Raw genomic sequence first — 62,265 nt, forward strand, 5'->3', positions numbered from 1 at the left:
CCTAGCATATGTTGCACAATGCTTATACAGTCTAAATGTTACCTGTCCCCTAGTGTGTGGTATCAACAGCCAGACAGGTGGACTCTCTCTCTCTCTCCCTCTCTCTCACCCCCCTCTCTCTACTCTTTCTGCAGTATCACATTATGTATTCCCTCTCTTCCCCCCATCATTGGATTAAAGAGGATTGGTTCACCCCCTCCCAGTAATACCCAGCATCCCCTGCGGCCAGCGTGTTAGCCCTACATGATCGAGAGTGTAATTCATTTCTGAACTACTGAATGAAAGCCCTGCTTCCCCTTACTTTTAATTCATCCAGAATAATAAAGACTCTCTCATTTACAAGTCAAGTTTTGAATGTTTTTAAATTTGAATTTGGCCTCAGAATTATTTTTCCTGATCTGTATTTTTCTCTTCTAACTGTCCTATGTATTGCTGCTCTATAGTCTTAGTAGCTGTAGTTTAGTTCCAGCTGTTTGTGTGCTGCTGCATGAGAGAGAGAGAGAGAGAGAGAGAGAGAGAGAGAGAGAGAGAGAGAGAGAGAGAGAGAGAGAGAGAGAGACAGAGACAGACAGAGAGACAGAGAGACAGAGAGTAAACAATAGACGGATGGTGTGGACAGATTTGCTCTGCATATGAATGCAGTGTAGTGCAGTGCTTTACTGTCTAACGTAAAGCTGCAGACTTCAGCCTTTTTCCAACATCAGAGAGGACTACGGCGGGAGTTCTTCATTCCGCTAGAGCTCTCAGCAGTTCCTGCAGTTGCAGGACGAACAGTATACGGGTTTGTTAGGAGTGTGTGTGCCTAGGTGTGTTATGTTTGCGTGCATACGTGTGTATGTTCAGCAGTTGGCATTGACATGTGAGTGTGAGTGAACGTTGAACACAGGCTTCCATTCCCACAAGGCACCAAACCTGAATGAACCAGATCCCACGGCCATAGAAACCAAATACCTCTACTGGCGGGGGTGGGGATCTGATAGCAACCAAATCCATTCTCTTCATGGTTGTTGTTTTTCTACAACCTTGTCTTTGTCAGATCTACACAGTCATCAAAATCTCCTCCAGTAGCCTTGGAGTGGCTATAACTTGCAGTGTTAAGTTAGTACTGACTGCCAGCAAGGTCTCATTTCTCTGCAGGGAATAGAAGAGGTACTGGTGTTGGATCAGAGACATTTGAGTGCCCTTTGGGGACAGACAGCAGACTAATCCTGAATTCTCAAACACCTCCTTACCCAGGCCCAAACCACGAATATAGATCTGAGTGAGGGACTATAGGAGTAGGGTGTAGGGACAAGGGCTTGATTTGGAATTCAGCACACCAGTTCTAACACATAATCACAATGTGGCCAATTAACCTTTTACACAAAGCTGATATGCTAATAGGGTGCAGTTATGATAATGAGGGAGGTGTGTGTGTGTGTGTGTGTCTAACCTTATTGCTTTATTATATACGGAGAGATTAGATACATTTTGCAGTATTATGAATGTTCAGCTCTTCTCAGTCTTAAGATCTTATCAGCTTTTCCTTATTGAAATCATTGAACTTTTATTTCGGAAAGAAGCCTAAGCACTGCCAATATCCTCTGTGAGTGACAGAAAGAGAGGGAGGGATGTATTGAGGATGGAGAGAGAGAGAAAGAGCGGGATAGAGAAGAGGGGGAGAGAGAGACTCAGGTTGTCTTTGTGATTTATGGATTTCATAAGCCCTAAAACCTCTCTGGTCTGACACTCCATTCTTCTCTCATCTCATTGAGTCTTCACAGCTATCACAGCTTTAGTCCTAGTCAGCAGACACACACACACACACACATGCACGCGAGCACGTACGCACGCACGCAAAAGGGGAAAGGTATTTATGGGGGTCATAAACCTCCCTCTCAGGCAAATGTCGTGACAATACATGCACACACACACACACACACACACACACACACACACACACACACACACACACACACACACACACACACACACACACACACACACATGAACAAAAGCAGGTATGCTCACACACATACACAGACTAACAAACGCAGGTATGTTCACACACACACACACAAACACACACACACACAACGATGTCAGCTTTAGTCCTGTCATGACTGTCCTGATCAGGTCAGGTTACAGGAGACCACAACCCTACAGATTATCTCTCAACCCCAACAGAGGAGGAGAGATCTAGGGGTCTGAAGATGTGGGTGTTTTATGACCCCTCACGCCCCTGGTAAATCTCAGGCCACAGACAAATTCCTTTGTCCTGTTATAATGGAGAACCAGCCTCAGAACATTAAACTATGAAATAAAGGGACTTTGGAACAATGGTTTTTGTCAGCCACAATGGTGGTCATGACGATAGATGGAATATGAAAATGTTTGTCATTTTTGTTTTGTTATTAAAGGTTAATAGATGACGTTATTACGAAAACATTGTAACGTGAAGAGCTTTCCTAGTATATGTTTGATGTTTATACATTGTACATTGTGTGGAAAATGTCCAAATCACAGGGAATGTTTTGGTAAAGATTAAATATTAAGTTAGTTGTCTAAAATTGGATTTGAGAAAAACCTAGATCTTGCTCTTAACTAGGTACGCCAGAGAATTGCCCTAAAGGCGGTTACGCCCACTTCTGACACGAGGGTATAAAACCTGTGAGTAAAGAATTTACAGAGAAGACAACATGACCCAAGCTGCAGCTAAGGTCTACAAAGTCAACGCACCCAGAATGCAACACAAGTTTGAAGACAAAGAAATATTTTTCTACCCAAGCTACGGATGAGTAGCTTTGTCTAAGCAGGTGTATTCAAGCCGGACCCCCTTAGCATCCAATCCCAGCGAATCGTGGTATCTAAAAGGTTTCATTCCTATGCTGTGAGCTCTGAGCTACAGAGCTGTCTGTCCTCAGAAGACCCCTTCCAGAGCAAAGGGTGAGGGAACAGACTCCTAAGCCAAAAGGACACTGACATCGTGAGGACGACCAGAAAGGTGCGCCGGAGAAGTGTGTCATCGAGCAGCCTGAACGGTCCCCTGAATGTTCTCCTCGGAGATCTTCCTCACGTAATTACATCATTATATTCTGACCCATACGAGCGGCAGTTAGGGGCAAGGCTAGGGTTAGAATAGCATAGCTGACAAATTCACCCAAATGTATATTTCTCTTGTGTACTTTCTTTTTTCTCTCTCTCTTTGAAATCCCCATTGTGGGTAACACGCGCCATAGTGTGTTGGCCCGTTATACTAAGTTCTAATCAATAGCCTATAATGTGTTTTGTCTATGTGTATCTTTTATCATCATTGCAGCTTTCTCATAAATAAATATTCAACTAAAGATTGGTGTGGTACGAACTCATTGGTGAGACCCGGGTCCGTGCAGATTCACGGACTATACGATGTTCAGAACGAGATTGTAGAGGTAACTGGTTAATTAGTGGCGGTTGTAAAATCGATATTCTGATATTCTTTGAGTTAATTTGGGAAATAGAAACTCATTAAAAACTAGTTTTCCCATGGTGCTCCAGGTTAATGAGTTAATAATTGCTTGATTCAGATAATCACGCAATTAGAAACTTTTAATCATTCGATGAACAACAGTCGTCACATTAACTAATACAACGTCACGACAGTCCCAATCTGCCACCATGCTCAGAACCATGTGCTATAAACCAGTTAGAATAGGACTCAATGGAGCACACACACATACACACACACACACACACACACACACACACACACACCTGGTCCCATGGGTCTCCTCTAGAACACACACACCTGGTCCCATGGGTCTCCTCTCCTCTAGAATACCAAGTGTTCCGTAGATGGTTGTCCTTATATGACCTGATCCTGAGGTGCATATAAAGCACAGGGTCTATGTCAAGCACATACCAGTGTCATGGGGAAACAGGCCTCACTAAGACACACTGAGCATTTACAGCCCCTCAGTAAACACACTCGGACTCTATCTTGGTCATGGAAACATTGTCACAGTTCTGTATAGGCCTACCTCATAGGGGTAAACATCAGTCAGTCACCCGCTTGCATTTCCTCTTGCAGTGGAGTTTCGGTAAACCACACTCACACAATTACTAATTTTGTCCAAGCTTTAGCTCGACTGGCTTTGTGGTACAGAGGTAACAGGTTCAAACCCAGTCAGTAACATTAGTGTTGTGACACTCTCATAAAGCAGTGTATGTTCTGAACTTCTTCTTTCTGCAGTTGTGTTGTTGAGTAGAGGATAATGTCCTCAGTGAGATGCTGTAACACAGGTCTTAAAGCTCCAGAAACACTTGCTACATTTTCACTTTGTCACATCGACTGGCTCTGTACGTGGTGTATGTCTTGGAATTCAATACACCCCTCTGTGTGACACTGCTTTGTTCATATTGACTTTGAAATTTAAATCCTGACACTAGTACCATTCTCTTTCTTTTTTTTGCTGCTCCTCTCCCCTCTCCTCATCCTTCTCATTCTGTCTCCCCCCTCCTTCTCTCTCTTAGCTCCCTTCTCTCCTCCCGGTATTGAGACCGTGGTGAAGTTTGATGCTTATGGCGACGGAATGGGACGCTACAACATCTTCAGTTACCAGCACAACGCTGATCGCTATGGATACGTGCCCATCGGTGAGTGGGCGGAGACTCTGAGCCTGAGCAGTGATCTGATTCGCTGGCCAAGGGAGGTAGTGCCCCCATCCCAGTGCAGCGACCCGTGTGCCCGCAATGAGATGAAGAAGATGCAGGCTGGTGAGGAACACACACACCCACACACACACACACACACATATAGGGCTTAAGCAGATCTAGTGACATCACTAGCAGAAGTTTCAGTGTAATCTGTTTTGGAAGAATGAAATGATTGGAGCAGCTGGCTCTCATGTAAACATCCTAGTTTCCTTTTCTTACATAAAAGCTGCCTAAGGTAATATATTTGTTTTATACCTGTATCTTGTAGGAGAGTACTGTTGTTGGATCTGTACGGCGTGTGAGGCTCATGAATACCTAGCTGATGAGTTCACCTGTTCGCCCTGCGCCCCTGGCCAGTGGCCCAGTGAAGACCTCACTTCCTGTTACGACCTGCCTGAGGACTACATCATGTGGGAGGACGCCTGGGCTATCGGACCAATCAGCATCGCTGTTGTTGGGTGAGAAGTTAGAGGAGAGGGAGAGGGATCAGTCTCATCAGTTGGGATAGGCCTAAAGTGTAGGCTTTTGTTCAGGCCCAGCACTAACACTAGACACTTTTCCCAAAGGGGATTCAACAAAGTAAACAGAAACTGATCTATTCACCATCTGCAGGTTCCTGTGTACATCTCTGGTGTTCTGGGTGTTTGTGAGACACAACAGCACGCCCCTGGTGAAGGCGTCAGGCAGAGAGTTGTGTTACATTCTCCTGCTGGGTGTCTTCATGTCCTACTCGCTCACCTTCCTCTTCCTGGCCAAGCCCTCGCCTGCTATCTGCGCCATGCGACGCCTCGGCCTCAGCACCTCATTTGCTGTCTGCTACTCTGCCCTGCTCACCAAGACCAATCGGATCGCCCGGATCTTCAGTGGGGTGAAGGACGGGGGCGGGACCACGAAGCCGCGCTTCATAAGCCCCACGTCCCAGGTCAGAGGTCATCCTGGCTGTCAGAAGATGGAAGAGGGGGGGAGAGATGGAGGAGGGAAGAGGGGGGGGAGAGATGGAGGGAGAGATAGAGGAACAGAGGTAGGGAGAGATGGAAAGAGAGATAGAGGAAAAGAGGTAGGGAGAGATGGAAGGAGAGATAGAGGAACAGAGGTAGGGAGAGATGGAAGGAGAGATAGAGGAACAGAGGTAGGGAGAGATGGAAGGAGATATAGAGGAACAGAGGTAGGGAGAGATGGAAGGAGAGATAGAGGAACAGAGGTAGGGAGAGATGGAAGGAGAGATAGAGGAACAGAGGTAGGGAGAGATGGAAGGAGAGATAGAGGAACAGAGGTAGGGAGAGATGGAAGGAGAGATAGAGGAACAGAGGTAGGGAGAGATGGAAGGAGAGATAGAGGAACAGAAGTAGGGAGAGATGGAAGGAGAGATAGAGGAACAGAGGTAGGGAGAGATGGAAGGAGAGATAGAGGAACAGAGGTAGGGAGAGATGGAAGGAGAGATAGAGGAACAGAAGTAGGGAGAGATGGAAGGAGAGATAGAGGAACAGAGGTAGGGAGAGATGGAAGGAGAGATAGAGGAACAGAGGTAGGGAGAGATGGAGGAACAGAGGTAGGGAGAGATGGAAGAAGAGATAGAGGAACAGAGGTAGGGAGAGATGGAGGAACAGAGGTAGGGAGATATGGAAGGAGGAGGGAGATGGGAGATGGAGGCAGATTACAGATGGACAACTTAGATGATGGTGTTGCTCTTCTCCCCCCCCAGGTGTTTATCTGTCTCAGTCTGATATCGGTCCAGTTAGTGATGGTGTCTGTGTGGTTGCTGCTGGAGGTTCCTGGTACCCGGAGGTTTACGTTACCGGAGCGACGGCAGACAGTGATCCTGAAGTGTAACGTCCGTGACTCCAGCATGCTGCTGTCGCTAGGATACGACGTGCTCCTGGTCATCCTGTGTACTGTGTAGGTGGTGCAGAGGTGCTGCGTGTGATTGTGTGTGTGGACATCAGAAGGTTTATCAGTCTTATTGCGTAAGCTTTCATGGTTTGTTTATTCTTTCATTCTATTTGTCTCCTTTATCTGATCCTAGGTACGCCTTCAAGACCAGGAAGTGTCCAGAGAACTTCAACGAGGCTAAGTTCATAGGTTTCACCATGTACACAACCTGTATCATCTGGCTAGCCTTCCTGCCCATATTCTACGTCACATCCAGTGACTACAGGGTGAGAGCAAGGTTCACGCACACACACACACACACACACACACACACACACACACACACACACACACACACACACACACACACACACACACACACACACACACACACACACACACACACACACACACACACACACACACACACGTGCATAAACCCACTTACTGTATTACACAACCTTTATATTCATCATTAACAAACATAAGGGCAAACATTTTAATAAGACACACTGCTGTCTTCCACTGTCGCTGGCTGCAGGATATCTGTCCTGACATGTCATGCTAGCTGTTTTATGTGCACCCTTATAATGTTAATCCAAGAGGCTGCCAGGTACTGACACACTGTCGACAAACAGAGCAAGAGGAGGTTATGTGTTTACCTGATCCTTACAAATCACACACACAGCCTTAGGCTGTGGAAAGAATTGCTTTGGCCTTGGTAATCTGACTTGTGAGGTAGAGAGAGACACACTAACACCACGGCCTTGCCTGTGAGATGGTGTGTGAGTGTGTGTGTGTGCACTTGTACAGGAAGTGGGTACACACACATTTGTTCTTGCTTTTCTGTCTGTTCATACATACGTCCATAAAAAGAATGCACTCTTCCTTCCTCTGGTCCTCTGTTCCAGTGGAGTTACCATGTTCTCTGTCTTCCTCTGGTCCTCTGTTCCAGTGGAGTTACCATGTTCTCTGTCTTCCTCTGGTCCTCTGTTCCAGTGGAGTTACCATGTTCTCTGTCTTCCTCTGGTCCTCTGTTCCAGTGGAGTTACCATGTTCTCTGTCTTCCTCTGGTCCTCTGTTCCAGTGGAGTTACCATGTTCTCTTTCTTCCTCTGGTCCTCTGTTCCAGTGGAGTTACCATGTTCTCTGTCTTCCTCTGGTCCTCTGTTCCAGTGGAGTTACCATGTTCTCTGTCTTCCTCTGGTCCTCTGTTCCAGTGGAGTTACCATGTTCTCTGTCTTCCTCTGTTCCAGTGGAGTTACCATGTTCTCTGTCTTCCTCTGTTCCAGTGTAGTTACCATGTTCTCTGTCTTCCTCTGGTCCTCTGTTCCAGTGTAGTTACCATGTTCTCTGTCTTCCTCTGGTCCTCTGTTCCAGTGGAGTTACCATGTTCTCTGTCTCCCTCTACAGGTCCAGACCACCACCATGTGTATCTCTGTTAGTCTCAGTGGCTTTGTGGTGCTGGGCTGTATGTTCGCTCCCAAGGTCCACATCATCATGTTCCAACCACAGAAGAATGTCACCAGTCTCCGCCTCAATATCAACCGCTTCAGTGTCAGTGGCCCTGCCACCACATACGCTTCACACGGTATGGTTAAGTTACAGTCAGAGACACTGACCACTGAGCATGGTTCGTTATGTAGCCAAGTTGGGATTTAACTAAATGTCCCATTTTTATTAATCTCTCTCTCTCTCTCTCTCTCTCTCTCTCTCCCTCTCCCCCTCCCTCCCTCCCTCCCTCCCTCCCTCCCTCCCTCCCTCCCTCCCTCCCTCTCCAGCATCAGTGAGTGCCCAGTACGTACCGACAGTGTGTAATGGGAGAGAGATCGTCGACTCCACCACTTCCTCTCTGTGACCACACCCACTCACCTCTCTAACCCTGCCCCCCAGAGACTGTTAGCCAATAGGCACACGTTGTGCCCCCCTGCCCCCTCCTCCCACGACGTGGACTAGCACAGTTCTGTTTCACGGCTGTAGAAAGGGTTTAATACTACTTTGTTTTCTAGTGCTGTACATATAATGGAATCAAAATTGTTGTAGAGAAACAAAAGAACCAAAACAACTTTGCAGGAGGATTTTTTGAGCCTTTGTTTTGAAAAGCTTTGTTAAGAAGTGTGTACATATACACATGATGTGTACATATATAACTGTGCACTGGGTTGTGATAGGAGTGTGTATGTGTTAAGGTTGTGATAGGAGTGTGTGTGTGTGCTAAGATTGTGTTAGGAGTGTATGTATGTGTGTGTTAGGGTTGTGATAGGAGTGTGTGTATGTGTGTTATGGTTGTGATAGGAGTGTGTTTATGTGTGTGTGTGTGTGTGTGTGTGTGTGTGTGTGTGTGTGTGTGTGTGTGTGTGTGTGTGTGTGTGTGTGTGTGTTAGGGTTGTGATAGGAGTGTGTGTGTGTGTGTTAGGGTTGTGATAGGAGTGTGTGTATGTGTGTTATGGTTGTGATTGGAGTGTGTTTATGTGTGTGTGTGTGTTGTGATAGGAGTGTGTGTGTGCATTTTATGGTGTGTGTGTGTGTGTGTGTATGTGTGTTAGGGTTTTGATAGGAGTGTGTGTGTGAGTTAGGTTTGTGATAGGAGTATGTGTGTGTTAGAGTTGTGATAGTAGTGTGTGTGTGTGTGTTAGGGTTGTGATAGGAGTGTGTGTGTGTGTTTGTTAGTGTGTGTGTGTGTGTGTGTTAAGATTGTGATAGGAGTGTGTGTGTGTTAGGATTGTGATAGGTGTGTGTGTATGTATTAGGGATGTCTGAGACAGATGTTCTGTAGGGGTAGGGGCTGAGACAGCCTCACCTGCAATAGCCCACAGACTTTGTACTATTTTTTGTAGGTCTCATTGTAATAACCCAGTCAGTATGCATTTTTATTCATTTGTATGTTGTATGTTGTATCTGTATATTTGTATATTACTGATGGTTGGAACAGCACAATGTTGCGGGTATTATGTAACTCCAGTAGGATTCCCACTACTGTGGACTGACAGTGGATGAAGCTCCCTGAGTTGGGCTGACGAGCCCATAGGAATAGAATGGCTGGAACAGACGTAGTATCCACATTTCATATAGTTTGTTGAATCACACATTTTCTCTCATTGTAGCATATAGGGGGGAGGTAGCCAAGTGGTTAGAGGGTTGGGCCAGTAACTGAAAGGTCGCTGGTTCAACATCTTCAGTTACCAGCACAACGCTGATCGCAACAGATACGTGCCCATTGGTGAGTGGCCGGAGACTCTGAGCCTGAGCAGTGACCTGATTCGCTGGCCAAGGGAGGTGGTGCCCCCATCCCAGTGCAGCGACCCGTGTACCCGCAACGAGATGAAGAAGATAAAGTCTGGTTAGGAACACACACACACAGGGCTTTAAGCAGATCTAGTGACAGCACTAGTAGAAGCTCTGTTCGAGTCCCCGAGCCGATAAGGCGAAAAATCTGTCGATGTGCCCTTGAACAAGGCTCTTAACCCTAATGGCTCCTGTAAGTCGCTCTGGATAAGAGTGTCTACTAAAATGTAAATGTTAAAAATATAGCAGTATAGAATATTTATTGAACTTTCCAAATGATGCACCCAACATGGCAGCCAGTCCAGTCATTGTTTTGAACTTGAATGTCCTTTCTACGCATCCTAATTCTATGGAACAGCCACTGTATAGGAGTGTCCAATTACCTTGGTGGCCATAGTAACAGACGTGTGTACAACAACGCAACAACATTTCTCCTTAACCAGCATTTTTGGCATAAACGTTAGCAACGATGTGACAACACAAGGTAGTTAATTACAAGTGACTGTTCAAAGTCTTAACTGCCATTATTGTCAATATTAAAGAAACATTACAGATGCTATGTCACTTAAAGAAACATTACAGATGTTATGTCACTTAAAGAAACATTACAGATGCTATGTCACTTAAAGAAACATTACAGATGCTATGTCACTTAAAGAAACATTGCATATGCTATGTCACTTGAAGAAACATTACAGATGCTATGTCACTTAAAGAAACATTACAGATGCTATGTCACTTAAAGAAACATTGCATATGCTATGTCACTTGAAGAAACATTACAGATGCTATGTCACTTAAAGAAACATTACAGATGCTATGTCACTTAAAGAAACATTGCATATGCTATGTCACTTAAAGAAACATTACAGATGCTATGTCACTTAAAGAAACATTGCATATGCTATGTCACTTAAAGAAACATTACAGATGCTATGTCACTTAAAGAAACATTGCAGACGCTATGTCACTTAAAGAAACATTGCAGATGGTATGTCACGTAAAGAAACACTGCAGATGCTATGTCACTTAAAAAAACATTGTAGATGCTATGCCACTTAAAGAAACATTACAGATGCAATGCCACTTAAAGAAACACTGCAGATGCAATGCCACTTAAAGAAACACTGCAGATGCAATTCCACTTAAAGAAACACTGCAGATGCAATGCCACTTAAAGAAACACTGCAGATGCAATGCCACTTAAAGAAACACTGCAGATGCAATTCCACTTAATGAAACACTGCAGATGCTATGCCACTTAAAGAAACACTGCAGATGCAATGCCACTTAAAGAAACACTACAGATCCTATGCCACTTAATGAAACACTGCAGATGCTATGCCACTTAAAGAAACACTGCAGATGCAATGCCACTTAAAGAAACACTACAGATCCTATGCCACTTAATGAAACACTGCAGATGCTATGCCACTTAAAGAAACACTGCAGATGCAATGCCACTTAATGAAACACTGCAGATGCAATGCCACTTAAAGAAACACTGCAGATCCTATGCCACTTAAAGAAACACTACAGATCCTATGCCACTTAAAGAAACACTGCAGATGCAATGCCACTTAAAGAAACACTACAGATCCTATGCCACAACCCTAAACTCACTCACTGATGTTTTGTTGAGCATTCAGAACCTGTAATTGAAATCGTTCCACAAGCACTTTTTGTAGAAATGTGTTTACGCCGAACAAGTGTAGTTGAACACGTCTTCCCTGCATCCTTTAAACCAATGAGTAGTGAGCCCTCCCTTGTCGAAGTGTTCTATAGTCATGTGATGATGTTCTATTAATGGTTATGTGCCTTAAAGGGAAATTCCACACCAAAACAATATTTTGGTATTTGTTTCATTAGTCCATATAGCCCCCAAATGTATATACAGTACCAGTCAAAAGTTTGGAGACACCTACAGTAATCATTCCAGGGTTTTTCTTTATTTGTACTATTTCCTACATTGTAGAATAATAGTGAAGATATCAAAACTATGAAATAACACATATGGAATCATGTAGTAACCCAAAAAGTGTTAATCAAATCAAAATACCCTTTGCCTTGATGACAACTTTGCACACTTTTGGCATTCTCTCAACCAGCTTCACCTGGAATACTTTTCCAACGGTCTTGGAGGAGTTCCCACATATGCTGAGCACTTGTTGGCTGCTTTTCTTTCACTCCGCTGTCCAACTCATCCCAAACCATCTCATCTCGTGGAGGCCAGCACTCCATCACTCTCCTTCTTGGTCAAATAGTCCTTGCACAGCCTGGAGGTGTGTTTGGGTCATTGTCCTGTTGAAAAACAAATGATAGTCCCACTAAGTGCAAAGCAGATGGGATGGCGTATCGCTGCTGTGGTAGCCATGTTGGTTAAGTGTGCCTTGAATTCTAAATAAATCACTGACAGTGTCACCAGCAAAGCACCTCCACACCATCACACCACCTCCTCCATGCTTCACAGTGGGAACCACACATGCAGAGATCATCCGTTCACCCACACCGCGTCTCACAAAGACAGGGCGGTTGGAACCAAAAATCTCAAATTTGGAATCCAGACCAAAGGACAGATTTCCACCTGTCCAATGTCCATTGCTCGTGTTTCTTGGCCCAAGCAAGTCTCTTCATCTTATTGGTGTTAATTTTCTTATTGGTGTCCCTTTGCAGCAATTTGACCATGGAGGCCTGATTCATGAAGTCTCCTCTGAACAGTTTATGTTGAGATGTGTCTGTTACTCTGTGATGCATTTATTTGGGCTGCAATTTCTGGATTGGATTGGACAATTTCTGGATAGGATTGGACAATTTCTGGATTGGATTGGACAATTTCTGGATTGGATTGGACAATTTCTGGATTGGATTGGACAATTTCTGGATTGTCCTTTCTCATTGCTTATTTGAGCTGTTCTTGCCATAATATGGACTTTTTTACCAAATTGGACTTTCTTCTGTATACCACAACACAACACTGATTTGCTGAAACACATTAAGGAAAGAAATTCCACAAATTATCTTTTAACAAGGCACACCTGTTAATTGAAATGAATTCCAGGTGACTACCTCATGAAACTTGTTGAGAGAATGCCAAGAGTGTGCAAAGCTGTCATCAAGGCAAAGGGTGACTACTTTGAAGAATCTCAAACCTCAAATATATTTTGATTTGTTTAACACTATTTTGCTTACTACATGATTCTAAATGTGTTATTTCATAGTTTTGATGTCCTCACTATTATTCTACAATTTAGAAAATAGCAAAAATAAAGACAAACCCTTGAATGAGTAGGTGTGTCCAAACAGACTGGTACTGTATATCTTGAAAACATGATATCTGACACGTGAAACAATTTGGGATTACATCAACAATGGACTAATGAAACAAATTTGAAAAAATAGTTTTTGCAGAGTGTTCCTTTAATGTGTGTCTGCTAGTTTCTCCAGTCCAGTTTACAGTCCACCAATCCCAACCTTAATCGTTAGGGATAAAAACTTTAGATCAGTGTTCATGGTTAAAGTCATCCTGCCCCCAGTGTTATTCTATCCTCTCAAGTTCTCATTGTTGATGGGAGGGAAAGCAGATATTCTGGATGCTCTCTTCTTAAATAGAATCCTCTCCTTGTCTCTTTTCCTTCATCCCACTTTTATGTTGTGTGAAACACAGGAAGTGTCCAGGAGAATGAGGCCACACCCATCTCTGCTAACAGGTTTGACTGGGGTGTGAAAACCGCTGTTACACTCCTAACGCAGGTCACCAGTCAAACATTTCCCCAAAGGCTTAGGAATGGTGAAAAATTAAAATAAGAGACAGTTTCTGTGATTGAGCATTTTTCTGTGTGTGTTTTGCAGCAGGCAGAGGAGCAGGGTTATGTAAAAGTGTACCACGGCCCAGAAGGAACAGCATCATGTTCAGCCCAGACACACACTAACACAGCCCAGAGATTGGAAGGCTGTTGTTCTGAGGCTTATGCATTCACTCCCCAGCCCTGCTCCAACCAGACACTACAACCTCCCATCCACTCCTCTCCCTGCATGGCACATTGCTATGGACAACCACTGCCACATCCACAATTCCTGTTGTTCTGTAGTGGGATGGGGGAGTCGAGTATGAAGAAGGATTAAGGAGTGGGATGTTGATTCAAACTCAAGTTGTCTTTAATTGGACTTGGCAGAAAACTTAACCAACCTACTTTCCCCCTCTCCATCTCTCTCATTGTCTCCCTGTCACCCATGGCAGTCCCCCTTCATTCTCTCACCTTGTGAAACTCTGCTGGTGTATTCGTCAGAGCCAAGATTGCTTAAGACAGGCTCTGTACGGTTCCTGAGTCCACTGCAACACAATGCCAAGAAGGGTTCTGTGACCGCGCTCCATCAAGTCTAGCACACACATACAGAGCCTGACTCAATTACACACCAAGAACATGGGGCTGTCACGGCAGCAGCCTTGAAGAGGGTGGAGATGGAGGGGGGTGGGGTGGAGAGAGAAGAGTTGGTGTTGCAGTCTGATTGTGTGAGCTGTGTTCAACTCAAAGCAGTGGCAGCCTTGAAGAGGGTGGAGAGAGAAGAGTTGGTGTTGCAGTCTGATTGTGTGAGCTGTGTTCAACTCAAAGCAGTGGCAGCCTTGAAGAGGGTGGAGATGGAGGGGGTGGGGTGGAGAGAGAAGAGTTGGTGTTGCAGTCTGATTGTGTGAGCTGTGTTCAACTCAAAGCAGTGGCAGCCTTGAAGAGGGTGGAGATGGAGGGGGGTTGGGTGGAGAGAGAAGAGTTGGTGTTGCAGTCTGATTGTGTGAGCTGTGTTCAACTCAAAGCAGTGGCATACTGTAGAAATACAGATGAAGTATACATCTAGTCCCTTGTAAAATGTATACTGTACTAGTTAGCTTGACCAACAGATGACAGGGATTGTAATGTGTACATATGGGAATAGGCTAGGAGTGACTGGTCCTTCACAAATAATGTAGAACAATACAACAAAACAGTGAAGTTATTAGTCTTTTACCATTATAAGTGTCAATGCTAATGGTACTAACTCTGTCCAAAGGTGTCATTAATAATGTTATAAAAGTATGTGTTCGCTTTCACAGCGTATTCTCACCTGGAATGGGTCAGTGATCTCCAGATTCCCAAGAGAACAACCCAGAACATTCTGGAGTCAAGGTAGAAGTTGTTCCTATAACCACAGATCAAGGGTCACACGATCCTCAATCCTAACCTTAACCATTATAGAATGACAAAGTATCTGACCCTGGATCAGTGGTTAGATCTGGCGTCAACGTGAACCCTGACCTCTTTGGACTGGCCGATCAGAAAGCAATAGAGCTCATCATACGTGCAATAACGAGGACATCATAATAAACAATAACAAATGATATGCCTGTCGTCTGCTCACTTCTTGTGTGTAGGTTTTTCATTGGAAGCAAGGGACAGATTGAAAGCGTGCACAAATACAATATAGTTTATTTCACTTTAAATAACAGAAAGGCAGTCAGCATCATATCGTATCATCATATGGATAATGTAACATCGCCACTCCCGATTGGACTAAGAGAGAGTGAAGGACATTCCACCATCACCATGGTAACCCAAAGCCTACAGACAGAACAAATGGGTAAAGGGTGGTGCAGGTCAGACTAAGATGAGACTGTAATAGGGTGTGTGTGTGTGCCGGGTATTTAGGGCTATGTGCGGACTTCTGTAGATCTCAAAGGATTGGACAGGTGCCAACATGCAAAGATCCCACCCAGCCTTTCAGAGAGCACAATGGAACACCGTATCTTCCCTCTTATTGAGAAGGAGCCTAAGGGTTGATGTGAGGTTGGTCTCAGAGGACAGAACACCTGAGGGAAAACAACATGGCCACCAAAGCAACCTGACAACAGAGTGAATGAAAACAGCACAAAAAACATCCCACATATCGGTCCTCTTCTTTACCTAAGCAGACCAGACATACCACCCATATTCCCAACCATACACACCCTTTTAAATCACACCGCCCATATTCCAGCAATCCACCCATACACACACACGCACCATTCCAAGGATAAGGCCAGATGGGGGTAATGTCCTCTCACATGTGTTTGTGTCGGTGAGCATGCATTCTGGGTGTGTGTACTCTGCATGTGTCTATATATGTTCTGAGTGTGTGTGTTAAGGGTTCAAGCCCTCAACATGGAGATATGTTGAAGAAGTCTCTCTGGGGGAGTGGGGGGTTGGTCTCTCTCCTTGTTCTCCTTCCTCTTTCTTCACCCCCACACCAACCCGTTTGACTGTGAGGAGTTCAACTGGACATTTTCATAGCTTCTCCCGTTTCCCTGTGGATGAAATATACAGAGACACGGTAGTCCATGAACTAGAATTACCAGGGGAAAAACAGATTCTGCACTCGCAAATGTAGTTTGATTTCAGCATAACTGCATAATGGTTCTGACTCTTACCCTAGATGCGATGGCTTTGAGTTTGCGTATCAGGGATGTTTTTTTGGAGTAGACCACCTCATCCTCCATCTCTCCCTCGTTCTCCTCTCCCTCCATCACGGCACAGCTATCCGCCCCCGGCAGTTCACACTCCTTATTGGACGACATTACCAGCTTCGAGTACTTAAACTCCAGCCTACCAGAGTCAGGGGTAGGTGGGACTTAGAAAAATCACCAATCTTCAGGACTATTCTAGTTCTTCTTCCAGACATATGTATGAATGAATACATGAATGAATGGATGAGTTCCTACCCCTTGCTCTTCTTCCAGACATATGTATGAATGAATACATGAATGAATGGATGAGTTCCTACCCCTTGCTCTTCTTCCAGACATATGTATGAATGAATACATGAATGAATGGATGAGTTCCTACCCCTTGCTCTTCTTCCAGACATATGTATGAATGAATACCTGAATGAATGGATGAGTTCCTACCCCTTGCTCTTCTTCCAGACATATGTATGAATGAATACATGAATGAATGGATGAGTTCCTACCCCTTGCTCTTCTTCCAGACATATGTATGAATGAATACACGAATGGATGAGTTCCTACCTCTAGTTCTTCTTCCAGACATATGTATGAATGAATACACAAAAATGGAGGAGTTCCTACCTCTTGTTCTTCTTCCAGAAATAGCAGGTGATGGAGAAGAGCAGTGCGGCGGTGAAGGCGCCTATCGTCGCCCCCATCTTTACCAAGAAGTCCATGCTCTCACACGGCCAGGTCTTCTTCTCCGGGAGGGACACCCCTCCTACACACCGCTTTGGCTCAGTCCACACATACAGAGTGTCCTGGGAAGAGGAAGACAGTGAACATGTGTCAGAGTGTAATGGTATGAAATACATTTTATCTAAAGGATTCAGAGTGAGAGCAGATAGCAGCTCCTTTGCAGGTAATCAATTAGTAAAACACACACCTGTAGTCCTCCCTTGCAGGCTCCCTCTATCTGGTGGTAGTTTGTGGATGTGCACTGAGGACACGCCCCTGAGCTCTCCCACAGGAAGTGGAAGGTACAGCCATCACACGTCCCCGCCGGACACTGACTACAACAGAGAAACATACTGTTACTACAATGTAATAATCTAACTTTTACGTTATAAGGACAGTTTCAATGAGATGTAATCTGATCAAATCCGATCAAATCTGAGTGAAAAATCCATGTGTTTGTTCTCAGCTTCTCGTGTTCCTCCAGCACGGAGCATGAATATCCATCACACAGAGTTAGATAACTAGCTGCCTGGGAGTAAAAGCAAACTTCTTACTAATTTAACAGTCACAAGAGGATGCAGAGTTTCTGTGAATTGAGCTTGCAGTTCATTTCGAGCTTGGACTTCTTTTAAGTCTCTCCTTTTACTAGTAATCTCTTTTGAGGCTGCAGTTTCGGGGGCAAGACAGAAAGAGAAAAAGAGAGATAGAAAGAGAGGGGCAAGAAGAGAGGAAAGGAGACAGACAGTACCTGGGTACTGTGAGTTCTCCTTGTGTGCTTCTATCCGGGTTACAGCGAAGCGTCACCACCACGTTACGACCTTTATCACATGACGAGGTCACCTCCAGAGAACTATCCAATAGAAGCATAACATTTGGTTAAAAACAACAGGGTACTCCTGATTAGGAGCAACTAAAAACTACCCCAAATCTTTACTTGGGCCCCAAAAACACTATTCACAGAAGTAGTTATGTTTTAGAATTTGCGTTTTAGGATGTAGAAAAGATCAATTACCGGTAGAAGAAGTTGACGTCAGGGACTTTGTTGGTGGTCTGTGGGAACAGGTCTGGTCTTGCCTTGACTCCATCCAGAGTCAAGGCCACTGTCGCTCCTACACACATTCATCAATAAATTAACGCCTACTATACACCAGCGACAAAGATCGGCATCAGGTTACAAGGAAAATGTGTGTGTGTGATGTGTACTCACCCAGGAAGGTGTCTGCTAGGCTGATGGACTGAGAGGATAGTGCTGTGTGGAAGCCCCGCCCACTGGAGGGGATAATGGTTGATTGACAGATTAATGTCTCCACCGCATTGGCTGGTTCCCCTGTCTCTTTCTGAGAATCGGCGCTGGAAAGGTCAGTCACGTTGTCTGTACACACAGCCCTTCTACCCTGAGAAAGTAAAGCTAAATTCAGGATCACAAAGTAATTGTAGGTTGCAAATATTGTTAAATCAGTGTGTGTGTGTGTGTGTGTGTGTGTGTGTGTGTGTGTGTGTGTGTTTGTACCTCTCCTCCACAGAGGCTGATGTTGAAAAGGTGGTAGTATTTGGTTCCTTTGGTGGTAAAACTGGGTCCGTTCATCAGTGTTCCAACAGAGCCCAGGGAACTGTAGTCAAAACTCAGAGACACGTTGTTCTCAGAGTAGGAGAACACACAGTCACTGTAGCACCTGCTGTGCTCCTGAAAAAACAAACATTCAGTTGTGCACTGGGGGAATCAACAATGGACACAACATTTTATTCACCAACCTTGACACACGTTTGGTGTGACACTGATATCAACAAAACACACACCTTGTTGCTCTTGCTGGATGGTCCACAGGGTTTGCAGGCCTCTGGGCCCAGGGTGCTGTGTGAGGTGAGGTGTGTGTTGGGAGGGCATTCGGTGCACTGGCTGGTGTGTATGTAATGTCCTGGAGGGCAGGGCACACACAGCGAGCCGGAGGGCTGGGAGAGGAGGGCACAGGTCTGACACTCCGACGACACACCGTCTACAGCATTACTCACTGAGATGGAGTAGATACTTGCCACGTTGTTCACATTCTGACGCACCTGGAGAGAAAGAGAATGCACTACTAGTATATGATTGTGTCTGTATACATTAGTGCGTATCCAAGTTTGTATACAGTGTGTGTGTGTGTGTGTGTGAGCCTGTGTGTGGGGGGGGGGGTGTGTACTTACGTCAGAGGCCTGGTTGGTCCTCTGGAAGGCCCAGGTGTATGACACAGAGGCGTTCTTGGTCATAATGTGTGTGTAGGACTGTCTGACCTTACTGCCCTCCCATGACGCCACCACCCTTGTACTCTTCCTGTTTACATCCTACACACAGTGATGTAATTAACTTTACACAGTTCAAAAGTAGTGCACATTTTAAAAGGAATAGAAATATCCAAACACTTTTCTAGATGCTTGTATACTTTCTGCATTGAGTGTGGGTTTTTCTTTATCCTGTGTTGTTCTCACCATCATAAAGTACAGCTCACAGTCAGCTGAACACACCATCTCAAACTCAAAGCTGATACGGCCAAACTCTGTCCCCGCACCACCTGTTGCTGATGTAGGAGGCCTGAAAACACACACACACACACACACACATTAAGAGAGCGATAGAAGGAGAGGGGAAGGGAGAGAGCAAGAGAGTAGTGTTGCACGGTATACCAGTGCCACGGTAATATCACGATACCAAAACACTTACTTAAAATAGCAACATTTTAGAATACCGTAGGACCGTTACATATGATACTACCAAAATGTGCAGTCCCTGATGAGTCAACTGTTGTTACATTTGATACATTGCAGCAGTGCACAGAGCAAGCAAAGTTGATACATTGTATCATTTCATCGCCTGCTATAACCAAGAGCACAGGTCCGTCTCAGTAACTTTGGAAGTCCGCTGTTCTGCAGCCGCCGAGTCATAGAGGAACAATGGACAGGCAGCTTTACAGAGAGGAAAACAGGCCTCACCATTCAACAAATATGATCCATAAAACCAGAGCTACCTTATTTCCTTCTAGCACATTCCATATCATTTCACAAACTTTGTCACAGTTCATTTTAAACTAGGTCAGGTGGCTAATTATTGGTTTGTGTTAATTAAATTCTCGTGCCAGTTAACTGAAGAGTGAAGGTGGTTTCATGCAGTGTTTCCCCCTTACTTCCACAATGACCTGCAGATCATTATGCATTTATATTCCTTCATTCCATTCTTCCAGCCAAATCACATGGAGACATTCTATGCAGTATTCTATTATACACTGAGTGGTGTGAAGTAAAATTCAACGTGACAGGTTTTGCGTTGCACAGAACATTTAGAAAATGGGAAGAAGTGTCCGGGGGAAGGGGCGAACAGGGCGCTATGTCACTCCGAATTATTTTTCCAGCGGTTTTGCGATACTACTTGGTATCGTGATACTTGGCCTGGTATTGTTAGTAAATTGTTGGTATCGTTGGTAAAATGTTGGCATTGTGACAATAAGACAGAGACAGATTGAGATGAAGGTACTCACTTAAAGCCAGGTACATGGAGGTTGAGGATGAGGTAGTCGTTATCAGAGCCCCCTACTCCACTACGGATATGATCCCCCGCCACCTCCCAACCTGACGGAGAGACACGTCAGAACACACACAACACGCAGACATACCAGGGTCTTCTCTGAATATTTCACTCAAATGTGGCCTGTGGCCCGTCTTTGCATTATGCTAAAGTGCCTAAGACAGGGGTACACAACCCTCCTCCTGGAGAACTACCCTCTCTTAATTCTTATCCTGGCCTAAGGGCAACATGTCAACAACAGTAAAGAGCAACAGCACCCTCTAGGCCTCAGAGAGAGCAGCTGCACCCACCATTCATGCCGTCACACTTGGAGTTGCCCACATTGAAGCAGGACGTCTTCATGCTGGCTGGAAGGACGTTCCACCACTTATACTGATAACCTACAGCAGGCTCAGTACCCGCAGGACACGACTCACACGCTGGGAGAGAGGTAGAAAATAGGAAGAGAAGAGGGAGAGAAATAGAGATCATAATTTAGGAAAGCAAACGCAAAAAGAAAACCCAGATCCTACGAGTGATCAGTCCCTCTTTGCCATGCAAATGAACTGAATCCCAAAAATCATTTCCACTGCATTTCAGCCCTGCCACAAAAGGACCAGCTGACATCATGTCAGTGATTCTCTCGTTAAAACATGTGTGAGTGTTGATGAGGAAAAGGCATGAGATCACTCTGTCATGCTGACTGAATTCAAATAATAGACTGGAAGCTTCAAAAGGAGGGTGGTGCTTGGAATAATTGTTCTTCCTCTGTCAACCATAGTTACCTGCAAGGAAACACATACCATCATTGCTTTGCACAAAAAGGGCTTCACGGGCAAGGATACTGCTGCCAGTAAGATTGCACCCAAATAAATCATTTATCGGATCATCAAGAACTTCAAGGAGAGCGGTTCAATTGTTGTGAAGAAGGCTTCAGGGCACCCAAGAAAGTCCAGCAAGCGCCAGGACCGTCTCCTAAAGTTGACTCAGCTGCGGGATCAGGACCACCAGTACAGAGCTTAGTCAGGAATGACAGCAGGCAGGTGTGAGTGCATCTGCACGCACAGTGAGGCGAAGACTTTTGGAGGATGGCCTGGTGTCAAGAAGGGCAGCAAAGAAGCCACTTCTCTCCAGGAAAAACATCAGGGACAGACTGATATTCTGCAAAAGGTACAGGGATTGGACTGCTGAGGACTGGGGTAAAGTCATTTTCTCTGATGAATCCCCTTTCCGATTGTTTGGGGCATCTGGAAAAAAGCGTGTCCGGAGAAGACAAGGTGAGCGCTTTCATCAGTCCTGTGTCATGCCAACAGTAAAGCATCCTGAGACCATTCATGTGTGGGGTTGCTTCTCAGCCAAGGGAGTGGGCTCAATCACAATTTTGCCTAACAACACAGCCATGAATAAAGAATCTGAAACAATACCTCTGAAAGAAACTTCTCCCAACCATCCAGGAACAGTTTGGTGACAAACAATGCCTTTTCCAGCATGATGGAGCACCTTGCGATAAGGCAAAAGTGATAACTAAGTGGCTCTGGGAACAAAACATCAATATTTTGGGTCCATGGCAAGGAACCTCCCCAGACCTTAATCCCATTGAGAACTTGTGGTCAATCAAAAACCCACAAATTCTGACAAACTCCAAGCATTGATTATGTAAGAATGGGCTGCCATCAGTCAGGATGTGGCCCAGAAGTTAATTGACAGGGCGGATTGCAGAAGTCTTGAAAAGAAGGATCAACACTACAAATATTGACTCTTTGCATCAACTTCATGTAATTGTCAATAAAAGCATTTGACACTTGTGAAATGCTTGTAATTATACTTCAGTATTCCATAGTAACATCTGACAAAAATATCTAAAGACAATGAAGCAGCAAACTTTGTGAAAATGTATATTTGTGTCATTCTCAAAACGTTTGGCCACGACTGTACAGGAGGGGACTGAGCACGCACCCCTGAGGGCCCCTGTGTTGAGGAGCAGTGTGGCAGATGTGTTGTTACCTACCATTACCACCTGGGGGCTGCCCTACTGATGGAGGACAAGAGAGAAGGAAGACGAGAGATAGAAGAGGACATGGGATAAAGGGATATTTTGTCACCTTTGACCCCATCAGAGAATGTCCCGGGGGGGCAGGGAGAGCAGGTAGCAGTGTCGTTGTTATAGAAACCGGGGTTGCACGGTGGGCAGGGCTCACGGTCACCGGAGGGGGGCAGTGTTTCAGCCCCGGCCACGTCCACCAGACAGATCTGAGGCTCCACCCACCTATAGGTCACCTGTGTCTGAAACCACACACACAGAGACAACATGGAGGATGAGGAAACTAACTATACAGAGAGCCAACATGTAGGACACAGACACTGAATTGTAGGGATACTGGCGCTAGAATGGCTAACCCCTGCATGGGCACTTGTGTCGATCAAAAAGGATTAGACAGGTATAAGCAATCTGGCAATAATGGATGTGATATTGGGAGGGTGAGTTAGTCTTCTCACCTTGCCCTCAAGATCACAGGGGGTGTGGATCTGAAAGTAATCCTTCTTAGAGCATGGTGGTCTCGCTTTGCACTCAGCTGACCCCTCCGCTGGAAGAGAGAGGGAAAGAAAGGGGGGCAGTGAAAGAGGGAGAGATGTTTAAAAGATAATGAACTGCAGTATAACCAATAAGCTGCTCAAATTCATGTTCTAACTCTAATAAGAAAAGTTGTGTATAGGTGTCTGCATCTAGACATGTCTGCATGCTTATGTTCCTGTGAGCCTACGTGCATAGAGTGTTGTGGTGTTGCAGGGGGTACAGGAGCTGGCTCCGTGGCCAGAGTGGGTGTCTCTGGGACAGGGCTGACATGAGGAGGAGCCTGGGGTTTGGCTGAACGTCCCTGGTTTACACGGGAAACACTCTGACGCATACGCCACTCCTAAAGAGAGAAAATAACACAATAAGTACAGAAGGGAAGTAGCATGAACAGCTACAATAAATAAACAAACACACACACACACACGGTAGTCCTACCCTCTATGTGGACGTTCTTCAGCAGAACAGGTTTGACTATTTTAGCTCCAATCAGGATCCCTGCTGTCCTCCAGTACAAGATGTTAGTGCCAGACTTCAGATTCACCTTGAACACACCCATTACAGACCTGGGTTTAGAATGCCCATCTACACAGAGATACGACCTGAAAGCATCCCAATACGTGACATTTGATGGTGCTGTAACCTCAGAGGCTGTCTAACCCTTTAGACCTGAGACACTCCTGATTCAACGAATCAAGGGCTTGGTGATTAGTTACAGTGCCTTGCGAAAGTATTCGGCCCCCTTGAACTCTGCGACCTTTGCCACATTTCAGGCTTCAAACATAAAGATATACAACTGTATTTTTTTGTGAAGAATCAACAACAAGTGGGACACAATCATGAAGTGGAATGACATTTATTGGATATTTCAAAACTTTTTTAACAAATCAAAAACTGAAAAATTGGGCGTGCAAAATTATTCAGCCCCCTTAAGTTAATACTTTGTAGCGCCACCTTTTGTTGCGATTACAGCTGTAAGTCGCTTGGGGTATGTCTCTATCAGTTTTTCACATCGAGAGACTGACATTTTTCCCATTCCTCCTTGCAAAACAGCTCGAGCCTAGTAAGGTTGAATGGAGAGCATTTGTGAACAGCAGTTTTCAGTTCTTTCCACAGATTCTCGATTGATTCAGGTCTGGACTTTGACTTGGCCATTCTAACACCTGGATATGTTTATTTTTGAACCATTCCATTGTAGATTTTGCTTTATGTTTTGGATCATTGTCTTGTTGGAAGACAAATCTCCGTCCCAGTCTCAGGCCTTTTGCAGACTCCATCAGGTTTTCTTCCAGAATGGTCCTGTATTTGGCTCCATCCATCTTCCCATCAATTTTAACCATCTTCCCTGTCCCTGCTGAAGAAAAGCAGGCCCAAACCATGATGCTGCCACCACCATGTTTGACAGTGGGGATGTTGTGTTCAGGGTGATGAGCTGTGTTGCTTTTACGCCAAACATAACGTTTTGCATTGTTGCCAAAAAGTTCAATTTTGGTTTCATCTGACCAGAGCACCTTCTTCCACATGTTTGGTGTGTCTCCCAGGTGGCTTGTGGCAAACTTTAAACGACACTTTTTATGGATATCTTTAAGAAATGGCTTTCGTCTTGCCACTCTTCCATAAAGGCCAGATTTGTGCAATATACGACTGATTGTTGTCCTATGGACAGAGTCTCCCACCTCAGCTGTAGATCTCTGCAGTTCATCCAGAGTGATCATGGGCCTCTTGGCTGCATCTCTGATCAGTCTTCTCCTTGTATGAGCTGAAAGTTTAGAGGGACGGCCAGGTCTTGGTAGATTTGCAGTGGTCTGATACTCCTTCCATTTCAATATTAACGCTTGCACAGTGCTCCTTGGGATGTTTAAAGCTTGGGAAATCTTTTTGTATCCAAATCCGGCTTTAAACTTCTTCACAACAGTATCTCGGACCTGCCTGGTGTGTTCCTTGTTCTTCATGATGCTCTCTGCGCTTTTAAACGGACCTCTGAGACTATCACGGTGCAGGTGCATTTATACGGAGACTTGATTACACACAGGCGGATTGTATTTATCATCATTAGACATTTAGGTCAACATTGGATCATTCAGAGATCCTCACTGAACTTCTGGAGAGAGTTTGCTGCACTGAAAGTAAAGGGGCTGAATAATTTTGCACGCCCAATTTTTCAGTTTTTGATTTGTTAAAAAAGTTTGAAATTTCCAATAATTGTCGTTCCACTTCATGATTGTGTCCCACTTGTTGCTGATTCTTCACAAAAAAAATACAGTTTTATATCTTTATGTTTGAAGCCTGAAATGTGGCAAAAGGTCGCAAAGTTCAAGGGGGCCAAATACTTTCGCAAGGCACTGTAACTAGTGAAATCAGGTGCGCTAGTGCTGGGCTAAAACGAAAGCTTGCACTCAATTTGGGTCTTGAAGACCAGGACTTAGAACTTAATTACAAACAAACACAGCTCTTACAGTGTGTGTGGCCCACTCTCCATGATTGGTAAGCTTGAGCCACTTCTTATCAGCAGTCTGGTCCATCTCCTGACACTGGTCATTCTGGATCTGCCAAGCAACCAGAACATCAACCAATCAATCAATATTTAAATTAGTGAATATCACTTCAGCATATTTATAGTGCAACTTGGTCAGGAATGTACTACAGAGAAGAATTTTCTCTCACTTACTAGCAGATATCATAGGATTGAGAGAATGAAGTAGAAGACTCACAAAGAACTCGAAGAAGAGGTTGCCATCTGGGTACTGGTAGTCAAAGGAGACTGATCCCGGTTTCTTCAGATGAACAGCATAGATCAGAGAGACAGTACACTCATCTCTGTTAGACTCCAGGTAACTACCCTGCGGAAACCATGTCGAACTGGACACACACACACACACACACACAGCAGAGATTACTGAGATGTATGCAAGAACTGCAACGACACCATGATTTAAAAATCATAAGCTAAACCACTCCCCTTCCCACACCTGTTGCAGGTAGTGCTGTCATCTCCATGGGGACCATTGTCAAGGTAAGTTGCTAGGGAGCTGAACCCGCTGGGGATGGTTTCCCAGTCATCAAATCGAATACCGCTGCCCAGAGAGTAGGTACCTGCTGCACACTGAGTACACTCCTGGGCAGACATCTCCAGAAACTCCCCAGCCTCACAGGAAAATGCTGGGGGAGAGATACAGGAAAGAGAGAGTGGACATTTAATGGAAAAGATAAGTGAAGCATACCACCAGCGGGACCTGTGATCCAGGGCACGTGGGGCAAAGCGCGACCTGTTTAGCTAAAATATAAATATATACAGTACCAGTCAAAAGTTTGGACACACCTACTCATTCCAGAGTTCTTTATTTTGACTATTTTCTACATTGTAGAATAATAGTGTAGACATCATACTATGAAATAACACATATGGAAACATGTAGTAACCCCCAAAAGATGGTTAAATCAAAATATATTTCATATTTGAGATTCTTGGTGACAGCTTTACACACTCGTGGTATTCTCTCAACCAGCTTCATGAAGTAGTCAAAAGTAAAACATTTCAAATCAGTAGTGTTGTGACAAGGTAGGGGTAGTATACAGAAGATAGCCCTATTTGGAAAAAGACCAAATAGATATTATGGCAAGAACAGCTCAAATAAGCAAAGAGAAACAACAGTCCATCATTACTTTAATACATGAAGGTCAGTCAATGCGGAAAATTTCACGAACTTTGAAAGTTTCTTCAAGTGCAGTCGCAAAAAACATGAAACTCTATGATGAAACTGCCTCTCGAGGACCGCCACAGAAAGGAAGACCCAGAGTTAATAAGTTCATTAGTTACCAGCCTCTTCACAGAGTTCAAGTAAGACACATCTCAACTGTTCAGAGGAGACTGTGTGAGTCAGGCCTTCATGGTCAAATTGCTGCAAAGAAACCACAACCAAAAGGACACTCGGGCTCCCGAGTGGCACCAAGGTATAAGGCACTGCATCTCAGTGCAAGACGTGTCAGTACAATCCCTGGTTCGTATCCAGGCTGTATCACACCCGGGTGTGATTGGGAGTCCCATATGGCGGCACACAATTGGCCCAGCATTGTCCGGATTTGGCAAGGGTAGGCTGTCAATGTAAATATGAATTTGTTCTTAACTGACTTGCCTAGTTAAATAAAGGTTAAATACAAATAAATAAGAAGATGAGACTTGCTTTGACCAGGAAACACAAGCAATGGACATTAGATTGGTGGAAACCTGTCCTTTGGTCTGACGAGTTCGAATTTGAGATTTTTGGTTCCAACCGCCCGGTCTTTGTGAGAAGCAGAGTAGGTGAACGGATGATTTCCGCATGTGTGGTTCCCACATGAAGCATGGAGGAGGTGGTGTGATGGTACTTTGCCGTTGACACCGTCAGTGATTTATTTAGAATTCAAGTCACATCTAACCAGCATGGCTAGCACAGCATTCCGCAGCGATACACCATCCCATCTGGTTTGCAATTAGAGGGACTACCATTTGTTTGTCAACAGGACAATAACCCAACACGCCTACATGCTGTGTAAGAGCTATTTGAGCAAGAATCAAATGAAAGTGTATTTGTCACGTTCGCCAATTACAACAGGTGTAGTAGACCTTACAGTGAAATGCTTACTTACAGGCTCTAACCAATAGCACAAAAAGGGTATTAGGTGAACAATAGGTAAGTAAAGAAATAAAACAAAAGTAAAAAGATATATACAGTAGCAAGGCTATAAAAGTAGCGATGCTACATACAGACACCGGTTAGTCCAGCTGATTGAGGTGGTATGTACAGGTAGATATGGTTAAAGTGACTATGCATATATGATGAACAGAGAGTAGCAGTAGCGTAAAAGAGGGGCTGGCGGGTGGGACACAATGCAGATCGCCCGGTTAGCCAATGTGCGGGAGCACTGCTTGGTCGGCCCAATTGAGGTAGTATGTACATGAATGTATAGTTAAAGTGACTATGCATATGATAAAACAAAGAGTAGCAGCAGCGTAAAAAGAGGGGTTGGGGGCACACAATGCAAATAGTCTGGGTAGCCATTTGATTACCTGTTCAGGAGTCTTATGGCTTGGGGGTAAAAATGGTTGAGAAGCCTTTTTGTCCTAGACTTGGCCTTCCGGTACCGCTTGCCATGTGGAAGTAGAAAGAACAGTCTATGACTGGGGTGACTGGGGTCTTTGGCAATGTTTAGGGCCTTCCTCTGACACCGCCAGGTGTAGAGGTCCTGGATGGCAGGCAGCTTAGCCCCAGTGATGTACTGGGCCGTATACACTACTCTCTGTAGTGCCTTGGGGTCAGAGGCTGAGCAACCAGTGCTCTCTATTTTGCAGCTGTAGAACCTTTTGAGGATCTCAGGACCCATGCCAAATCTTTTTCGTTTCCTGAGGGGGAATAGGCTTTGTCATGCCCTCTTCACAACTGTCTTGGTGTGTTTGGACCATTCTAGTTTGTTGTTGATGTGGACACCGAGGTACTTGAAGCTCTCAACCTGCTCCACTACAGCCCCGTCAATTAGAATGGGGGAGTGCTCAGTCCTGTAGTCCACAATTATCTACTTAGTCTTGGCTACGATGAGGGATAGGTTGTTATTCTGGCACCACACGGCCAGGTCTCTGACCTCCTCTCTACAGGCCGTCTCGTCATTGATCAGGCTGTTGTGTCGTCTGCAAACTTAAATGGTGGTGTTGGAGTCGTGCCTGGCCATACAGTCGTGGGTGAACAGAGAGAACCAGAAGGGACTGAGCACGCACCCCTGTGGAGCTCCAGTGTTGAGGATCAGCTTGGCAGATGTGTTGCTACCTACCCTCACCACCTGGGGGCACCCAGTCAGGAAGTCCAGGATCCAGTGGCAGAGGTAGGTGTTTAGTACCAGGATCCTTAGCTTAGTGATGAGCTTTGATTGTAAAATGGTGTTGAACGCTGAGCTGTAGTCAATGAATAGCATTCTCACATAAGTGTTCCTTTTGTCCAGATGGGAAAGGGCAGTGTGGAGTGAAATAGAGATTGCATCATCTGTGGATCTGTTTGGGCGGTAAGCAAATTGGAGTGGGTCTAGGGTTTCTGAGATAATGGTGTTGATGTGAGCCATTACCAACCTTTCAAAGCATTTCATGGCTACCGACGTGTGTGCTATGGGTCTGTAGTAATTTAGACAGGTTGCCTTTGTGTTCTTTGGCACAGGGACTATGGTGGTCTGCTTGAAACATGTTGGTATTACAGACTCAATCAGTGACATGTTGAAAATGTCAGTGAAGACACTTGCCAGTTGGTCAGCACATGCCCGGAGCAAGTTTATTTCCATCGTGACTTTTACATTGGTCCTTTGTATTGGTGTAGACTTGATGGACCAGATGGGACTCATTCCCTCCCAAACCAAAAGGAGAAACCAATGTTTTCTCTGGTAGGCACAACCTACCTGGCACCCCTATAAATAATAACCTCAAGTCAAAACCGTTACAACACGTCCTGGTAATCCGTCTGGCCCCACAGCCTTGTGTATGTTGACCTGTTTAAAGGTCTTACGTCGGCTACGGAGAGCGTGATCACACAGTCATCCGGAACAGCTAATGCTCTCATGCATGCCTCAGTGTTGCTTGCCTCGAAGCGAGCATAGAAGTGATTTAGCTCGTCTGGTAGGCTTGTGTCACTGGGCAGCTCGTGGCTTCCCTTTGTTGTCTGTAATAGTTAGCAAGTCTTGCAACATAACATAAGCGTCGGAGCCAGTGTAGTATGATTCAATCTTAGCTCTGTATTGACGCTTTGCCTGTTTGATTGTTCGTCGCAGGGCATAGCAGGATTTCTTGTAAGCTTCAGGGTTAGAGTCCCGCACCTTGAAAGTGGCAGCTCTAACTTTTATAGCTCAGTGCGAATGTTGCCTGTAATCCATGGCTTCTGGTTGGGGTATGTGCGCACAGTCACTGTGGGGACGACGTCCTCGATGCACTTATTGACAAAGCCAGTGACTGATGTAGTGTACTCCTCAATGCCATCGAAAAAATCCCAGAACATGTTCTAGTCTGTGATACCAAACAGAAGGAGAGCGATGGAGTGCTGCATCAGATGACCTGAACTCCACAATCACCCGACCTCAACCCAATTGAGATGGTTTGGAGAGGCCCGAGTCGGGAACTCAGGCCTTTTTCTAGAACTCCAACCTAAAGACTGCTGACGTCACGATTCAAACGTTAAATTGTTTTTGTCCCCAGTTTCCTTGAAAGTTTTACAGGAAGGTGGCGCGGTGGTCCATGTGGGCAAATTTAGTCATCAGCAATTGGTATTCTCTGACAAAGTTTGATGACAAAATATGCCCATAAGGCCTGCCGCATCACCTTCCTGTTCAAGTGTGCACAGCACAACAAGGTGAGTCAAAAAAAGTATTGCATGCTACTGCATACATTATGTAATATGCCAGGGAGATACAGTGACTTGCGAAAGTATTCACTCCCCTTGGCATTTTTCCTATTGTGTTGCCTTACAACCTGGAATTAAAATAGATTTTTTTTGGGGGGGGGGGGGGTTGTATCATTTGATTTACACAACATGCCTCCCACTTTGAAGATGCCAAATATTTTTTGTGTGTGAAACAAACAGGAAATGAGACAAAAAAATTTAACTTGAGCGTGCATAACCATTTACCCCCCAAAGTCAATAGTTTGTAGAGCCACCTTTAGCAGCAATTACAGCTGAAAGTCTCATAGGGTATGTCTCTATTAGATTGGCACATCTAGCCACTTGTATTTTTGTCCATTCTTTAAGGCAGAATTTCCCCAGCTCCTTCAAGTTGGATGGGTTCCGTTGGTGTAGAGCGATCTTTAAGTCATACCACAGATTCTCAATTGGATTGAGGTCTGGGTTTTGACTAGGCCATTCCAAGACATTTAAATATTTCCCCTTTAACCACATGCTTCACTGTGGGGATGGTACTCTCGGGGTGATGAGAGGTGCTGGGTTTGCGCCAGACATAGCGTTTTCCTTGATGTCCAAAAAGCGATATTTTTATCTTATCTGACCCGAGTACCTTCTTCACTATGTTTGGGGAGTCTCCTACATGCCTTTTGGCGAACACCAAACAAGTTTCCTTATTTTTTTAAGCAATGGCTTTTTTTCTGGCCACTTCCGTAAAAGCCCATCTCTGTGGAATGTACAGCTTAAAGTCGTCCTATGGACAGATAGCTCCAATCTCGCTGTGGAGCTTCGTAGCTCCTTCAATGTTAGCTTTGGTCTCTTTGTTGCCTCTCTGATTAATGCTCTCCTTGCCTGGTCCGTGAGCTTTGGTGGGCGGCCCTCTCTTGGCAGGTTTGTTGTGGTGCCATATTCTTTCCATTTTTTAATAATGGATTTAACAGTGCCCCGTGGGATGTTCAAAGTTTCTGATCTTTTTTATAACCCAACACTGATTTGTACTTCTCCACAACTTTGTCCCTGACCTGTTTGGAGAGCCTCTTCTTGGTCTTCATGGTGCCGCTTGCTTGATGGTGCCCCTTGCTTAGTTGTGTTGCAGACTCTGGGGCTTTTCAGAACAGGTGTATTGATACTGAGATCATATGACAGATAATGTGACACTTAATTAAATTGCACACAGGTGAACTTTATTTATGTGAGTTCTGAAGGTAATTGTTTGCACCAGATCTTATTTATGGGATTCATAGCAAAGAGGGTGAATAAATTTGCACGCACCACTTTTCTGTTTTTTTTAAAACACGTTTTCTTTTCATTTCACTTCGCCAATTTGGACTATTTTGTGTATGTCCATTACATGAAATCCAAATAAAAATCAATTTAAATTACAGGTTGTAATGCAACAACATAGATAAATCACAAAGGGGGGTGAATACTTTTGCAAGGCACCGTATGTATACTGTGGCTACGAAAGTAATACTAAGTGTATGTTGTGTAGTAAGCTGGCCCAGGTCCCTCACCCTAATAATTTGGTCTCTTTCCCCCTCATAACATAGCCTACTGTTCCGGCTTGGTGGTACACATGTAGCCTATAGCCTGTTTTAGAGACCTTTCATTGTCTGCTTATATGCCCCCTTTATCTATCTGATGGTTCTGACTTGGTGTACAGTCGTGGCCAAAAGTTTTGAGAATGACACAAATATTAATTTTCACAAAGTCTGCTGCTTCTGTATGATAGCAATTTGCATAATGTTATGAAAAGTGATCAGATGAAATGCGATTAATTGCAAAGTCCCTCTTTGCCATGCAAATGAACTGAAACCCTAAAAAAAACATGTCCACTGCATTTCAGCCCTGCCACAAAAGGACCAGCTGACATCATGTCAGTGATTCTCTCGTTAACACAGGTATGAGTGTTGACGAGGAAAAGGCTGGAGATCACTCTGTCGTGCTGATTGAGTTCGAATAACAGTCTGGAAGCTTCAAAAGGAGGGCGGTGCTTGGAATCATTGTTCTTCCTCTGTCAACCATGGTTACCTGCAAGGAAACATGTGCCGTCATCATTGCTTTGCACCCAAAATGGCTTCAGGGATCGGCACGCCACCAGTACAGAGCTTACTCACGAATAGCAGCAGGCAGGTGTGAGTGCATCTGCACGCACAGTGAGGAGAAGACCTTTGGAGGATGGCCTGGTGTCAAGAAGGGCAGCAAAGAAGCCACTTCTCTCTAGGAAAAACATCAGGGACAGACTGAAATTCTGCAAAAGGTACAGGGATTGGACTGCTGAGGACTGGGGTAAAGTCATTTTCTCTGATGAATCCCATTTCCAAATGTTTGGGGCATCCAGAAAAAAGCGTGTCTGGAGAAGACAAGGTGAGCGCATTCATCAGTCCTGTGTCATGCCAACAGTAAAGCATCCTGAGACCATTCATGTGTGGGGTTGCTTCCCAGACAAGGGAGTGGGCTCACTCACAATTTTTCCTAAGAACACAGCCATGCATAAAGAATTGTACCAACCCATCCTCCGTGAGCAACTTCTCCAAACCATCCAGGAACAGTTTGGTGACGAACAATGCCTTTTCCAGCATGATGGAGCACCTTGTCTTAAGGCAAAACTGAAACTAAGTGGCTCGGTGAACAAAACATCAATATTTTGGGTCCATGGCCAGGAAACTCCCCAGACCTTAATCCCATTGAGAATTTGTGGTCAATCCTAAAGAGGGGGTGGACAAACAAAAACCATCAAATTCTGACAAACCCCAAGCATTGATTATGCAAGAATGGGCTGCCATCAGTCAGGATGTGGCCCAGAAGTTAATTGACAGAATGCCATTGTCATTTATGAAATGCTTGTAATTATACTTCAGTACTCCTTAGTAACATCTGACAAAAATATCTAAAGACACTGAAGCATCAAACTTTGTGGAAATTAATATTTGTGTCATTCTCAAAACCTTTGGCCAAGACTGTACAGGAGAGATTACTGTAAGAATGGCCCATGTTCTGAATTCTGTCGCTATACATTTCCAAATTGCTGAACAAATAGTTATTGACTACGTCGGTCTTAGCTCGCTCATTAATGTCTTATGGATGGCCACTTATCCACTCTTCATTCCCTTATGCAATAGTTTTTACATCTCAATTGTCAGTAGAAACCACATTTGTTTAAGCAAGTCAACCATATCAGCTGTTTTTTTAAAGCAGTAAATGAGTCTGAATGAACTGTTTCGCTGCCAGACATGGCTCCGCTGATAGACAGGTGTAGCAGTGGTAAGGAATCACTCCGTGGTGCTGAAAAGAAAGCTCTGCTGTTGCGACAGCTTTATGTAGGCCCTTACAGTTTGTGGGCACCGTTTGTCAAAGTTATAGTGTAATTCATGTATTGTTTAGTCTTATGTTGTGTAATGGCTTTGCTGGCATGCATCTAAAAAAATTAAGTTTGCCCCACCAAAATGTACATGCTAAAATCGTCACTGTATACCACTATTTGGAAGTGTTTCAGAGAATGAGAGAGGGGATGTATCAGAGCTTGTTAGAGGTCAGGGATGGTGCAAAACTGGAGATAACATTATATTGGTAAAAGAAAAATGGTAGACCTTCTGTTTACACCAAGGAGAGGGGAAGTAACTGGGTCCATAATTGGGCTGGATACAGCTCAGAGATGTACAACAGCCCTCGGATGGCTTCCTCGTAACCACGGGAACAAACATACTAATCCCCACATCCTGTTGAAAAGGGCTGTGTGGGTGGGGGTGCGTGCGTGGGCGAGGTTGTACAAAGTAGGGGTGTGACATTTAAACGAAATTGGGATTGGTTACGCTAAAAAGAAAAATCCCTAACCTAAAAACATAATAATTTCTTTAACAAGATTTCAACAAAACTACCACGGACAGTTCACGATCATTATCATAAAGACAAAAAAATACCTAGGAGGAGAAGTAGGAGAAGACGAAATGCAAAGGTGGAATTGAGCTACAGTGGCAGTACAGATGCAATGCGGAAAAGGGGAGCACCATGAGACCCAACCCCTTGCTGGCAGCAGTGCAATAAGGGACGGACTGAGAAAATCACAGCGCTGATTACAGAAATGATTGCGGTTGCAGTGCAGCCACTGTCAATTGTAGAGGATGCCAGCTCCAATGCTGCCCTGATGGCTTGTCTAGAAACACACTACAAGATGCCATGTCGAAAAAGCGTGACGGCCTGGATGGAGAAATGTTTGCTCTGAAAGTACAAAGCACGAGCTCTCAAAAACAATACTTGGCTCCTGAGTGGCACAGCAGTCTAAGGGACTGAATCACAGTGCTAGAGACATCACTACAGACCATGGTACGATTCCAGACTGTATCATAACCGGCCGTGATTGGGAGTCCCATAGGACAATTGGCCCAGCATCGTACAATTGGCCCAGCATCGGGTTAGGGTTTGGCTGGGGTAGGCCACCATTGTAAATAAGAATTTGTTCTTAATTGACTTGCCTAGTTAAATAGAAGGTAAAATAAAAATAAAAACACATTGTTTGACGTCTATGAACACGCCGTCATACATCACTGCAATGAGCCATCACATTGAGGAGAAGTGAGAACATGGAGGAGGAGAGCAGAGAATCTTTCTGAGTTGGTTGGGAGCAGAAGTAAGGTCTGGTAGGGTATATTGTAAATATTAATGAAAAGAAAAACTAGCTTTTTGTCTTAACTTAAGGTTAGTCATAATGTTAGCAGTGGGGTTTAAAATCACAGTTTAAGAAGATAAATTGTAGAAATAGGCAGATTTTATGACTGTGTGGCTGTGGTAATTAGTGACGACTGTTTGTTAGGTAGCGAGGACTGCGGCAAATTGAACTGCATTGTCCCTTAGCAGTCATGCGCAGAACCAGGTCTGAATTGTGATTTTAGTAAGGTGACTTCTGTTACATCCAACAATGAAACAATGCTCTACTCTAGAATTGTCTGGAAGCTTTTGCCCAGGTGTCTGTCTCACTGGCTCAACCAGACGGACTGGGTAGAAAAATGGCCAATCAGGAATTAAATAGAAAAAGAGAAAAGCAGACAGAGGTGAGCTTTTTCCAGAGAACAAAACAAAGATGCACAAAGATCATGCCCCCACATGCTAACCTCGCACCATTACTTACCATTAACAGGGGAGGATTCTCTTGGGGGGTATGATATTTATGAATCTGTAACTTTCTCACTCATCATTATTCACGATTCAATCATGATTATCTGTAATCATGGTAGAATCCTCTTTTTTTTAAGTGTTCAGAAACATACAATAATATATTCTTATTTACAATAAAAGTGACTCCAAAAATAACACAGTACAATATTTAACAAGATTTTCTATTGGGTACAACATAATCAGAAACACAACCAAAACAAACTGAAAATGCATCCAACAAGTTTGTAGAGTCACAAGCTTGATGTGGTCATTGCGTGCTAGGACTACTGAACTTTTGACATATATATAGTAGTATTCTGAATATATATTATATATCACACTATAAGTGAATTTGTCCAAATACTTACGACACCTTCGAATGGGGAGACTAGATGCATAAAGTGCTTACATTTCTAAATGTGAAAACACATGTATGAACAAATAAAAGGTGACATTTTGTACTGTCGCCTCGTAAAACATTTGACCTCAAAACCAAAATGCTGGAGTATAGAGCCAAATTAAAAGTTTTAGCTTCACCCTCCAAATAAATATGTAGGGGAGTGTCTGTCAATAAAAGCCTTTTCCCCAGACATGCATCAGTTAGAGATATTTAGGGAAGCAAAGTCAGGTGCAAGAAGTAAACATATTGAGACCTGTGTGTGTATATGTAAACCTCTGAGGTTATTGGCCTATTGTTCCAGCATGAAGCCAGCTCTGCCCTGTGCTATGACTGGAGCAGAGACAAAGAGCCAATCAGGTCATTGTGGAATACTGGAGGAAATTCCAACCAGCTGATAAGAGGGTGTGAGAAACATCTCTGACACACACACACACACACACAGTACTTACTGCACTCTGTCCCTCGTACAGGCTCGGGCAGTCCGATGCAGGATCCATGGCTCTGAGGGATTGCTACTCGCCATCGCGACCCTGTACTGTCACACTCTGTATATTCATAGTAGTAGTCTGTCTGCAACACAAGAGATAGCATGGACACACAGTGATGGAGAGAAACAGAGGGGTTGAGTGTGTGTGTGTGTGTGTCTTTGAACAGTATGTGAGAAACAGTGAGAGACAGATAAAAGACAGACATGGGGACAGAGAGAGGTCAGTAAACACGAAGACCACCAAGGGCCCCGAGTTCTCTCTTCACCCCCCCCCCCATTCCATCACTATGGATACAGGAAACCAAGGCACAGCACACAGTGGGTAAGTGGATGACATAGAAGTTGTCCATAAAAACGGATCCTATCTCAGTATAATGAAGGTAGAAGTTGTCCCTAACCACTGACAACTGTATGTCCAGGCGTAGGAATTTGATGGTTCAGTCTTGCTAAAGGTTCTGAGATTTAAGGTTTTTGAGTTCAAGGTTTGCAATTGTCACTGTGAGAACATTGCTGAAGTGTTATATCACACACACACAAACATGCTGTGGAGTATGTGGTTCACCATCATGGTTCGGAAAATCGTAGCGTGAGCACGACTCATTTAAATCACTGCTCTGACCATAATGTCCCTTGAATTTGCCAAACCAATGATTGCCAAACCATTGAGTGAAATACAAAGTGCTTTTTACCATGTTTATGAATGTTGACCTTTTAGAAGAACACACACACACACACACACGTCTGGACACTGTGCTGAAGGAGTCATGTTGTGGGCATCATGGACATGACACATGGCAGATATATGAAGTTGTAGAATCACGCCTAGGCTTTACAGTAACACCATTGTTTTGTCCTCATGTATCACTGAGATTCATGCCAATCAATAATCAGGTCATAAAGTTTAATGATCTATTCCTCTATACCATGACCCCAACAGAAGTCTATGTTCTGCATGCCTGTCATGTGTTACCTAATAGGAGATGTATGTTCCAGGACAAATCTGAACTGATATCGATCTATACCTCAAGCACTGATATATCAGGTTCTGTCACATGGTGTCAATCTAAAGACTTTCCACTAGACCAGGGACTGCCAACCCTTCCTCTGCAGAGCTACTGGGTGTGCGGGCTTTTGTTCCAGCCCTCACGACAACACTCCTTAAATCGAAGCATTTGCTCATCAGGACATTTATTAGCAGAATCAGATGTGTTCTAAAGGGCAAGGCGAGAGCAAATGCATGAATATTTAGTGGCTCCAGGAGGATGGTTGCCACTAGACTCTATGAATCTGAGAGTGGAAGACTACTCTCGCGTCTCTAACATCTAGGCTCACTTTTTGTAAAAAGTCCCATCACAAGTCAGACTCTTGAATAAACTTCATTTGAATGTACTTTACCTTTTGTCTGCCGATTTTGTCCTTATGTAGGAGGTAATTGGAGACAAAATATCCACAGGGAAGTGTTATTAGCCCTACTTTGAGTATGCTGGTCTGTTTTTATTTTCAATACTGATGTATTTCAATACTGATGCACGTGACCAACACTATGGCCGAGGAATATGGCCGAAACCTAAACCACAGCCGATTGTGAGGAAACATGCTCCAGTCGACTACGTTCGGCTATTGTTGACATATTGTGCATCACATGTGATGTGTGAAGAGACTGAAAATACAAGTGACAGAACGTGCCAGCTCTGCAAAAAGTCAGGTAAACAACACTTTCCTGTGGATATCTCCACCTCCTACCACCAAAAGTACAAACAGCATGTACAACCGGTAAAGTAAGTTTAAATATAATTTTATTCAACATTCTGGCTTGTAGAGACTATTGTGGTTTTTTTAGGAAGATTTTGGTCAGACTGATAATCCATGGAGTAACCATGGCAACAGTATGATGTTTAGACAATGTTGTCCCAGGATAAATGTAGGTTCAAAATACTTGTTTTCTGGTGATAGTCGTCTTGTGGAAGTGCAGAGCGCAGATTCCACAATGCCCTGGTGAGTCACTGTGACTGGACAGTAGATTGGAGTTTGTGTCCGTCTGAATGTAATATAAACCAGGCTATGTTGTTGCCAGCCATGTGCTATGGCTCAGAGGTGATGAGTGGAGAGAGCCGGTGGGAAGGAAAGGCAGCTCCATGCAGGAAACTGATAAGACTCAAAGTCTGCCCTGAGTGTTGAGACAACACTAACCAGAACACTGCGTGCGCACACAAACACACTGCCCTAAGCAATGCAAGTGTCCTAAGCAACAATTCCCCAGAAATCCTGCAGGACTACCTGATTGCATGACTGGCAGGTGTTTGGAGAAACAGGATGAGTAATTAGTTGTCAAGGAGGGCATCGCCCTCTCGCTAAGCAATGTATATGTGTAGAAACATATGAATCTGACCGGAAGTGTCGCGTCATCAATTCATAATCGTATTAGTAATGGTCGGTGGAAAGATTACTGTTTAGCGCTCATGTTGTTCTACACAGTAGCTTGTGTGTCCCTGACTCCCACTCCTCTCCTGACTCTCTAGTTGAATGGATAAACTGGTCAATAACACACTATTGTGTTTTCCACTAACATGCATGCACCATTATTAGCCCACGGAAAGCTACTAAAAATAACTCAGACAACACATACATCGGCATCCTGACAGTGGATCTCACCTCTGTGCATGGATGTGGTCCCTTCGTCCCGAATGCCAGCCGAAAAGAGAGGAGGAGAGCGCTACCAGCGATAAACCAAGACCGGGAAGGCATAATAGGAACCTGGGAATAGAGCGATGTCAAAAAGCTAAGTAGGCTAGATTTCAGTCATAAAGCAATAGCCTGTTAAACGCTGCGGGTGTTTGATGTCGCAAATGTATAAAATGCTGTCCGAATCACGTCTAGGTTGAAATGGGTTTCCTTTTTCTCTACCTGCGACCGATGGGTTTGAGATTCTGGTTGTACGTTTGCAATTCGCATCTACCGGTGTTTGACGCGACGGTGACGTAAATGCAAGCCGTAGAAGAGTCATTATTACGATGAAACAGCGTTCATGATATGTCGGAAATACGAGCTTCCGAATATAAAAAATATATATTTCAATGGCCCTCCAACTCCTAATAAAAAAATGAGGAAACTCTGGTTTCCTCGTGTTGCGACACTATCATTTGTTTAACTGTAGGCTAGTTTTCTCGTTCATGGTTGACGCAGCTTGATCATGGCACTTGGAATGCCCACAACTCGTTTCTCCGAGTTTCCGATGTGTCATGAATGCAGCATTACAGTGGTCATACCATTCTTTATACCTCGGTGATTCCTACTGTACATACAGAGCAGAATCAGTGCAGCAGATCTGTATTGAGATTAATTTGAATATTTACCTAACAATTCATTATTTCAAATACAACCATAGTTAGCCTACATGTATTTGTAGAATATATGAAAGCTAGCTTTCACATAGGCTGCACTTTCTAAACTCACTGCCAGGGTTCAGAATTGTGGTTGACTGTATATTTTAACGATGGGCCTTTTCACTCAAGTGATCACAAAGACTTTAAGTGGTTTACAGTTTCCAATTACTTGATATGGAAATGTAGTCAGTTCTATAATTATTGGCACCCTTTAAAAATATGATGGAAAAAAGACTGTAGGCTATAAAATAAATAATACAAATACTGAGCTATATTGTATGCAAAACACATGAGATTATATCAATTATATAATGTTATACTAATAACATTGCCCAGAGAAAGAATAATAAAGACATCTTAAAAGGATAGGGGTCAGAATTATTGGCACCCCTGTTTTCGCTAGAGCTTGCCGGCTTGTCGTCCTTACAACCGGAAATGATTTACCTCTGGTTCGTTCAGCCATCCCTATTGGAAAATGAATGGGCAAAGAACAGGGTTTTGGGATTAACGCCTAAAATAAGGTCTGAGGTTAACACAGGTTTAGGAGATCTTATAGGCTTTGTTCTTTGAGATAATATCAGTCAGTTCGCATCACCGTTGTGAATTATGAAGCCTTTATGTGCTTTTATCAAATAGTACATAAATGCTTCAAAATTCACAAAAAGTGATGTAGCTCATGAAGGTTCTCTCATAGAACAAAACCTATAAGATCTCAAACCTGTGTTTACCACAGGCCTTATTTTCAGCATTTATACAAAAACCCTACAGAAACGCCATTCATTTCCCCATATGCTTTTCCAACGAATCATGGAGGAGTTAGTGCCTACTAAAAGATACCATTATTTCACTCTATACTCTAGCATCCTATCCTTGCGAGGATAATGACACTGCCCAGTGGGCACAGATTTCAGTTCAAAGTTGGTTGGAAAAAAAAATACAAAATTCACTTAAATTGACTTTTTGCAAATCCAATCAGTTTTCCACATTGATTCAAGACATCAAAGATTTTTTTGAATGAAATGACGTGTAAAACAACCTGCGCCCCATCATGAGGCACACCTGGACTCCATCACTACCCTGATTACTCCCCCTTTATCTAGCACTCCCTTAAAGCAGTATTGGTGATGTTGACTTTTCAGACAGATCTCTTGTTTTGTATGGGTCTACAGTCATTATTCAACTCACTAACTTCACCTGTTTCCTGAATCCCCTGCTTTGCCGTTACAGAATACTGCCTCAACAAATGGAAGCAGCATTAAATCAGGACATCTCCAAGATGGTCAGTGAACAAGGACACCTACTTCGCCAACACCACAACCAGCTGGCACAACTGGGGAAGAATATGGATGAGGCCCTCCGTGTTCTTCAACAGCTCGACAGTCCCGGAGGGGTATCACCTCCAACAAGCGGAGGATTCTCTACCACAGTTTGACCCAGCAAGCCCGCACACCAGCCCATCCAACAGCCCATCCAAGCGGCTGAGCAACGCCGGACAGTTGGGGCTCTGTCCCTATTGTGGCCAGGAGGGGCACCAGCTTCAATGGTGTCCGGTACGTCCCAACGCAGGATCCACGAGAGCAGAGGGATTGCCCCATGATCATCCATCTCCTGTGTTAGGCGTGAATAATCCATCACATCACCCCTAAACCTTTTTTAGTATTGGTTTCACCAGCTGGCTGTCCCTCATCTATTGTTTCTACAGCTCTAGTGGACTCCGGTGCCACAGGGAATTTTATTGACCAGGCCCTTGCCTCCTCCCTGTACATCACCTTATTCCCGCTCTCATCTCAGTTTCCGGTCCAAGTGTTGGATTTGCGACCATTTGGCTCAGGCACCATGATGCACATCACAGCTCCACTCACCCTCTCCATGGGACCCAAGCACCAAGAAAGCCTTCCCTTCCTCATCACCTCCGCACCGGTGCACAAAGTCATCCTTGGCCTTCTGTGGCTCTAACTCCATAATCCCACCATCTTCTGGTCAGAGATAGATTACAGCATGGGGATCACGATGTCAGAGGACCTGTTTTCCCACACCCTATTGTTCCACATCGGCGGAGGGGCCCAGTGAGTGTCTGCCAGCCCATCAATTGGCCCTCTTGTATCGTTGGCCTCGTGTTTTGGGTTGTGGATATCCACCAGGCTCTGGAGAGGGAACCCGCTCCTGCCCTCTAGAGCGCATTTACATCCACATGGGGTCAGAGATCGGTTGCTGACCTGGGCGCACACATCCCTCGCCACTGGACACCCGCACCACTCAATCCCTTTCTGAGAAATACTCGGGGCCCACTTTGGCAAAGAACGTTGCACACTGTAAACTAATTTTCAGTACATACTGAATCAAAATTTTCCCGGTAGGCTCCAGCAGGTAAACTCCTTCCTGTGCCTCAGCATCCCTGGTCTCATCTGTCCATTGATTTCATCACTGATCTCCCCTCTGATGGTTTCACCACCATTTGGTGGATGTGGACAGATTCTCAAAATCATGCAGTTTCATTCCCCTCTCTGGTCTCCCTACCACTCCAAGTCGCGGAGGCACTGTTCCAGCAGGTCTTCCATCAATACGGCCTTCCAGAGGATATCGTCAGGGTCAAGGTTGGTCTCACTTTCGGGGTACTGGCCTCAATCTAATGGGCAGGTGGAGAGGATGACCCAGGAGCTGGGGAGGTTCCTGAGGAGTCACTGCCAGGTCCGGCAGGGCCGACTCCTTCCTTGGGCTGAATACGTCCAGAATTCATTGCGACACTCCTCCACCGGCTGACTCCCTTCCAGTGTGTTCTGGATTATCAGCCGGCCTTGGATCCTCACCAGACTGACGCTCCTGCAGTGGATGAGTGGTTCAGGTGCGCAGAGGTATGGAATGATGCTCAGCTGAGACTCCAGCGCACCGTCTGAAAGAGCAGACGGCTTGTTACTGAAGTGGGGCTCCTGTGTTCCATCCTGGTGACCACATCGCTCTCCGCCAGGAACCTCCCACTCCAACTTCCCTGTAAGAAGCGTCCTCGGGTTTGTAGGGTGTTCAAGGTCCTCCGGAGGGTCAACGAGCTAACTACCAGATCTTTTCATGTTTCTCCCCTCAGGCCGGTGGTTCCTGGTCCCCTGGCTGATGCCGTCCCCCACGACACCCCTCCTTCTCCCTTGGACATTGAGGGGAGCCCCGCCTATGCTGTCAGATTACTCCTAGACTCCCGACGTCTTGGGGGTATGCTCCAGTACCTAGCGGACTGAAAGGAGTACAGTCCAGAAGAGCCATGCTGGGTTCCGGTGGACAACGTTTTAGATCCCGACATTATCTGAGAGTTCCACCTTCGCCGATCGGTCTGCTCCTTGTCCTCGGGAGCCGTCCTCCTGGCTGGCGTTGTCCTGCAAGTTGGAGCTGCGTTCTCTGGGGGGGGGTACTGTCATGTCTACTCCAGCGCTCAACGTCGTTGGTCTACTAACCACCGGTCCTGGCAGCCCAACATGAGGCACACCTGGACTCCATCACTACCCTGATTACTCCCCCTTTATCTAGCACTCCCCAACATCACTCTTCATGCAATATTGGTTATCAAATAAAATAAAATACAATTTATTTGTCACATACACATGGTTAGCAGATGTTAATGCGAGTGTAGCTAAATGCTTGTGCTTCTAGTTCCGACAATGCAGTAATAACCAACGAGTAATCTAACTAATTCCTAACTACTACCTTATACACACAAGTGTAAAGGGATAAAGAATATGTACATGAAGATATATGAATGAGTGATGGTACAGAACGGCATAGGCAAGATGCAGTAGATGGTATCAAGTACAGTATATACATATGAGATGAGTAATGTAGGGTATGTAAACAAAGTGGCATAGTTTAAAGTGGCTAGTGATACAGTATATACATATGAGATGAGTAATGTAGGGTATGTAAACATTATATTAAGTAGCATTGTTTAGAGTACAGTGTATACAGATGTAAACATTATATTGGCTAGTGATATATTTTACATCAATTCCCATCAATTTCCATTATTAAAGTGGCTGGAGTTGAGTCAGTGTGTTGGCAGCAGCCACACAATGTTAGTGGTGGCTGTTTAACAGTCTGATGGCCTTGAGATAGAAGCTGTTTTTCAGTCTCTCGGTCCCAGCTTTGATGCACCTGTACTGACCTCGCCTTCTGGATGATAGCGGGGTGAACAGTAGTGGCTCGGGTGGTTGTTGTCCTTGATGATCTTTATGGCCTTTCTCTGACATTGGGTGATGTAGGTGTCCTGGAGGGCAGGTAGTTTGCCCCCGGTGATGCGTTGTGTTTCCTTGTCAGACGTTTCTCTTTTGTATGGTATTATTAAACTCACTAACTGCACCTGACTCTGTGTCGACGTTACAAGTGGTAGCAAAATAGCCCCAGAACATCAAAGATACACCACCATATTTTACCCAACCCAGTACCCCAGATTATTGTGAAATGGACACAATATAGGTTACTTAAAACAGAAACAATAGGAGGGAGGTTGGTCAGGCGTACACCGTGAATGTCTAGAAACCCCAAAATTGTTTTAGACTCTCATCATAGATAATATTAGCATTTTCGCTACAGGGGCATGTTAGCTAAATCTTCCCTTAACATCAGCCCTTTAACCAAACCCTTTAACTACTACATGTTAACTAACCTTAACCCCCTAGCAATGTTAGCCGCCTAGCTAACGTTAACCACAATAAATTGGAATTTGTGTAATGTACACAACTGTTATGAAGAAAAAAGCATGTAATACACACAATGCGTTGTGATGACGCTGTAATGCACACAAGTGGACTTTTTCGTGTACCTGTCGTGAATAAGTCATTTGTCTTTCACAATGAGCCATACGAGTTACTTTTCTGCATATGCTTCTGTTTTTCAACACCAAACCCACCACTGGTTTGCATGGCCACGGCGCTCCATTTTCATGTCATCTGACCATAGCACCAGTTTCAATCCTACTGCCAATGTCATTTATCAAACTCCAGGCAGTGCTATGGTCAGATGACATGAAAATTGAGCTTTTTGGCCACGTAAATGGTCTAAGATCCCACCCAATGTGTTCCCCAGTCTAATAAAACAGTGTCATTATCCTCGCAGGGTAGGGTAGGGTGCTGGAGTACTGAAAACATGGTTGGCAATCATTTTGACCCCAGTCTTTTAAACATTTGTTTTTTTTACAAAATCTCTCAATTGTATTAATACAAGTAGTTCACCCTTTTTATTTCATTCAATAAAGCTCAGTATTTGTATTTAATACAGTTTGTTTTTGTTCATCTTTATCAAGGGTGCCAATAATTATGCACCTGACTGTATCAGGCAGGCCACCCATGATACAAGTCTGTATTTGACGTCCATCCATGTCTGAGGATGTCAGATGGGCGTAAGCGTTTGCCTCTGGTTACAAAGTTTGCATGTTCAAATCAAGCAATAGCTAGTTGTTTTTGAAATTGTTTTAAGCCTATCCAAAACCTTAACCCTTACCTTAACCATTCAGAGTTAATAGCTAACCTCAATAATTCTGAGATAATGTCTCAATTTAGCCTTGGAACGATACAGAGAAGTAACCAAACACTTCAAATTTGACGTTTGAGAAACATGGATGAGCGTCTAATTCTGACGTGAGACTGTGAGAGCTTGTTGCACTGTACAGTATATGAGAACAATGTATTTTATAATCAGACAGGGCAAGTGAATTTTCTAATATTGACCACTAGATGTCAGTCATGCTCTAGTCTAGACAGAGCTCTGGAAGTGACATCATACCAACAGGACTGACTTCATCCCAACTGCAAGGCAGCACATTTTAAACTATGACATTAGAACAAAAAAGGAATCCCATATTGCTCCTCATTCCGTGAACCACGATCATTTTAAACAAACAAAAAGTTGACCAACTGGGGATATTTTAGTCCCCACAAGGTCAAATTCTTTTTCTATGGGGTTTAGGGTTAATGTTAGAATTAGGGTTAGTGTTAGGAGCTAGGGTTACTTTTAGAGTTAGGAGCCAGCTTTAGGTGTAGGGTTAAAGTTTTTGGGTTAAGGTTAAGGTTAGGATTAGGAGCTAAGATTATGAGCTAGGGTTTGGTGTATGGTTAAGGTTAGGGTTAGGGTAAGATTATGGGTTAGGTTTAGGGTTAAGGGTTAGGGGAAAATAGGATTTTGACTGGGACTGAATTGTGTGTCCTGCTAGGTAGTGAGTGTAAACTAAATCTCTGTTTACATCCTCAGACAAAGCAGCTCATGCATGTTTTATCACCAATGCATTGTTCAATTTGTCCATGAGTAACACTGCCCTGCCACGAAGCTGCTTAATCCAGGGAGGGAGGGAGGGAGAGAGAGCGAGAGAGAGAGAGATGTCGAGAGAGAAGGTGATAAACAGAGAGCAAAGGCATATTTATGGTTCTGCCTATTTCAGTCAAAGTACATTTTGTTAGCAGTCACCATAGACTTACGCTAGTTAGCAATTGCGCTGACGCTAGTTTGTAACTTCCTACAAACTGCACGCAGAGACGTAAAAATGGTATCCATGAGTTCATCTGACTCTGGGGAAGTAGATAAAGGGCTTCATTGCCAAAATCCCGAGGTCTCCCTTTAACCCTAATACTCATATCATTTAATGTACGATGTCCTGTCTATTCTGTGTTGACTGTTGACATCCAGTCTACATCTTGCTGTATAAGAATTTAAATGTTTTTGCAATGTATGAAGCTTGCTGCCTCACCCCTCATCATTATAAAGAGTCATAAAATATGTATGTCTGACGATAGCGTGGGCTGGATGAGCGACTGATAAACGGATGCTTTATTCGCCTGTATAAATATTAAAGTAGCAGTCAGTCACCCTAGAGCAGTTGACCCTGTATTCTCCTTTCTCTCTTGTTCTGTGGGGAGATATGCCAAGCTCTCTCTCTCCCTCTTTCTCCCTCTCTCTCTCTCTCTCTCTCTCTCTCTCTCTCTCTCTCGCTCTCTCACCTGAGGCTTATCAGTTTCAGTGCTGTAACCTGAGCTATCACGGACCTCAATACCCAACCCAACCACAACACACAAGTGACCCTGTATACCCTAATGCCTGGTCTAGGATCAGATGTGTTCATTAGCACAGACTGGTTAGGATTGGAATAAGGTTTAAATCTAACTGACTCTGAATCAGTGGGTAACTAGTGGCAAGCAGCACCCGAGCAGCATGGCCCAGCTCCAGCATCCCATTAACTGACTGGTGGACTGGGTGGTACCTGCATAGGTAATCAGACACCCAGCACACACATGATGCCTCTGAAACACACACACACACACACGCACACGCACACGCACACACACACACGCACACACACACACACACACACAGCAGGTAGGCAGGACGAGGGGTTCACTGTGTTGAAGAGAGAGTTGTTCCATCTTTTGTACTGCCAGAGAGAGAGCGAGAGAAGGAGGAGAGAAGAAGAGAAGAGCTAGTCACAACCAGGCAAAGGAGTCGAGCCCAGGAACCCCAGACAGACCCAGACTGACCCAGACAGAGATAAAGCATTGGCTTACTAAGTATTGAGATCCTATACTGAACCATGAGTGGAGGAAAAAGGTGTGTTGTAGCTGGAGGACTCAAAAACACACAGGGTAAGATAGTGTGACTGACCGGTGGATATTCTGTGTACTCATCAACACAGTGAAGAATGGCCTTAGAATTTCTCTTCTTCTGGCGCTGAGGATATTAACCTGGGGGAAAGGAGAGAACAGGTGTCTCTTGAGGGTGACAACGCTGTGGCTTGACTGACTCCTGACCTGTTGTGGGGAAACACCCGGAAAGTGTTGTTGCCATTGGGGGCTTTGTATGGTTGTTTTCCGTGTGATTCTACATTCTATCAGCATGCACGGTCTCCCCTGTTCTGCGCTGCTCCACTGTTTCGGCAGTCCCGCAGACGTTACAGCCAACCCTACACAGTCCCTGGACACGGACCCCTCCCGATCCGGCAGAACTGATCTAGAACCCCCCGTGGTGGTGGGCCCTGTTCTCTGCCAACCGGTTCCCAAACCAGACCCCCCTCTAGAACACCAGCCACACCACAGAATTGTCAGCTTTATATCTACACACACCAGAACAAGAACTCTGAATGGCACCTACTTCAACTCCAATGGTCAACCGCCAGGGAGGGAGAGCCACAGCTTTAAGACACCTCTGGCCTGCCATTGCCTGTCAGACAGCGCTGAGGGGCATCGTGAGCTGGTGATTGGTTTAGAGCTTGGGGTGAAGTACCCTATCATCCCCAGACCCTCCATCATTATCAGACAACCCAAGGTATGTTGTATAGGTGTGCAAGATATTACTCTACCACTATGCTGGTCTGATAAAGTAATGTTATACTGTGCAGCAGTTGACATCATCAGATTTAGGCCATTCTTCACCAAGCTACCACAAGGGGGAATCTAGAGCCCAAACATGATTTTCAGTAGCCCACCTTTTTATACCAGTTGAGACCATCTTCTCTCCATCAAAATGCTAAAAACGTGTGTGCACACACACACATATACACACACACAAACATGCATGGATACCCCCTTGGCTGTGTGGATTGTGTGTCAGTTGGACTGTCTCAGATCCTGTTCAACATGACCTACGCGCCCTGACACGTCGGTGGTGGCACACACACATTAGTGTCTCAGTATAGTAGCATGTGTGTTTTGTCAGTCTTGAGTTTCCCATTTAGTAAGCTGTGGTGGATTGTGTGATGATGTTAACTGTTGCCAACCCAAATCATATGTACACCTTATAGGCTCCCAATGTGATAGTTCTCCTTCATTCATCCCCAGATTCATGGACCAAACCTTTCGGGCATAAATATGACCTGACTATTTATTGTTTATTTGTCTATGGTCCTGATAGGCCTACTGTCAGGCTACATCTCTTATAGGCCTACATAGACAATCTGTTTATGTTTGAGCATTTATCAGCGTTTGTTTGACTATACAGTTTATTCCACTACCCTAATAAGAAACACAGGCACATCACAGTTACTTACAGTGCATTCGGAAAGTATTCAGACCCCTTGACTTTTTCAACATTTTGTTACATTACAGCCTTATTCTATTCCTTATCAATATACACACATTAACTCATGACAAAGCATTAACAGGTTTTTAGTTTTTTTGCATATTTATTACAAATAAAATACGGAAATACCTTATTTAAGTTTTAAGACCCTTTGCTATGATACTTGAAATTGAGCTCTGGTGCATCCTGTTTCCATGATCATCCTTGAGAGGTTTCTACAACTTCATTGGAATCAACCTGTGGTAAATTAAATTGATTGGACACCTGTCTATATAAGTTTCCACCGTTGACAGTACATGTCAGACCAAAAACCAAGCCATGAGGTTGAAGGAAGTGTCCGTAGAGCTCCGAGACAGGATTGTGTCGAGGAACAGAACTGGGGCCACTCATTTCAAAAAATTTCTGCAGCATTGAAGGTCCCCAAGAACACAGTGGCCTCCATCATTCTTAAATGAAAGAAGTTTGGAACCACCAAGACTCTTCCTAGAGCTGGCTACCTGGCCAAACTGAGCAATCGGGGGAGAAGGGCCTTGGTCAGGGAGGTGACAGAGCTCCAGAGTTCCTCTGTAATGATAGGATAATCTTCCAGAAGGACAACCATCTCTGCAGCACTCCACCAATCAGGCCTTGATGGTAGAGTGGCCAGATGTAAGCCACTTCTCAGTAAAAGGCATGAGAGCTCGCTTGGAGTTTGCCAAAAGGCACCTAAATATTCTCAGACCATGAAATACAATGAAATATGCCTGAATGCCAAGAGTCACATCTGCAGGAAATCTGGCACCATCCCTACAGTGAAACATGGTGGTAGCATCATGCTGTGGGGATGTTTCTCAGCGGCAGGAACTGGGAGATTAGTCAGGATCGAAGGAAAGATGAACGGAGACAAGTACACAGAGATCCTTGATGAAAACCTGCTCCAGAGCGCTCAGGATCTCAGACTGAGGCGTAGGTTCACCTTCCAACAGGACAACAATACTAAGCACACAGCCAAGACAATACAGGAGTGGCTTTGGGACAAGTCTCTGAATGTCCTTGAGTGGCCCAGCCAGAGCCCGGACTTGAACCTGTACGAACATCTTGCTCCCTATCCAACTTGACAGAGCTTGAGAGGATCTGCACAGAAGAATGGGAGAAACTCCCCAAATACAGGTGTGCCAAGCTTGTATCATCATACCCAAGAAGACTTTTGGCTGTAATCGCTGCCAACGGTGCTTCAACAAAGTACTGAGTAAAAGTTCTGAATACTTATGTAAATGTAACATTTCATTTTTTATACATTTTCAAACAAGAAGACACGCCCCTCTCAGAGAGAGAGACACCGCTTAATGTGAGTTCTCACATTTTTCAACATGTTTTTTACAAAAGGATAGATTTGAAGTTAGATAAAATTGTATTTTTCGGCAGGTACATATGCAGGATGCTACCCTCCACAGCATGGCCTTCGCTCCAGATCAAAACTCCAAACCTACAAACAAATTTTGACAAAAATTAACTGGAGAGATTACTGCTTCCAGTGTTTTATTTTATCTAAGCTATACGGAGGGTGCTCTAGCCAACTAACAGCAGAGACCTGAGGACACCATTCCAACCTGGAACTGAGCGAGACACAAATTCAATTAGCACTAAGGTGTGAAGTAAAAGGCCTTTGAGCCCACAAGTGTCAGGAGTCTTTGAAGTGTCCTCTGAAGCCCCCTCCTGCTATTCAAAGACCATTCGCTGGCATTTTCTACAAGAAATCTGCTTCCATAAATAAAAGCTTCTCCCAATTGGGTGTGACACCTACTCCCATTGCCTGCTGGCCTGCTGCTTGGATTCCACCTGGTGATCTGTTCACCGTCTGCCCTGGTTGTCTACCCCTGCCTGGTACAGGTACCCCCACCACACTCACCCCTCTCTCCCGAGCTTTCACTCGCCTCCAGCACACACGCACTGTTGGGGCGAGTGACTCTGAATTTACAATGGCTAGCCCCAAGTCATTATATATTTTAAAATGTTCTTGTGCATTTTGCTATTTGCCTCATGACTCCTCCATACTTTGTTGACTACAAACGTTCTTTACCCAACCATGAAACAGACTATGTTTGTTCCCACACTCGGGACTCTGACTCTCTATTGGTTACACAGACTTTTACCTGATGAAATTGCTGTACAATATGATCCTGTCGCCATCTGATGCATATTCAGATGTCATAAATCAGCACTGCAGAGCTCTCCCTGTCCTCTGCCGTGCCTTGATTGTATTACTGTTGATGATGTCTGGAAATGTGCACGTACATCCTGGCCCATCTACAGTTGCAAGCCCCAATTTTGACTTGCGCTCTGATATCTCCTTCACTGATTTCTGCTCTCGTAAAAGACTGGGTTTTATGAACGTTAACGCTAGAAGATTATTACCTAAAATAGATCAATTGAAAGTTTGGGTTCACAACTCCAATCCAGATGTGTCATTACTGAGACGTGGTTAAGAATGAGAGTTTTGAATACTGATGATAACCTTTCTGGTTATAATCTTTTACGTCAAGACAGATCTTCAAAAGATGGGGGAGTGGCAATCTTTACCAAGGATCACCTTCAGTGCTCGGTTGTCCCCAAACATTATGATTTTCTGGTTTTTGTCACGCCCTGGTCTATATTTATTATGTTATCTTCATTTATTGAGTCAGGCCAGGGTGTGACATGGGTTTATTTGTAGTGTGTTTCGTCTTGGGGTTGTGTGAGGTGTATAGATTAGTCTATGGCTGCCTGAGGCGGTTCTCAATCAGAGTCAGGTGATTATCGTTGTCTCTGATTGGGAACCATATTTAGGTAGCCTGGGTTTCACTGTGTGTTTGTGGGTGATTGTTCCTGTCTCTGTATTTGTTGCACCAGTCAGGGCTGTTTCGGTTTTCAACGTTTGTTGTTTTGTATTGTTCGTGTTTTTTCATCATTAAAGATGTATCGAATGAACCACGCTGCATTTTGGTCCGATCCTTATTCCACCTCTTCGTCAGAGAAGGAGGTGGAAGAAAGCCGTTACAGAATCACCCACCACAAACGGACCAAGCAACGTGTCAACAGGCAGGAGCCACAGGAGAAGCAACAAAGGCAGCAACAGCGATCACAGGACTTCAGGACTTGGGAGGAGAAATTGTTCGGAGAAGGACCCTGGGATCAGCCTGGAGAATATCGCCGCCCCAAAGAAGAACTGGAGGCGGCGAGAGCTGAGAGGCGCTGGTATGAGGAGGCAGCGCGGCGACGCGGATGGAAGCCCGAGAGTCAGCCCCAAAAATGTCTTGGGGGGGGCTCAGGGAGAGTATGGCAGAGTCAGGAGTCAGACCTGAGCCCACTCTCCCTGTTAATCGTGAGGAGCCAAGGAGGAGACCAAAACCGGTGTTGGAGGTGAGCGAAGCAGAGACTGTGAAGGAGTTAATGGGGAAATTGGAGGAGAGAGAAATGAGGGAGTTGCTCTGTTGGTGCTTTTTGCATGGAATTCGCCCGACGGAACGTGTCAGGGATTTGATGGCACCTGGGTCAGCGCTCCATACTCGTCCTGAGGTGCTTGTTAGTCGGCTGGTGAAGTTGGTGCCAGCCTCACGCACCAGGCCTCTTGTGCACATCCCTAGCCTTGCACGTCCTGTGCCAACACTGCTCTCAAGATCTCCAGTACGCCTTCACGGTCTAGCCCAACCTGTGCCACCTCCACACACCAGCCCTCCGGTGGCAGCTCCCCGCACCAGGCTTCCTGTGCGTGTCCTTGGCCCAGTACCATCAGTGCCAGCACCACGCATCAGGCCTACAGTGCTCCTCGCCTCTCCTGCGCTGCCGGAGCCTCCCGCCTGTTCAGCGCTGTTGGAGCCTTCCTCCTCTCCTGCGCTGCCGGTGTCTCCCGCTTGTTTAGCGCTGCTAGAGCCTTCCGGCTCTACAGCGTTGCCGGAGTCTCCTGCCCGTTTAGCGCAGCCAGAGCTGCCAGTCTGCATGGAGCTGCCAGTCTGCATGGAGCAGCCAGAGCTGCCAGTCTGCATGGAGCAGCCAGAGCTGCCAGTCTGCATGGAGCAGCCAGAGCTGCCAGTCTGCATGGAGCAGCCAGAGCTGTCAGTCTGCTTGGAGCAGCCAGAGCTGCCAGTCTGCATGGAGCTGCCAGTCTGCATGGAGCTGCCAGTCTGCATGGAGCTGCCAGTCTGCAAGGAGCTGCCAGTCTGCAAGGAGCTGCCAGTCTGCAGGGAGCTGCCAGTCTGCAAGGAGCTGCCAGTCTGCAAGGAGCTGCCAGAGCTGTCAATCTGCATGGAGCAGCCAGAGCTGTCAGTCTGCATGGAGCAGCCAGAGCTGTCAATCTGCATGGAGCAGCCAGAGCCAGACTCTTCCAGTCTGCCAGTCAGCCAGACTCTTCCAGATCTGCCAGTCAGCCAGACTCTTCCAGATCTGCCAGTCAGCCAGACTCTTCCAGATCTGCCAGTCAGCCAGACTCTTCCAGATCTGCCAGTCAGCCAGACTCTTCCAGATCTGCCAGTCAGCCAGACTCTTCCAGATCTGCCAGTCAGCCAGACTCTTCCAGATCTGCCAGTCAACCAGAATCTTCCAGATCTGCCAGTCAACCAGAATCTTCCAGATCTGCCAGTCAGCCAGACTCTTCCAGATCTGCCAGTCAGCCAGACTCTTCCAGATCTGCTAGTCAACCAGACTCTTCCAGATCCGCTAGTCAACCAGACTCTTCCAGATCCGCTAGTCAACCAGACTCTTCCAGATCCGCCAGTCAGCCAGGATCTGCCAGAACTGTCAGCCAGCCAGGATCTGCCGGATTCAACTGCCTGGCTGGGCTTCCTCTCAGTGCTGGGCTTCCTCTCAGTGCTGGGCTTCCTCTCAGTGCTGGGCTTCCTCTGTCCCGAGCTGCCCCTCTGTCCCGAGCTGCCCCTCTGTCCCGAGCTGCCCCTCAGTCCAGTGGGGTACTGGGTGAAGACTACTAGGCCATGGTCGGCGGCGAGGGTGGACCATCCTAGGACGCGAGGTGGGGGGACTAAGACATTCATAGAGTGGGTTCCACGTCCCGAGCCGGAGCCGCCGCCATGGACAGGCGCCCACCCGGACCCTCCCTATTGTTTTGATGTGCGTCCGGGAGTCCGCACCTTAGGGGGGGGGGTTCTGTCATGCTCTGGTCTATATTTATTATGTTATCTTCATTTATTGAGTCAGGCCAGGGTGTGACATGGGTTTATTTTTAGTGTGTTTCGTCTTGGGGTTGTGTGGGGTGTATAGATTAGTCTATGGCTGCCTGAGGCAGTTCTCAATCAGAGTCAGGTGATTATCGTTGTCTCTGATTGGGAACCATATTTAGGTAGCCTGGGTTTCACTGTGTGTTTGTGGGTGATTGTTCCTGTCTCTGTGTTTGTTGCACCAGTCAGGGCTGTTTCGGTTTTCAACGTTTGTTGTTTTGTATTGTTCGTGTCCTTCATTATTAAAGATGTATCGAACGAACCACGTTGCATTTTGGTCCGATCCTTGTTCTACCTCTTCGTCAGAGAAGGAGGTGGAGAAAGCTGTTACAGTTTTAAGCATTAAACGTTCAAATAGCTCTTTGTTGACTGTTGCTGGGTGCTATCATCCTCCATCAGCACCGGCCTGTACCCTACCTGCTCTAAGCTCTCTCCTGGCCCTTTACACTAAGTCTGAATGTGTCTTGCTAGGTGACCTAACCTGGGACTTGCTTAAACCACCTGACCAAGTCCCGAAACAATGGGACTCTCTAAATCTTTCTCAGATTATTACCAATCCCAAAAGGTATGACTCCAAACACCCAGAAAAGGCTACTCTCCTCAATGTTATCCTCACAAATAATCCTGATAGGTATCAGTCTGGTGTTTTCTGTAATGACCTTAGTGATCACTGTTTTACAGCCTGTGTTTGTAATGGCTGCTCAATGAAACAACCTGTCCTGATTTGTCATAGACTCCTTCATCAACTGGCCTCTGTAAAATGGTATAGAATTAGCTTGATCCTCTCTGTTGAAGAGGCTTGGACTTTATTTTTGAATATTTAAAGTGGTATTGTTAACAAACACGCCCCCATAAAGAAAATGAGAATTAAAAACAGGTTCAGCCCCTGGTTCGACCGTGATCTTGCAGAGTTACTCCACCTCAACAATTGCATTTGGCAAAAGGCTTGGCACACGTATATTCAAGCTGACTGGCTCTCGTTCAGGCAAATGAGAAATATGTGCACTCAGGCTATCCGGAAGTTAGTTACTTTAAGGAGCATCTCTCTCTCTGTAGGTCTTACCCCAAGAGGTTCTGGATACGGTTAGAGACCTGGAGAATAAACCCTCCTCCTCACAGCTGCCCATGTCCCTTAATGTTGATGTGGTTTTTACTGACAAGAAGCACATGGCTGAGTTCTGTAATAACCACTTCATTAAGTCAGGATTCCTATTTGACTCAGCCATGCCTCCTTGCCCATCCAACATTTCCTCACCTTCCACCCCTTCTAATGCGACTATCCCCAATGCATCTCCCTATTTTTCCCCTGCCCCTCTACAAAGTTTCTCCCTGCAGGCAGTCACTGAGTCCGAGGTGCTAAAGGAGCTCCTTAAACTTGACTCCAAAAACCCATCTGTCAGATAGTTTAGACCCTTTCTTCTTCTTGATACTCCCCATCCCGGATCCGGGATCGTGAATAAAGCCTCAGGCTCATTAGCATAACGCAACGTTAGCGATTTCTGAAAATCGCAAATAAAATGAAAATAATGCGCCTGCTCTCAAGCTTAGCCTTTTCTTAACAACACTGTCATCTCAGATTTTCAAAATATGCTTTTGAACCATAGCAAATCTCTAATTTGTGTAAGAGTATGCTAAGCTAGCTTAGCATTTTGAGTAGCATTTAGCACACAACATTTTCACAAAAACCAGATAACCAAATAAATAAAATAATTTACCTTTGAAGAGCTTCGGATGTTTTCAACGACGGAGGACACCGGGCAGACACCTGGAAAATGTAGTCTCTTATGGTCAATCTTCCAATGATATGCCTACAAATACGTCACAATGCTGCAGACACCTTGGGGAAACGACAGAAATTGCAGGCTCATTCCTCTCGCATTCACAGCCATATAAGGAGACAATGGAAAACGGAGCCTCAAAAAACCTGTTGGTTTCCTGGTTGCAATTTCATCTTGGTTTTGCCTGTAGCTCCCGTTCTAGGGCACCCACAGAGAATATCTTTGCAGTTCTGGAAAATTCAGAGTGTTTTCTTTCCAAAGCTATCAATTATATGCATAGTCGAGCATCTTTTCGTGACAAAATATTTTGTTTAAAACGGGAACGTTTTTCATCCAAAAATGAAATTGCGCCCCTAGAGTTTCAAGAGGTTAAGGTTGCAGCCCCTTTCAGACAGAGGAGCCTCTTAAAGAAGAAGTTACAGGTCTGTGAGAGCCAGATTCTTGCTTGTTTGTAGGTGACCAAATACTTATTTTCCACCATAATTTGCAAATAAATTCATTAAAATCCTACAATGTGATTTTCTGGATTTTTTTTCTCATTTTGTCTATCATAGTTGAAGTGTACCTATGATGAAAATTACAGGCCTCTCTCATCATTTTAAGTGGGAGAACTTGCACAATTGGTGGCTGACTAAATACTTTTTTGCCCCACTGTATAAGTGAAAATGATCAAACCACATGAACTGAAAATCACACTGGGTATTATTATTGGCCTTGTTTTGAGATGGAGCTCATTAGAATAATACTCAGCATCCCTTGCAATTGTCCATTTTTACATATACAGTACATGTGTATTTAGTTAATTTAGCAGACACTCTTATCACACCATAGTGCCACCAGACTTCTTATACCAATACAATGTGAAAGGGGGCAACAAAATTGTGAACTGCTATTAAAAATAGTATAGAAAATGGTTTTGTATTTTGAAAATACAAACTACAGCTCTCAAAAGTATCTTGTTACAAAATACATTGGAGTGTAGTAATTGCACAGTGTAATGCAAATGACAAAATACATATTTCGAATACATGTAACAGAAATACTGCACATCTCTGCACCTTCCTTGGCTGTAGGGGTCCTCTATTTCACATGGATCAGGAGGGCAGAAATCCTCATCCTGTAGTCACACTGATAGTGATCGGTGAAAGTACTGGTCAATGGAAGCTACAGGAGAGGGAGGGCGCTCCCTGTGTGATAGTAATGAAGAGAGGTACAGCTAAGGCACAACACGGCATGTATGTACAATAAGATCAGTGCAGAGGATGAGGCCTTAAACCATTAGTTGGTGTAAAATAAAATACATTTTACAAACACAATCATGATCGTGCATAAACACAAAAGACTGGCAGGTCAGCAGTAATGGGAAACTAGACTACTACACCATGTCCTCAATAAGTACCCTGCTGAAAAAAACAGCATAGACCAGCCTTCGCTGTGTTTTGGACTCTGGTCACTAGCAAATGCTGGTCACCCACAAAACCAGTACCAAGTAATATTATAGTGGTATGCAAAGTTGTATTTTATTCCTATCGGAATACAACCTGAGTGGGAATATCCACCAATTTTAACTTTTTTTCACCCACAATCTGCATTTAGAATCAAATCAAATCAAATGTATTTATATAGCCCTTCTTACATCAGCTGATATATCAAAGTGCTGTACAGAAACCCAGCCTAAAACCCCAAACAGCAAGCAATACAGGTGTAGAAGCACGGTGGCTAGGAAAAACTCCATAGAAAGGCCAAAACCTAGGAAGAAACCTATAGAGGAACCAATCTATGAGGGACGGCCAGTCCTCTTCTGGCTGTGCCGGTGGAGATTATAACAGAACATGGCAAATATGTTCAAATGATCGTAAATGACCAGCATGGACAAATAATAATAATCACAGTAGTTGTCGAGGGTGCAACAAGTCAGCACCTCAGGAGTAAATGTCAGTTGGCTTTTCATAGCCAATCATTGAGAGTATCTCTACCGCTCCTGCTGTCTCTAGAGAGTTGAAAGCAGCAGGTCTGGGACAGGTAGCACATCTGGTGAACAGGTCAGGGTTCCATAGCCGCAGGCAGAACAGTTGATACTGGAGCATCAGCACAGCCAGGTGAAGTCATGCCAGGTAGTCCTGAGGCATGGTCCTAGGGCTCAGGTCCTCCGAGAGAGAGAAAGAAAGAGAGAGAGAGAGATTTAGAGAGAGAATACTTAAATTCACACAGACTACCGGATAAGACAGGAGAAATACTCCAGATATAACAGACGAGCCCCCCGACACAAACTACTGCAGAATAAATACTGGAGGCTGAGACAGGGGGGGTCAAGAGACACTGTGGCCCCATCCGTTGATACCTCCAGACAGGGCCAAACAGGCAGGATATAACCCCACCAACTTTGCCAAAGCACAGCCCCCACACCACTAGAGGGATATCTTCAACCACCAACTTACCATCCTGAGACAAGGACCGAGTATAATCTACAAAGATCTCCGCCACGGCACAATCCTTGTTGCCAGAATTACAAAATGGGACTACCTAAACCATCTAAACTGGAACAACCATTTCAGTAACGGGTGCAATAAATCCAACAAACAGATTAGATTAGTTTAGAAAAATGTATATTTTTTTTATGTTTGTGTAGCATAACATACATTTATGTATTAATACATCAATCAAAGTACATGCAAAAACACAGATATTGAAATAAAGAATACAAACAATTATGAAACTGTAATAGAGCACACTGGTAAATATTATAATGATGGGTGTGGTTATGCAGACCAGCTTTACCAGCTAGACCATGCTGGACCAGCATACACTCGAAAAAATCTGGTTATTGAGGTTTTTTTTGTCAGGGGCGAGGGTGATACAGTGTGTGTAACCATATTTTACATAGCATGTTATGAAGTGTTCCTTACTGCGGGGATGGTTGTAAAGAGCCTTCCTGTTCTTTCCCTCTCCACCATGTTTACCTTTTATGTCATGAAATGCTAAACTGATAAAATGTTTCTTTAATCGTACGGTACACCACAGGCTAACAGCAACAATACTTTTTTTAAAGCTGAATGAAGGTGTTATTGATGTAAAAGGACAGTAGTCTGCTGATTACTTAAGACTATACATCCCTTGTGAATTGATCGCACAACCTCTTGGTTGCTAATGACCTGAATTTCCTGCTAAACTACCAGGTCAGTGGGCAAAGCATAGATTGACCACAGATTTAATGGCAAGAATATTGTTCTGCACTTTGATAAAAGTTGGCCAGAATCAAGTCACTAACTGCCTAATTATCTGACAACACCAACATAATACAATTGCAGTGCTCAGGTAGACAATGTAAAGTGTGCTTAAATGCTTTGAACTTGCAAGCTTTTGAAAAAAGTGCATGAATATTTCAGCTTTACCACCAGGGACAGCTTTATTAGAAAGAACATATATCAGCAACAAAATTAGGGTACGGTTAGGGTACAGAGTTTTACCCTATTTGACCATATTTGGGGGCATGGTCTAATGTTCATGTATTTGTGCCAACCGTCAGTGGAAGTGTTGTACCGGTTTAAGTGGTTGAGCAACACTTTTAGCGATGTCAGGTTTGAGCTATAAAATGGTTACTGTGCAATTCTCACTAATTTAATGGACGTTAATTGTGTGGAAGTTGCTGTCAATACGGCATTATTGAATTGGCAACCTGCTGTCAGTAAATGATAGGGAAATTCTATGAAATGTAGTAGGCTGTAACTGGTAGTAACTCATTGGCAAAGTTAATGTCAGTAAGTTACAGTAACATACTTTCAACTAGCAGCTCGCTGTACCTTCAATGAACCTTTTTGATTACAAGGAAGCTTAAAACATTAGGAGTCCCACACTTGGGACCCAGCCTCTAGGTTGGAAGATTACTGACTGTCATGCCACACCATCATGTCAGTGAGTATGACATAGATCAACCACAGTAAGTTGCTGTGAATTTTACAGAAACGACTTGTAGCAAGCTGACACGAGCTTACTGGGAAATGGATAGTAACGCCATAACAGTGCAGCCCTGATAAGGAACAAATAAGGCATCAACTTAATTCTTCCTTAATCTTACAATGGTGGCGCTATTTCATTTTTGGAAGAAAAACGTTCCCGTTTTAAACAAGATATTTTGTCACAAAAAGATGCTCGACTATGCATATAATTGCTACTGTTCGAAAGAAAACACTCTGACGTGTCCAGAAATACAAATATCTTCTCTGTGCGTGCCCTTTAACGTGAGCTTCAGGCAAAACCAAGATGACTTGGCATCCAGGAAATGACAAGGATTTTTGAGGCTCTGTCTTTCATGATCTCCTTATATGGCTGTGAACGCAAGAGGAATGAGTCTGCCCTTTCTGTCGTTTCCCCAAGGTGTCTGCAGCATTGTAACGTATTTGTAGGCAGATCGTTGGAAGATTGACCATAAGAGACCACATTTACCACGTGTCCGCCCGGTGTCCTGCGCCAAAATTGGTGCGCAAAAGTCACCTGCCAGTATTTTTCCATGGGGCACAGAGAGAGAAGCAAGCTTCCACGAACTGCATGTCAATGAAGAGATATATGTGAAAAAACACCTTGAGGATTGATTCCAAACAACGTTTGCCATGTTTCGGTCGATATTATGTAGTTAATCCGGAAAAGTTTCACGTTGTAGGTGACTGCAAACGTTTGCAGTTGTAGCCAGGCGCAATGTAGAAAACGGAACGATTTCTTACAACAACGCTTTCAGGAAACACTGCGCATCTGGTATGTGGCTGGGAGTCTCCTCATTGAAAACATCAGAAGCTCTTCAAAGGTAAATGATTTTATTTATTTGGTTATCTGGCTTTTGTGAAAATGTTGCGTGCTACATGCTACACAAAATGCTATGCTAGCTTTGCATACTCTTACACAAATTAGTCAATTTCTATGGTTCAAAAGCATATTTTGAAAATCTGAGATGACAGTGTTGTTAAGAAAAGGCTAAGCTTGAGAGCAAACGCATTATTTTAATTTTATTTGCGATTTTCAGAAATCGTTAACGTTGCGTTATGCTAATGAGCCTGAGGCTTAGTCACAATCCCGGATCCGGGATGGGGAGTTTCAAGAGGTTAATTTAATGCTAAAACCACTTAAACTGGTACAACACTTCTACTAACGGTTGACACAAATGCACCATCTTTGGACCATGTCCCCAAATATGCTAATGAGCCCTTGCCAGCACATTGCCCCACCTACAAGGTACGGTGAACAAACAAGTAATTTTACAACAATAGCAAGATTTCCATCCAATTGGCGATAGATTTTGATACAAATATTCTCAATATAAAAACAATATGAGTAAATTCACATGTGCTGAATACAAAATAAAAGTTAAATGTGTGTGCGTCGCATTTTCAACTATACTGATGGTTTTCTCACGAAAAAAATGTGTTATATAGCGAGTGTGCAAACTCTGGTATTGGCACATTCCCTCTAGTCATGTACTTTACTCGCTTACAAAGGTTGAATGGAAACCTGGTTAATTAATAAAACCTTAATTTAACAGTAAAAATACTGTGTTTTTACTTCAACTCAGTAGCTGGTAACTTACAGTCAAATTACAGGTATTTTTTATACTGTGTGCCATAAGCACATCTGAAGTACACTAAAAGTATAATTGTAAAACCTGTCATTAGTTCTACCTGGAACCAGAGGGTTCTTCATGAGAGTGTTCTAAATGGAACTCAAGAGGGTTCTCCTACCTACATGGACAAATCACAGGGTCGCACGTGGGGACAAATGACATAATGTCAACTGGTTATAATTTCTTAACAATATTTTTCACACCTACAGATCAGTTGGCGTAGCAGGAAGTTCAGGTTGCTGGCAACAGTAAGGTTGTGAATTCAAATCCCAATTGAGGGAATTGAAGTAATCAGGATTTGAAGTTCTAAGAACTTTGCTGGTCAGCAAAACCAGTATTTTTTTTTAATTGGTTGTTTCAAGATCTGTGTTTTTTGTATTAATTAATTAATTAATCTTATTTTACACAGACGAACACAACAAAGGCTGGTGTGCCAGTGAAAACACAACGAAGGCTGGTCTGCCAGCATAACCACCTAGATTGCCGATCACTGTTTTTTTAAATGTTTATTTATTTATTTAAGCTTTATTTAACTATGTAGGCGAGTCAGTTAAGAATACGTTCTTATTTAAAGCTGTTGCATACAAATTATGTTGCATACAATAAGCTTCTATTCTCCCTGTCACAGGGGGATTTATGGGTGATTTAAGATGAAATCGTCAACCCTGTTACTGTCAACCGTGTTACGATCAACCCTCTTACTTTATCTT

The 62,265-nt window shown here is 44.4% G+C and overlaps 2 protein-coding genes across 3 annotated transcripts in view; one reads left to right on the plus strand and one right to left on the minus strand.

Annotated features, from left to right (window-relative positions):
* The window catches only part of LOC135524348 (metabotropic glutamate receptor 3-like), a 54,615-nt gene extending 44,233 nt beyond the window's left edge, over positions 1-10,382 (plus strand). For both annotated transcript variants that reach the window (XM_064951803.1, XM_064951804.1), the window contains 7 exons: positions 4,492-4,734; positions 4,943-5,132; positions 5,287-5,596; positions 6,377-6,570; positions 6,698-6,830; positions 7,956-8,133; positions 8,324-10,382. In XM_064951803.1, coding sequence (XP_064807875.1) covers positions 4,492-4,734; positions 4,943-5,132; positions 5,287-5,596; positions 6,377-6,570; positions 6,698-6,830; positions 7,956-8,133; positions 8,324-8,400 — 1,325 coding nt within the window. In that variant the 3' untranslated portion in view covers positions 8,401-10,382. The remainder of the gene's footprint in view (positions 1-4,491; positions 4,735-4,942; positions 5,133-5,286; positions 5,597-6,376; positions 6,571-6,697; positions 6,831-7,955; positions 8,134-8,323) is intronic.
* Positions 10,383-15,265: 4,883 nt separating this feature from the next.
* Positions 15,266-39,718, minus strand: LOC135524349 (endosome/lysosome-associated apoptosis and autophagy regulator family member 2-like). The gene is made up of 23 exons (XM_064951805.1): positions 39,466-39,718; positions 39,214-39,315; positions 36,524-36,644; positions 26,090-26,279; positions 25,832-25,979; positions 25,577-25,666; positions 23,559-23,664; positions 23,311-23,463; positions 23,045-23,133; positions 22,651-22,831; positions 20,860-20,988; positions 20,523-20,613; positions 19,480-19,582; positions 19,198-19,335; positions 18,811-19,068; positions 18,524-18,697; positions 18,221-18,407; positions 18,026-18,122; positions 17,762-17,863; positions 17,222-17,348; positions 16,918-17,096; positions 16,261-16,435; positions 15,266-16,137 (listed from the first exon to the last, which is right to left on the minus strand). Exons 1-23 carry the CDS (start codon positions 39,511-39,513, stop codon positions 16,069-16,071), a joined length of 3,057 nt encoding a protein of 1,018 aa, XP_064807877.1. The 5' UTR covers positions 39,514-39,718; the 3' UTR covers positions 15,266-16,068.
* Between the last annotated feature and the right edge of the window lie 22,547 nt (positions 39,719-62,265).

This window comes from Oncorhynchus masou, chromosome 31, assembly GCF_036934945.1.
Source record: "Oncorhynchus masou masou isolate Uvic2021 chromosome 31, UVic_Omas_1.1, whole genome shotgun sequence".
In the NCBI taxonomy this organism is placed as follows: Eukaryota; Metazoa; Chordata; class Actinopteri; order Salmoniformes; family Salmonidae; genus Oncorhynchus; species Oncorhynchus masou.

Coding starts and splice junctions, on each gene's coding strand:
- LOC135524349 (XM_064951805.1), bottom strand. CDS start 39,513: ATGCGAATTGCAAACGTACAACCAGAATCTCAAACCCATCGGTCGCAG. Junction 19,069..19,197: donor GGACCAACCAGGCCTCTGAC/GTAAGTACACAC, acceptor CTTTCTCTCCAG/GTGCGTCAGAATGTGAACAA. Junction 18,408..18,523: donor TCAGCCTCTGTGGAGGAGAG/GTACAAACACAC, acceptor TTACTTTCTCAG/GGTAGAAGGGCTGTGTGTAC.